This window comes from Thrips palmi, unplaced genomic scaffold (genome assembly GCF_012932325.1).
Source record: "Thrips palmi isolate BJ-2018 unplaced genomic scaffold, TpBJ-2018v1 HiC_scaffold_19, whole genome shotgun sequence".
In the NCBI taxonomy this organism is placed as follows: Eukaryota; Metazoa; Arthropoda; class Insecta; order Thysanoptera; family Thripidae; genus Thrips; species Thrips palmi.
In genome coordinates this window covers 1,592,519-1,657,310 of record NW_023144628.1, presented here as the reverse complement: position 1 = coordinate 1,657,310, position 64,792 = coordinate 1,592,519, and the positions used below count along the sequence as shown (strand labels likewise).

The following is a 64,792-nucleotide window of genomic DNA, read 5'->3' as shown; positions in this document are numbered from 1 at the left end:
GTGACGCAACCGGGTGATACTTTCGGGGAGCTGCTTTCCAGGTTACCGAGGGTGAGGGCCTGGGCCAGCCAGGGCTGCAGGGCCGGCGCGGCGCGCGCTGTACGCGGTAACCGAGACGACTTGACCTCCCGACCGGCCGGCCGCGCCGCCCGCCCTCGCCGCGTCTGCCTGCCTTCAGCCCGCCCGCCCGGTCTCCGGGCCCCAGGCTGCCCCAGGGCCCGCGGGTGCACGACGCCGACGGCGAATCTGGCCGTGGCCGCCGGGCCAGACAGCCAGACATGTCGGCGTCGACCGTTTCCGAGCTTTCCGCGCAGCAAGCGGCCGCGTGCGGCATCGCGGATTGCAAGGGGCATTGGGCACCGCGCGGCGCGGCACGTTTCGTTATCGGCGGTCGTGCCCGGCGCCCCGGCCTGTCACGGCCCGACCCGGCCCGCACACACACACACACACACACACACACACACACACACACACACACACACACACACACACACACACACACACACACACACCACACACACACACATACACACACACGGAGAAGGTCTGAGCTGCCGCCAGGCCGCCACGCGTTGCACAAGCGGCCATCGCAGCGCCCCGCTCCTCTCCGAGTCTCCCACACACGGAGAATTTGAAGCACAAAACGACATCGTTTTCGTTCCGCGAGTGCTGCGGCTTGCCGAGTGGCCGCCGCGAAAATTGATGATTCAGGCCGGCGCCCCGCGCACGCGCCGCACGCGCACGCCCGGGGCGAGGCTGGACGTCCCCGCCCTACCCGGACTGGACCACCCCGACGAAAGGTCGCCGCGAACACGCCACCGCTCGACGCACCAGCATAAACCATCGCGAGGGTGCAATACGGTTGCTCCAATTTCTGTGTGTGTGTGTGTTTGTGTGTGTGTGAGCACGCTGTTTAATTTAGGTCGCCTCAAAGGGCACACGCCGAGTGCTGGGCACGCCCATTACGGCCGACAAGGGGCTCTCTATAAAGATGTCTTTTTCCACGGTTTGGACCCGCACCGCCGCCGTCATCATCATCATCACTGCCAGTCCGGAAAGATCAAGGGCGTCGGCCGGCTTCTTTCTTTGGGTTTCGGTTGCGCGTGGAGGTCGCCGTCGTCCTCGTCGTCGGCTTCGGCTTCGGCGCGCTCACGCGTGCGGGTCTCCGCTTTGAGCGCCGTGGCATGTGTGGTCTAGGCCTTAATGGTAATGGTAATTGTGCGGGTAGGCAGCCCGCCCGCACGTGCGCGCTCAGGCGCACCGGCTGCCTACCAGCACGGCGCTCTGCCGCGGGACTGCGGGACTCGGCGCACGCGACCGGCGCCAAGCAGGCCAAGCAGGCCGAGAGGGCAGCAAAAGAAATCGCCCGGTGCAGGCAGTGTGCTGGCAGTCTGCAGGCAGCACGTGCTCCCCTGGCTCTCCCCTTCCGCCCCGACTCTTCCTACTTTCGTGGCTGCAGCAGCATGGCTGAGGCTGCAGTCGGGTCGCGGTTTGGTGTTTCCAGGTGATTTTGGTCACGATCTTCGGCACACGAACCAATCCGATTTGAGTCGAGCCGAGCCGGGCCGAGCCGGGCCGAGCCGAGCCGAGCCGAGCCGAGCCGAGCCGAGCCGGGCCGAACCACAGCCGTCCCCTGATCCCATTCGTGCAACAGTCCGCCTGCATTCTGCCTGGGCATCCACCACGGTCCTGTATTGCTTCCAGTTCGATCGTTCGATCAACGTAAAAAAATAAATAATCTTGCTGGTGGGGGAGGTGGCGGTGGTGGGGGAGTCTTGATACACGAGGCGGTACCTCACGCAACGCGCCTGCCATTGTGTGTGCGGCAATCGGCCTGATGAATGTCCGATGCCCGCCGTCCACGCCGCGCCCCGCCGCGCCCCGCCCCGCCGCATGGCGCCTCGCCGTTTCGGACCAAAGCCTACATTACCACCGGGGCGAGGACGACGCCGAGGTGCAAATCACGCGGCCGAAGCCGTGCCGTGCCGTGCCGTTCGCCGCGGCGGTTGCCTCAGCGGCCCAGTCCATCCGTCTTGTTTCCAGCTCGGAATGTAGGGCTGCACGCCAGCGCGGCACAGCGCGGCACAGCGCTGCACAGTGTGCATAGATGCAGCATCCCCCGGGAGCCGACCCGGTGCTGGAGCCGCTGGAAGCCCCGCGCTGGAAGCCCCGTCCAGCACACAGGGCCCCGGTTGGGCAAGCGCCGGCAAGCGCCGGCAAGCGCCCCCCGACGGCACGGCACGGCCCGGCACGGCAAATAGACAACACCATTGTACGGCGGCCTGCATGGGGCGCAGCTGCATGGCCCGCATCCACCTTTGCAATATGCAGCAGTGTGTGTGTGTATGTGTGTGTGTGTGTGTGTGTGTGTGTACGGGCAGCGCACGCGGTGCCTCGCCGACGCCAAGAAGGACCCCCTACAGTCGGGGGCGTGCGGGGGGGGGGGGGGGGGGGGTGCACCTCAGATGTCGTGTGTGTGTGTGTGTGTGTGTGTGTGTGTGTCTGCGTGCGTTCGTCTGTGTGTGGGAACTGGACCGATGGAGCGGCGGCGGCAGAGCGCCATGCAGTGCACTCTGCGCCACGCCCTGACATCTCGCGGGACTAGGCCAACACACACACACACACACACACACACACACACACGGCCCGGGGCGGACACGTAGAGCGAGGACCCCTAAGGCGACGTAGGACCGGCCAACGCGGCAAAAAGATAGCATTATCTTTTTCGGCGTGCGATCGGCCACCGCTGCGAAAAGATACTATTATCTTTTTCGGCGCGAACGAGGCGATTGGTGCGTCTCGGAGGGGGTTGGGGTGGGGGGTCTCAGATGACACACTGCAATAGCGATCCGCACGGGTGGCCTGGCGGAGGGCGCGGCGGGCGGCATGGCTGTGCAGGGCAAAGCCATGGCAAAGCCATCCCATAACCATAACCACGCCGAGGAAACGCGACGGTAGGGCTTGCGTCAGGCGGGGCCGCGCGGTGCAGTGCGGTGCAGTGCGGTGCACGGGTGGCATTAGAACGCCAAGCCAGGCTGCGCCACACGCAAAGTCCGCGCACAGCGGCACAGCGCACGGCGCACAGCGTAAGAAGCTTTGTGGCTTTCCTGTCGGATCCGCCGCGACGCGACGCGACGGCGGGGTGCGGCCCGGCCCCCGCGGCCCGGCGCGGCGCGGTGGGTGGTGGCGCTCGCGGCCACTGCCGGTGGGACTGACTAGGCGGGCCAAGACCGTGCCAATAATGCAAATCCCAGCTGAATTAACGCGCACATAAAACCGTTCTCAAAATCAAAATAAAATAAAGATGCGGAGTGAAGTGAGCTGCAGCAGCGGGGCCTTGGGCGCACCGTGATATAATCCGCTGGCACAACGACGACGGTAGCCCCTTGGAAAAGGGTGCACGATAATAACACCTTAATCTACACTCGCACCTTGCGTATGCCGTGCTTTTCTTCCGTGTGTGAGTGCGTGTGCTCTTGTGTGTGTGTGCTCGTGTGTGTGCGTGCTCGTGTGCGTGTGTGTGTGTAGGTGTGTGTGTGTGTGTCTGTGTGTGTGTGTCTGTGTCTGTGTGTGTGTAAGCGCATGCGGACTCTATCGCCATGGACGTATTCGGTCCACCAATTTGTCCCTAATTGTAACAAACAAACAAGGCGCTCGTTGCGCGCTCGCGGCGCGGCGGGCCGCTGGCGACGACGGCCGCGCAAATGTCGCTCGCGCGCACACTGCGAGCGTTGCGCGAGGGCGGGAGGGAATGCAGAATGGTCTTAGAATTGATTGCACGCGTCAAGCGCCAAGCGCCGCGGCTCCCCGGCCGTGCTGCCCGTGCTGCTCATGCTCGCTAACCTACATTGGAGGCGGCCCGGTGGACGGCACGCCGCCAAGCATGCCGCGGCCTGCAGCCCTTCCCTCCACAGTGGCGCTGCGCCTTGGGCCGGCCATTCATTGGCCGCTAATTCGGCAGTGCCTCCAAACGTCACTCAAAACACAAACAAATCTCAAACTTCGCGCGGGAACGCCCACCAAGGCGGCCCATGTCCGGGGCTTGCTCACGGGGAGGTGCAAAGACACTACCCTGCCTCTAGAGGGAATGCGGCTGACTGGTCAAGACCCACTCGACCCACTCGAGATAATCAGTGTATATAGTCAGTGTAATCAATACATTCTCTAAAATTTTACTAATTCAGTGATCAGTGCACATGAAAATCTTGATTGTGTCACCCCTCGGGTCTAGATGATCGGACGCAGTGGCGCGGCCCGACGTCAGGCCATTCCGGGATCCTGTCCAACATGTCTGACGTCCTCCCCCTTCCCCGCCTTGCAGCGATGATAGCGTTGGACTGGAGCACGGACATTCCGTGGCGGGGTCGCTGCAGTGCAGGACGCAACGTTCGGCGGGTGACGCTGTCGCGGCCAATCACAAAGCAGCGCGGGGCAACGCGAGATAGCCCGCCCTGGCGAGCTGGGCCCGGCTAGAAGACTGCTGCCGAGGGTCGCTCTGTCTCTCTCACACTCGTGAGGCGTCCCGCATAGGTGCGAGAGAGACAGAGTGACGAGAACGACTCTCAGAATGAGTCTGCTGGCCGCAGGTTGCCGCAGGACCGCGGACGGAAGGCATGCGCTGCACTATCACAGTGGCGGAATACCTCTTGCGTGGCGACGCAACGCGAGGCAAAGCGAGGCAACGCGCCATGCCATTGCGGACCAATGCGCGATCGGCGATATGCTGCGCAATATGCTGCATAGCTCTGGACGGTCTGCACTGCCGCTCGCCAAATTCCCTCGCAGCTAATCGCTCCTCGGCAAATCGCTCGCCGGCCAGCGAGATTAGGGAGGCTACCGTACGCTCCGGGACTCCAGCAGACAGACTCCAGCAGGAGGCGCGCTGATTGCGGCTCCAGTCAGAGACTACAGTGGACGAGGCGTCGGACGCAATGCGTGCGTGACGTCACAGCGTCACGCGTGGCGCGCCAAGGGCCCGCAACTACTGCAGACTGGCACTCTCAACCTCATACCCCCGTGCACATCGAGTTTCGCCGCGTAAAAGATTTCAGAATTTCAGCATCAGAATGTCCACGTTTTACAATATGGTCAACCAGTGGGTGAGGAGAAAAGCGACCTGCTCCTGACCCGCCGTGACCCGAGCGGGTTAGATTAGGTTAGGTTAGGTTAGGTTAGGTAGGTTAGGTACGAAGTACAGGGGTCTATATCTCGTAAACGATGACCAGTACGCACAAGCCTTGTGAAATTTTTCGAAATAAGTCACGTTACGCGTAACGCCCGTAAATCTCACCATTTACGAGGACACCTGTACTTCGTAGCGGGTCACGGCGGGTCAAAAGCCGGTCACTTTTCTCATCTCTGTCCTCAAGCCCCGTCACAAAAAAAATCAATCAGTCTCGACTCTTCTCTGTTCTGGGCACGCAATCACGTAACCCTGTGTGCGTTCGAGCGTTCCCCCTCCGCGCCCCGCGCGGGGTTACGGTCCCCGTGTGACCGCAGAGCGCCGCAGAGGCTGCAGAGAAGATGGCGGGGCGCGCACGCTTTTGCACAATATGGCCCGGAAGAGTTCGAATGGAGACCGCGGGACGCGGGACGCGCTCGGGGGCCGTCCTGGAGCTCGGCGCACAGTGGGCCAGAAGATCGGCGCGGCCGGTCAAAACTCTAGACGTGTTTTGAGCTCCAGAGTCGCTAAATGGGACTCGAACCGAACGTGTGACCCCACCAATGGATTCCTCGTTCGGAGAGCAATCCATTGGTGGGGTCACACGTCCGGTTCGAGTCCCAGTTAGCGACTCTGGAGCTCAAAACGCGTCTAGAGTTTTGGCCGCCTCCGCCGGTCTTTTGGCCCACTGTGCGGCGGCAGGGAGGGCCCTCCGTTGCGTGGCTCGAGGACGGCCCCTCCCGGGACGCCGAATGGGAATGGCCGTGCATCGGTACATCCTTCGGTACACGCGCCCCGCCTCGCTACGCCTTGCTACCGTACTTTACATCTGCGAGCCGTGCCGTCCCCGCTGCTCTACACTGGGCGCGCCCGGCCCGGCCCTGCCCGGCCCTCTGCCAGGAGGATCGTCGTGCTGCGGTCAAATCAAACGTGCACCGCGTGCCTAGGCCCGACTTTGATTCCGCTGGCGTCGCGACGCGTCGCGTGGTTGGCGCTGGAATTTGGTTGGCACTTTGCTGAAACGGCGGCGTGGACGGCGCCGATGGCGCGGCGCTCCGCGGTGCTGGGCGTCGTGATCTTTCCCTCTTTCGCACGGCTCGGTGCCGAGCTCGGTGCGTTACCCAACAGGCGCGGCCCGGCGAGGCCACTTTGCTCAACAAATGGAGTGGATAAAACTGTATCGAACCGACAGGATGCTAGGCCGTGCTTGGCCGTGCTGGCCGTGCCTGCGACGCACGCGCGGGCTCCCTCGGCCCCGTGGGCCCTGCCCGGCCGGGCCAGGCGCGGTGCCCCGAGATGGGGGGACGCGATACAGGTGTGAGTCAGGGCGCGAACGGGCCCCGCCCCGCCCCGCCCCGCCCTCGGAGTGTTCGTGTTGTGTCAATGCTCCTCGATAAGGAAGATGTGCGTGAACGGCCTCGATGTGGGCGTGGGTTTTTACTCGGCGAGTGCCGGCCGAGTATGGAGAATTTAGTTCTCTTGGGGAGTCTCTCGTGTCACTCCTCTGCAGCAGTTGCGAATCCTGAATCCAAAAACAGAGCTTCCTCAACGAACGCGTTGGGCCCTACACCACCCTCGGCCCGCGAAACGCCCACCCCGCATCTTCTCGTCCCGAGACTCCGCCCGCTTTTCCTCACGCGCGTGCGTGCCGAGCCGTGCCGTGCCGTGCCGTGCCGAGCCGCGCCGTGCCGCGCCGGGCACACGGCCTCTCACGTCGGCGTGGATCCGCCCTCGTGACGCGCCGTGACGTGCCGTGCCGTTGCCGAGATCGCCGTGCTGCACAAAGTCGCGTCCTTTCTCTGCTCATTAACTCTGTCGGTCTCCACGACCCGAGGGTACTCGGCGAGGCTCTCGAGGGCCTGCAGCCACGCCACGCGCCAGCCGCCCCGCCAGCCCGCCAGCCCGCCGTCATGTCAAGGGGTCGCCGCGTCGCCGCGCGGGTTTCTCGTCGTTTTCTCACGGGCAACCCCCCCCCCCCTTCCTCCGCCTGCGCCTGCTTCTTTCTGCCTAGGAGAGACTAAATCGGGAGCGAGAGGCCGCGAGGGCAGCGAGGGATTGCGTCGATGGATCGATACACTAAACGCCTCGACTTGCTGCGAGACCAACTTCCGCACGGCTTCCGGCCCCGTGTTATTGTTGTTGTTGTTGTTGTTGCTGACTCTCCCGGGAAGAGCGAAAGACGATACACGGAAAGCCTATACACAATGGGAACACAAGCAGAGCCCCTTCTTTGCGTTAAAACAATGAAAAAGGTTGGATAAAGTGGCGAGGGAGCTTTCTAGTGGAGCCCGGTCGCACCCGGGTGTCGAAAAAAAAGGTCAGGCGCAGGCGTCTGCGAGGAGTCGAACACGGGACCACATCACGCGACGACGTCCGAATCTAGTGCAGAATAATGAAACTTGGCGGGAGGATCCAACGCAACGCCCTGAGCTATAATTCAATTCGGTTGAAAAGGTACATAAACAAGCCCGGCCGGCACGCGCGCTCGGCTCGCGCGCCCTCCCCCTCCACTGCCCGCCACCGCACCAATTTGACTCCACTCTGCCCGCTATCGCCGCGCCGCAGCAGTGCGCAGCAGCCGCGGCGGACATCCTCTTATCACCGCTTCCAGGCCTTCCAGGCCTTCCAGGCCTTCCAGGACGCTCCAGCCTCCAGCGAGCGATTCCGAAGCATCGGTTCGTCGCTCCGTCTCTCTCCCACCGCCACGGCACTGCCACGGCACTGCCACGGCACAGAGTGCGACAGAGACAGGACGCTGCTATCGCCGCAGCACGCCGCGGCCCTCTTATCGGCCGCCACGAAAGCGAAGGTGTCGGGGCGCGAGTTCGGTGCCACCTCGGTGCCCTCGGTGCGGCGCGGGGACAAAACCAAGAAAGAGTGAAAGAAAAACAGAAACAAAAGAAAAGGCGCGTGGCGGGAAAAGAGCCGGAAGGAAAGTAAAAGTTGATACGGCTAACGATGGTGGCATGGCGGCGCCCGGGCCAGCTTGCCGTCTTGCCGGAATGAGCCGAATCGGCGGCCAGCTCGACGGCCAGCTCGGCGGCCGGCGTTCGCGCCGAGAAAGCCGGAAAGCGCCATCGCGACACTTTGGGAACGACGTAGACGGCGTAAACGGCGCCACAAAACTCCAATTTCCGGGCCGCGGCTCTCGGCCCCTCTCGGCCCCTCTCGGCCCCTCTCGGCCCCTCTCGGCCCCTCTCGGCCCCTCTCGGCCCCTCTCGGCCCCTCTCGGCCCCTCTCGGCCCCTCTCGGCCCCTCTCGGCCCCTCTCGGCCCCTCTCGGCCCCTCTCGGCCCCTCTCGGCCCCTCTCGGCCCCTCTCGGCCCCTCTCGGCCCCTCTCGGCCCCTCTCGGCCCCTCTCGGCCCCTCTCGGCCCCGTGCGTGGGACGGGCAGGACCGGCGATTTTCGTTCGGACGCCGTGAGCACACAGAATGGCAGGGAAAGGGACAGAGAGAGAGAGAGAGAGAGAGAGAGAGAGACGGTGGAGGGGAGTCGGTCGGTACGAGCGACCCTGGGCGACCCGGAGTTGAAGCCCGGAGCCCGGAGGTGGTGGAGGTGTGCCCGGTGTGCGCTCGGCTCCACTCGACGCGGGCCAGGCGGCGGGCAGGCGGCGGGGCAGGCGGCGGGGCAGGCGGCGGGGCGGCCCGGAGGCGGGAGGCAGCCCGAGGAACCACTCTCACTTTCCAGGGCTATTGCGTGTGATGGACAGAGGCGTCACGAAAGCATCTGGCGACGACAAAAGAAAAGGATACTTTAGGGTCTTTATGGGCCGATGGCGGCCGATGGGCGGTCGATGGTGCTTCCCGGTGCTTCCCCGGATAGCGCGTGCATACGCACCTTCATCCCGACCGAACAGCGCCTCCGTCGCTTCGTCTCCCTCGCACGCGCGAGGCGGCTCGGAGGTGTGCGAGAGAGGCAGAGTGACGACGCCCTGTTCGGACCATTGCGACTGCAGCAGCTCGAAGCAAAGTGCGTGCCGGCGGTGTTGGATGGGTGGCCTACCCGGCAGGGGCACTTGACGTGCATGCGGCTCCCGGAGTTCTCAGAGATTGGCGAGAAGCTGGTAGAAGTCATTATCGCTGTAGGACCGTCTTTGTTATCGAGGGGGAACAACCCCACACATTCATTGAACAGAATGGGGACACATTCCACATTCAGGTGGCGAGATAGTCCTGAAAGGAGACAAAATGAGCGCCAAATACAGAAAACAGCTTGCACATTTCGGCATATTCTCACCATCATTGTCACTGTTCGCTGACTGATTTTCCTGCGGATTTGGTGAAGCTAGGGTCCCGAAACGAGAGAATGTTCGTCATCGGCGGGCTCGGCGTGGACTGGATGGGCGTCGCCCGACGTCGACGGCCAATTTAGTTGGGAACGGTTAATCTCGTCGGCATGGATACGCTGGCGCGGCCCGGCGCGGCTCCAGTGACCTGGTGCAGGGAAAGCAGTGCCTGCTTGTCTTCTCTAAGACCGCAAATTGCCTGGCATTCGTGGGCCCAAGTGGCCGGGTTAGGTCGAGTTAGACCGGCACAGCACAGCCTGGCACAGCCGTAGGCAGGACGGGGGACGGCGGCGCGGCGGGGCGGGGCGGGAGAGCGGCACTTTCCGAACCGATTCTCTTTCGGAACAAAACACTCTTGCACATCCGTTTTTGTCAACTCGAAGAAGGCTATGGTGTTCCCAGACTGCAGCGGCGCCCCGCCCTGCCGCCGCCCTGCCGCTGTCCGCCCTCCCAGCCCGCTCCGGCTCCAGCGGGCCCCAGCGTGCTTCGGGACATAAATGCAACCGGGGGAGAGGTTCGAGGGAGACCGAGAAAAACGCCCAGAAAACAACATGCACGGAGAAAGGAGCTCAATGCCACTGCCAGCGGGCCAGCGCGCCAGCGCGCTGCAGCGGGTTGGCATGTGGATCCGGGACCTTAGCGCCGCCCCGCGCCGCCCCGCCCCGTCCCTGCATGTGCAGTATGGGCCCTGGGCAGGAAAACACGCTCTCGTTTGGGCGGCCGGGTCCTTGGCCGGGCCCTTGGCCGGGTCCTTGGCAGGGCCGCCGCGCGATTTGGGGGCCGAAGTCCCTTTTCACTGGGAAAAGGCACCTGCAGCGGTCGTGTCCTGGAAGCTTATTCAAACGCCGAAGGAACAGGCAGCCGGCCGGAACGCCGCAACGGCAGCCAAGCCCAGTAGAACAGCCAACGGCAGCTAGCCGGACAGCCAAACGCAGTGACTCAGCCCACGAGCCGTTGGCTAATTTGCCGTTGCCCGAATGAATGGGCCCGAATAACACGCTGGCAGGCGGCCGGGCCGGGCCGGGCAGCCCCTCTGGCCCTGAATATTTATCCGTTTTATCACACATCACACGGCCTGGCCGGCCTGGCCGTCCCATAACCTGATCGGTGCGCGGCGCGTCGTCCGACTCGTCTTTTTTCAGCTCTGGCACCGCATCATCTCGGCCCATCCACATTGCGGGACGCGGCGATCGGCAGTCGTTGGGCGTGGTCGCGGTCGACCCACATATCCAACCTCCAGCCTGCAGGCAGGGCGGCAGGGCCCCAGAAGGGTCCCACAAGGTCCCTCGGGGGATGTGTCTATTCCCAAGATTTTCCTAGCCGCGTTAGGTTAAGATCTGTCGCGATAGGGTAAGATCTGCTGCGAGTAGGTAAAGATCTGCTGCGAGTAGGTAAAGATCTGCCGCGAGTAGGTAAAGATCTGTCTTTCCCCGTTAGGTTAGGTTAGGTTGCAACCCGTCAATTTTCGGGTCGAGATTCATTCTTGCGAATATCATTTCCTGCATGCGGCACCTCTTCGCAGGAAAACAAACTAACCAACCAGACACGCAGCTCCTGCCAAAACCTTTTCCTGCGAATATCATCGTCCTCCCTCGGGCCCTGGGACCCCGAAGGTACCGCAGGCCCCACGACGGCGCGCGCCCACCGCCACCGGGACGCCGCCGGGGCGTCGGGGGCAGCACGCTGAATCCGAACAGCGCTGTCTCTCTCGCACTCACGATGCTCGCCGCGCACGGGTGCGAGAGAGACAGCGCCACGAAGCTGTCCGGAGTCGGTCCGCAGGCCACACGTTATCGCCGGGGTTATGGCCCATTCGGCCATTCGCCGAGATTGCCGCGTTAATTAAAAGGGGAGCAGCGCCGTGCCGTGGTTCGTCGTGGTTCGTCGTGGTGCGGGACAATGCGGGACGGTGCGGGTTATGATGGGGGGAGCAAAAACGCGGCGAAGCACCCGCAGAGCCAAAAGGCAAACGGCAAGCAGTGCAGTGTCACGCGCAGATCAGCCTGGGAATGCAGTGCAGGCGACATTTGTGTCGGATCGTTCACGGTGCATCCTATCTTGTTCATGTTCAGCGGGCGTCCACTGCACTCCCAGAAGGCAACAAGTTGCTGCGCTACGCGGGAGGGTCGCGCTCCGCGTAGCTCCGCGTAGCTCCGCGTAGCTCCGCGCTGCAACGGCAGTCCGGCAGTCGCAGCGACGCGCCCGGCCCCTCCCCTCCCCTCCCTGTCCCGCTCGCCCCTCGCCCTGCGCGCATGGATGCCGGTTCCCTACGGTTCCCCCACCACCGCGCCACCGCGTTATCGAGCGGCGCTGACATACAGTACCGGTCCGGCCGGTCTCCCCCCCATCGGACGAGGTGGCCGAGTGGTTAAGGCGTTGGACTGCTAATCCAATGGGCTCTGCCCGCGTGAGTTCGAATCTCATCCTCGTCGTCTCGTTTTTGTGGCACCGGGCGGTCCCCTCGGCCGGCGCGCGTCGGGCAACGGCTCCCGGCACCGCGCCGCGCGCCCCCCTTTTGACCCACGGGTACGAAATGCAAACGACGACGTCCCCGCGGCTGGAACTGTGGAACATGCAAGGGAAAAGTGGGCGGGCGGGCATTTTCTATCCCGATTCGTGTCTCGCCGTGTCTCGCCGTGTCGTGAGCGGGCAGCGGCGGCAGGGAAGCCCCGCTCAAGTGCTGCCCTAGTTTCCCCAGCGGTACATTTATATCCTCTTAGCCGGAGCTGAGGAGGCCGAGGACTCGAGGAGGGCGCATGTGATGTCGCGTGCTGCAGTTGCGCCGCTGCGCCCCACGCCACCCCACGCCGCGCCACGCCACACCCATCGGCAAGTTCAAGGCCCGCACAGGAAGGACACGGTGCCGCACGCTGCGAGCGGGCCGCGCCAGCGTGCGGCAGCCCTCGGCCATACCATAAGCCCTTGGCAGTGGGCCGGCCGCCGGACCGCCCTAGTAGCATTGGCCTGCCATGCCGTGCTACTCAAAGCACTACTAGTAGTCCTGTCCCGCACCGCGCCGTGTAGCCGTGTACGCCGCGCAGTATCTTGTCATCTCCGGCCGGGCTTGGCAGGGTGCAGGCCGCGGGCCCTGGGCCCCGCCAAGTAAAGCAGCATCAAGCACGGCTGTCGTTTCGGCTTCCCGAGCCACGCCGCCACCGCGCGGCGCGCAGCCCGACGGGCAGCCCGACGCAGCGCTCGCTAATGCCAACGAATGCCGCGACGCCGCGACGCCGGCACGCACTCCTTGAAGTCGGCCGGGCCGCCTCGCCGCCTGCACGCTCATTTCGAGAGCCGTTTTCGTCGCTCTGTCCCTCTTGCACTCGTGGGGCGTCCTGCGTGAGTGCGAGAGAGACAAGGCAACGAATACGACTCTCGGAATCAGCCTCGCGCCTCGCAATTCGCCTCGGCCCCGGTGGCCCCGGACGCCCTAGTGCTGGGCCTACAGTGACTGTGCTCTGTCTCTCGCGCCCGTGGGCCTCCCTGAGGGTGCGAGAGAGACAACAACAACAAGCCCCGCCCGCCTCGCCGCCTCGCGACCAATGGCCAGTAATTAATACTGTTCCGGTCCGGCGGATGTGGCCGCTAGGCCGCGTGGCCGGGCTGTGCTTCAGGGCTGGCCAGCAAACTGATTCCGAGAGTCGTTTTCGTCTCTCTGTCTCTCCCGCTCCCGCAGAGAACGCCCCATGAATGCGAGAGCGGGAGAGAGATAGACAGCGCGACGCGGACGACTCTCGGACTGTCTGCAGGTCTGCAGGCGGGCGGCAGGCGCGGCCGTGAAATCCAAGCGGCAGGTCGCGGCAGCATGGCGGGCGGCAGCCAAGCCGAAATCGGGGTCGGGCCGACCGGCCAACGCCGCGAGCCAATTTTAATTTATTGAATCCGAGTCGCCGAGTCGGAGTACCTCCGCGCGGGGTAGGCGGCCCTCTGCGCGACGGGTTCAAAGGCTTGAAAGTCGTTTCGTATTGAAGTCAAAGGGTCGGGCTTGAAAGCCCCCAAAGGCGAAGGTCCGACAGGTATTGACGGCGTCCGCGGAGTGATGAACGCGGACAAGTGCGTCCTCGTGGAGGTGCCCGCCGTTCCTCTCCGCCTTCCCACGCCGCGTCGCGCTGCGCCGGTGCCCCGCGGTGGCCGTGGCCACGCCGTGGCGTAACCCCGAGAGCAAGACGACAGTGTCACAGCAGAAGCAGAATAGCCAAAGACCGAGCCGCTGACTGAATCCGAGAGTCCTTTTCGTGGCTCTGGCTCTCTCACACCTGTAAGGGACAATCCATGAGTGCGAGCGAGAGACAGAGCCACGAACACGACTCTCGGCGTCAACCTGCCGCGGGTCAGCCTGCGACATGCGTGTCCCTGCCCGGCCGTCCGGGCGGTGACGGCACGGCGACGGGACGGTGACGGGTTGGGTCACTCGGGCGTGGGGCGTCCCGGGCGTCCCGTCGGCGTCCCGTCGTCCGCGGGCGGACGCCATGGGCAGTCGTCACCGGCGTCATTCTCCAGACAGTCGTCGGCAAACGGTGACCCGCGGCCCTCGGGTCGCGGTCCTCGCGGCTCGCTCGGGGGCCGAAGGCGGCCGACGGCGCCCGCAGAGAACTTTATGAGACCGCCTACGATAGGTGCGCCGATGGGGCGGGGCGGGGCGGGGCGGGGCGGGGCGGGGCGGGGCGGGGCGGGGCGGGGCGGGCGGGGCGGGGCGGGGCGGGCGGGGCGGGGCGGGGTGAAGCGTTTCGCACCCAGGCCCTCTTGCATTGACCCAGAGTGACCCCAGCGTCCCAATTACCGGATCGGGGTCACAGCGCAGTGGGGCCGTGCAGGCCATGCTACGGCCATGCAGGCCGAGCAGCGGAGATGCAGCTCGCCCAGTTCAACACAGTTCAACAGTTCAACCGAAAACAGTCCGGCTGTTGTATTCCAGTCGTGTGAGGGGCGTTGCGCGCCGCGCGGCCGTCGGGCCCCAAATTCAAATTTATTCCACAAATGGCGCCTTCCCGCCTTCCTCCTTCCCGACGCCCGCGACGCCATTTGCATCCAAGGCGTGAAAAATCGGCGATTGTTTTCCTTCTTCCCGAAGGTCCGTAGGCCCGAAGCCCCGCCGGCGTCCCGAAGTCCCGAAGTCGCCGCGACATCATTTCGGGGAAATGACTGACTTTCCTGTTGGAGGGAAAGGGCTGCGTGGCACTGCGTGGCGTGGCACTGCGTGGCCGCCCAGCTGTCACTACGTCAGCCTAGCCGCGTGGCCGAATGGAACGCAATGGACTGGGAGGCCCCTCGCGATGCGTGCTGCGAGATACGCGGTCCTGCAGCAAAGCTTGCGAAGCTTTGCGAACCGCGGAAGTCCAGTCCAGCAGTCCGACGCCGTGATCCGCTCTGTCGATTAGCGGGCAATACTTCTTGACGCAACCCGCGTGCCTCGAGCCTCGCCTCGCCTCACCCTGCCCGCCTCGCCGTTATTCCGCGAACGGGGAGAACGCCTCCCCTCCCCCTCCCCCACAGTGTAAAGTTGACGCGCGACATGGAAAATGGACAGCTATTAATAACAAGTGTCCCGCTAGGAGGCTCGCGGCTCTGCCGCGGTCGGCCCGGCCCGGCGTCGCGGCTCGTCGGCTCGTCGCGGCGGGGCGGCGCGGCGGGGCGGCGCGGGAGGCATGGGAATTGTGTTTTAGTGTCCATAAAGGCTTGCAAACGGAGACGCATGGCGCGCCGCCTCGTGTAGACTCGTCGTGAAGGAGATGAAGAGCCCAAGCGCCGCCACTCTGTGTGACGGCGCGAGGCGGGGCGGGGCGGGGCGGGGCGGGGCGGTGGGGCTCCGCGCGGGGGTCCGAGACAAGACCGAACACTTATTGGCTCGCAGCCTTTGGAAAATAAACATGTTTGCATGGGCACCGTTACCGACATGAGTTACGGACATCTGGAACGCGATTCCTTAATGGGGGTCTTTCGCATCCGACATTTCGCATTTCGGACATCCGGCGCGCGAAAAACCAATCGAATCGACGTTTGATGAGTGAAGCGTGAGCAGCCCATGAAACAACTCGATCCCTGAGGTAACAAAAGCTCGGCTGCAACCCCGCCACTTCGACTGTTCGCGGCATGAAATTCTCGCGCCATCGAGTAATTTTCCTCCGCCCGTGCCACCCGGACCCGATATTTCGATATCTCGATATCTCGATCCGCGGCCCGCCTCGCACCGCTTCGCGCTTCGACATCGACGCTTTGCCAGACTTCATGGGGCCGGCCCGGTCCGGCTGGTGCGAATGGGGCGCTTACAAAAGGTAGGCGTCGTGGCGGCCTGGACGGTGTGGACCTGGACGCGCCGCCCTCGCCGCCCTCGCCGCCGTCATGATGAAGTCTCTTTGTTGTCTTGCAGGCTACAACTCAACCCGGTTGGGTCACGCTGGGCGCCAGCGCGCCAGGGCCAGGGTGGCACCGCCGGCACAGCGGCCGAGGGCGGGCTCACCACAGACACCACCGGGACGCCCCGCTTCGCCTGCTTGGGGCTGCATTTCGCTTCAGACCTCTTGGGCAATGCTGAGTAACTGCCAATATGACTGGTTGGATACAGATCGCGCCCCGGCCGGCTTAGGGAAGGCCTAGCCTCGCCGCAGGCAGCAGCGGCTGTAGCCTGCAGGCCGTAAAACTGTCGCCACCCCCAGCGTGGGCGCCGTGGGCCGCCCCTGGCAGCCACCCCGCCCGGCCGGAGCCCCGCGGCGCAGTCATGCGCAGTGCAGGCCAGCGAGCACAGCGCAGCGCAGCGCCCCGTTCCGTCAATCAAACGCCGTGATCGGCGCGGCCTCAAAACGTCCGGACGACGACGGCGTCGACGCGACGGCGACGTCCCGCAGTTAGGCAACCCGGCGCACTGCGCAGCAAGGCGCAGCACGGGGCCCGCCGCGCGTGCGCGCGTGCAGCCAACGCCTCGTGCCTTCGGCTGCTTCGGCTCGGCTTCGGACTTGGGGCCGACGAATCAATCAGAGAATCAGAGGCCGGCAAATCCAGGGCGCTGCGGGCCGCGGGCCGCACTGGCCAAGGCCGCGGATGCCAACTGGGATGCCCATTATGAAGTGCACGACGCCCCAGCCCGGACCCGCGGCCCAGCGCCGCCGCCACCCCGCCGGCCTCGTGCTGTCGCTAGCCGTCGCTGGAGCTGTCGCTTCCAGAGCGGCCCGTCGGCCCGCCGCCCGCAGTCGGAGTGCCGGAGGACCACGCAGAAACAAGGACTCGACGGACTCGACCTGCCCGCGCTCGGCCCCGCGCTCGGCCCCGCGCTCGGCCCCGCGCGCATGATCGGATCGCATCGGCCGAGTGCTCAATATTTAACGGAGCGTGGCGCGGAGGGTCAGGTCGGGGCGGCGGCAGTTTCATTGGCAGCCGACGGGGAATCGGGTTTGGGTTGGCTGGCTGGGTCGGAGCGAAGAACGCCACGGTTCGAGTTCTACGGTCTGCACTGCATTTCCCCCTGGCATACCAATTATGACTCGCTGGACTGATTGCGTTGGGATTAGATTTGAGTTCATTAATGTATTTTTTGCTGTCGTTGTTGCTGCTGCGGGGAATCCAAACCGTTCCACGACGGCGCGCTGTGCTGTTGGTTGTGTGCTGGCCTGCCGGGCCTGCTGGGGTCGGTCCATGTTTAACACGGCTATCGCGGTTGCGCCTAGGAGCTGCAGGGCAGGCACCGCGGGCAGGGCAAGCAGGGCTAGCGCCGTGTTTTCCACCCCGCCACGCGGACCGCGGCCTTTGTCCGGGGATGTGCTACCAGTGGCGGGGGGAGGGGGGGGGCCTCGGCCGACCCGACTGTTTGTTTCTGAACGGGACAACATCGGCTCGAATAAAGTGACACCACAACGTTACATACACTAGGGACGTGCTACGTGCTCACGGCCTGCATGTCTTATTTGGTGTGAGGGTTACGTAAAACAGGGGCCAAGCACGCGAGCACGCGCCCGGGCGACACGCCGCGCCGTCCCTACACTACTTCCGAGCACAATCGTGCACGCCGAGCAGCAGCAGCAGCAGCAGCGCACAGTGAGCCAAAGCAGGCCGTGGGGCCGGGGCAAGCGAGGCGCCGGGGCACGGGGCACGGCCCTCTGCAGCGCGAAGCCGCGAAGCCCGACCCGAATCGAACAGTGCGGATGTGAGGAAATGCAAGGACTAAGGACATCCCCGCCGTGTTGTGTTCCCTCCGTCAGGGCCTTGTTCTTGGTTCCGCGTCCCAACGGCCGGCGGCGTCGTCGGCGTGCACCCGGGTCACGCTCCGCGATCGCCAGCCCGGCGGCGGCGCCGAGTGGGTAGGCAGCCCGGCGGCGCCGAGGCACGTGCGCCCGCATTGGGGGGCGTGGCGGGCGTGGCGGGCGCGGCGCCACGGCGAGGACCACACACACGACGACGACGACGACGGGCAGCGCGGTGATTGTTGCCAAGGCTAGGCTCATTGGCGGCATGCATGACAATATCGCCTCCGCGCCACGCCCGCCCCGCCCCGCCCCGCCCCGGCGTCGCGACCACGTCATCTAAATCGCCGCGACGGCGCGAAGCGCGCGAGGCGGCAGCGCATTGGCGCCACCAAGATTCGCCAGCCTGTCGCGTCCCCGCGGCGTCTCCTCGGCGTCCTCGACCAGAAACAACCGCCGCGCCCCACACTCCGAAAAATAAAACATTTCCCCCAACAAGAAAATTTACTTGGAACAAGAATAATTTACTTCACCATTAAATTTCGCTCATCCGAAGTAAATGTTCCTGTTTCGAGAAGTGTTTTTTTCGGAGTGCATCCGCGCCGCGCCCCGTGGACTCGCGAGTCCACGACGAAGACTCCACGAGCCTGGTCGCGGCGTGGACCTGGAGGCAGCGCCGCCCTGCGCCGCCCGGACACCGACGGGAGATTGGTCCTCGTCTGGGCGGCCAGCGCCAGCGACGCATCGCGACGCATCGCGACACGGCGCGCGCGGCGAAAGCGTTGGCGAAGCGGTTTATGATTGTGTTAGGCGCCACGGCCGCCATGTACGGTCCAGGGCCCGGGGTACTCGGCTACATTGGGCCAATTGGGGGCAGCATGGTGATGAGTGAGAAGCGTGTCACGTCCAAGGCCCGCGAGGCCGCGAGGCCGCGCGCGCGAACCCCTGTCCCTGGCCTTGGGGACCTTGGGGGCCTCGCAGACGGCGGGCGCGGTTCGGGACGGCCTCTGGTGCGAACAGCGTGCGGGGCAGAGCGGCGGGGACTCGGCTGCAACGCAATGCTGCCGCGATAATGACTGACAGGAATGAGGCACTCGAGCAGCTCGCCGAGCTGAGCCGAGCCAGCAGCAGCAGCTGGTTATTCGACAATGCCCCCCCGCGCGTTCGGCGGATCAGTCAGTCTGATGCCGAACAGTGCTGCATCGCTCTGTCTTCATTGCGCGCCTACGAGAGGCCCCGAGAGTGCGAGAAAGACCGAGCGGCAAAAGTGATTTTCGGAATGAGCCCGCAGAGAATCCAGCATCCAGCTTGCGATTACCCAAGCCCCCGGCCAAGCCGCAGCAATGCAGTGCCCGTCACGTGGTCGCGGACCTTGCCTGCCTTGCCGTGACGCGCACCTGCGACCTGTGACGGGGCGGCACCGTCATTTCATGTCCGCCTCCCATTTTCGAGTCCCGGACACACCACACGCAGTCCTAACGGTGGTGCAGCGGCATGGCGTGCCGACCACCGCGCTGGTGGACCACCGGGACCACCGGCACCGGGGCGATGCTGCGACGACGCCGGGGCAGGGCCGGGGCCCCGTCAGCGGTGGTCCGTGTGTCGCGAAAACGCAGCCCATTGCCTGCGGCTGGCAGGGCTGGCAGGGCTGGCGAGGCCGGCGTGGGCCGTCGGCTGCAATGCCAGCATCCCGCAGCATTCGCCGCGAGTGTGGCGTCCCCGCCGATAGAGAGAGGGCGGAGTAGAAGGTAGAAGAGGAGATTCACGGAAACTGAAACATTCCAGCCGCGGTGCAGCGGCGCAGCCATAGCCTGGGCACGGCCTGCCATCGGCCTGGGCGTGTAGAGGCAGCGGGCAGCAGCATTCTCGACGCGAACACGACGCAAGCAACACAATCTGCTTGCAATGCCGCTTGCCTGCCCTGCTCCTGTGCGGGCGTCGTCCTCGGCGTCGTCGTCCTCGGCGTCGTCGTTCTCGGCGTCGTCGTTCTCGGCGTCGTCGTTCTCGGCGTCGTCGTTCTCGGCGTCGTCGTTCTCGGCGTCGTCGTTCTCGGCGTCGTCGTTCTCGGCGTCGTCGTTCTCGGCGTCGTCGTTCTCGGCGTCGTCGTCCTGGGCGTCGTCCCCGCGGAGGGGTCGGGGCTAGCCGAGCCGAGGCCTCGCCGGCCAAGGTCCCCAGGGTGGCCAGGGCCAACGGCCTTGCTGCAGTTAGCAAATGGACAGGCATGGCGCAACAGCAACAGGCCCTTCCTGTTGGCCGATCGGATCATCTGATATCGCACAGCCGCACAGCCGCACAGCTAGCCTCTGCCAACCTGTAGAGGCAGCATCGCGGCACCGCGGCACTGCGGCCCGAGCCGTTCCCAAGCCGCTTGCCAACTATTCAACGATATGTGTTATGTCGACCGGCCGCACACACACACACACCGCCACCACCACTCACACACCACCACTAGCATCCAGGCACACACACACAGGGTATGCCGAGATTTTAAAGTAACCCCCACTCATGATTGCGCCGTCATTAATAACGCGCAGATTTTCATTCGATTTTTATCTCTGCAACGGTTTTTGCGAGACGCCCATTAGCCTCTGTCAATAAATGGGGACGGATCGGGACCGCCTAGTGGTCCCCGCGGTCGGCGCGGCCCTCGTGGGACTGGGGTCTCGGAGAGCACTCTCCCGACGGCGGTCCGGACGGGACGGCCCCGCTGCGCCGCGCGCCGTGCCGTACTGCTTGCCCCTCTTTTCCCTGCAGTCGCTCTGTCTCTCTCGCACTCAAGGGGCGTCCCCTATAGGTGCGAGAGAGACGGAGCGACTCTCGGAATGAGCCTCCTGGACCTGGGCAGCTTAGACAGCTGCTGCTCTGCTGCTTTGCTCCGAAAAGCCAAGCCAAGTAGCGACTTGGGGATAAGATAGGCGCGAGTCGTTTTATTACAGGATGGCCTGCAAACGAGGCCGCGGTGAGGTCTGCCCGGCTCTGCCCGGCCGTGCCCGGCTTTGCCCATCCATCCAGCAGCCCTTCGCGGCCGCGGACGCCACCGCCACGGCATGCTGCGGCGCGCCATGCAGCCCCAGCCCCAGGTCGCGGCCCGGGGTCCAGTCACGATCACATCAAACGGCATGTCCTCGCCCGGCGCGGCCCCGCGCAGCCCGGCGCCTCGCGCGCCGCGGCAGGCACGGCGTGGCCGTAATTTAACTGGGGCTCATTTATTAAGCCGCGTTCGTAAAGGTGACGTGGCGAAGAGTCGCCCTGGTCGTCATGGAGACCCAATTGAACTGGGCGAAGCTAGGCAGCGCCAGCGCGGTGCAGATAGGCAACCCATTCGGCGCCGGTGTGCGGCGGACCGCCGTGCTTCCTTGTTTCAGACGCGAAAGGTGCTATGTGTTTGCTATTGCTATTGACGGCTGCTGGCCGCGTCCCGTGTCGCGCCACTAGTTTCTCTGGTCGGCATGCCGCCGCTCTGTCCCTCTCGCACCCTTGCAGCCCGCCCCGCGAGTGCGAGAGAGACAGAGCGACGAAAGCGCTGCAGCCCTGCGTGTGGCCGTTCGTGTCGTGACCCGGCGCCAAGGGGTGGCCGGGCCGGGGTGGCCGGAGGGTGCTAGCATGCCGCTAGCATGCTGCTAATGCTGTTGCTGCTGCTGCGGGGCGGAGGGAGGACGGGGACGGAGTCGCTCAGGCAATCTTTCACATTTTCAGGTCACTGGGTTCGGACTCGCTGAACGCAAAGCAATCCTGGGCCAGGCCACGGCTAGAGCCACGGACGCTAAGTGCTGCAGCTGCTGCAGGCCTCGCCTCGCTGCTTTTGCCGCTCGGGCTGTGGGCTCTCCCAGTCTTCCAGTCGGGCAGTTCGAGTGTTCAGTAAATCACCGCTAGCCCAGCTCGAGCTCAAGCGTCGGCGCAGCACGCTGATCCCGGGCGAGAGGTCTCTCTCTCTCTCGCACAATGGGAGCGTCCAGTGGGTGCGAGAGAGACAGGCCGTCAGGACCTCCCGCCCGGAATCAGCCGGTAGGGGCGGGCCAGGTCTGCCAGGTCGGACTCAGACAACCACTCGGGGGTATCCATCTTATCTCGCTTCTGAACAGAACGGCGAAAATATGTAGGCCAGCGAAAGGGCGGGAGTGGGGCGCTTGAGAGTAGTACATTGATGACAAGGAAAGAAATGAGGGCCTGCCACCCGGTCTGAGTTTTAATCCTAAAGGGGTCCTGTCGTGACGTGCCTACATGCAGCCCTCCTGCGACAGCCAACTGGGGCACTGGCCGGCGGGAAGCTCCTTGGGCAGGTCCGGCGACGCTCTGCGCAAAAAGGCCACAGGGAAGCGATGTTGGGAAGAAAGGCTTTCGTCTCATCGAGCTGCCTTTACTGTGACTGCGACGCACCTGGGGGGCGGCGTAGACGGGCCGGGTGGCTTCTCTGGCCCGAAGATGGTCTGCACGACGGCCTCCGCCACGTCCAGGTCACGCTGCACGAGGCGGGCCGCAGCCCGGAGCAGCGCGCTCTCCGTGGCCGTCATCGGCCCCAGCGGCAACGCGCGAGCGCCACCGAGACCGCAGAGCAGCTCCACGGGCGCCGTCATGTACGTCATCTGCGTCAGGTGCCCTTAGCAGCGTTCCGGCGCCGCGCCCTTTGCGGGTGACGTCCACCACCTACCCCGGGCACGACGCCGCACGCCACGAAGGCGTGCTCCCGGACGCCCCTCTCGCCGAGCACGGCGTTGACGACGTTGTCCGTGAAGCGCGCCGCCGCGAAGGCCACGCCCAGGGCGGGCAGGGACGACTCGTTGCGGAGGCGGGCGAGCCGCGAACCCGCGGACTGCACCGCGGACACCACCGCGCCCGCCTCCAGCTGCTCGGACAGCCCGGACCCGGGGAGGCTTCCCGTTACTGCCAGCGGGGGTCGAACCCGAACCCGCGCGGCCCAGGCCCGGGCAAGGGCCGGGCTGTTACCTTGGTGAGGGCGTTCTGGACGCGAACTTGGCTCAGGATGGGGACGCTTGCTGACGACGAGGTGCCGCCGGTGACGGGCACGTCGATGTGGAACGGGTCCTCGTCCAGCAAGGCGCCCACCATGGCGGCGGCGCGAGCCTTGGCCGTCGCGGCCACCCCCAACACGCGGCGCTCAGGGTGCAGCACCCCCGCGCGCCGCGCTGCCTCCACCACCACCGGCACCACGCCCGACACGGGGGCCGTCAGCACCAGCACCAGGGCCTGCAGCGTGTAGAGGTGGTCATGTGGTGTAGCTGGGCCTAGCCCCTCAAGTTTAAATATTCAAGAGGAGATTTCAAAGGCGTCGAAAGGGTTGCCTACTTCAGCCTGGCAGTCTTTTGAGGGCGAATAGCTGTTCGTGTCAGTAAACACAGTCGCTACTGCAAATAGGATCCCCCTCACCCCTTTCCGCCTGCCCCTCCCCTCCCTTACTTTTCTTCTGCACCGGTCACCGTCGATCTCGTGTCTTCACCACATTTTAACCATGGATCTCATAAACCAGCAGCAGGATCGCGTTATCAAAGCATTGGAGCAGACGTTCGAACAGCTTAAAAGCGGGAAGGAACTACGAAAACTGAAGGTTTGTCTCATTAGGATAAGATTTATGGCGAAATTACATCATTCTCTTAGGTTATGTTTCAAAGTCCAGATCTCGGAAACAATTTATAATCAATTTCACAGAGTGTCGTCTCTGAACGCAAGCCACACTCAAAAGATTAGGTCATTTATTGGTCTTAGCGTTGATTTCTTTGCGTATTTCATGCTCAGTAGCCTTTCACTAACAACTTCTATCCTTGCATCACTTATCGCCATAGATGTTTGTTTTATGTGTGCAATAGTTACTTATATACAATTATGTTACAGGCCCAGGAATTTCGTTGCCAGGCCAGCTGCTACGAAAATGAACGAATTCCAGATGATCAACTCGAGAACTGTGGAAATAACTGCTCTTTGCCTGTTGCACGATTCATTAATTTTGTGAACAGGGAGTACAGTGGTGTAGTGGTAAGTCGTCATTTGCTATGAGGTCTTGTATTCAATATTTTTTATTTCTGTACACTGTTGTATCAGTTATATATTTTTACCAGGAACGAACAAATCGATGTGGGCTTCAATGTCTTGACCAAGAAAAAGATAGAATGGGGTCTAAATTTAACGAGTCACAAGTAAGTACTGCCAACACATCTTTCCACACAATTTGGGATCATTTATTAACTGTTTCACTTTAACTGTTTTGCAGGACATCAATTTCTCAAGAGAATTTCAAAGCTGTGTCACCCGTTGCATAGATGATTGCTTGAATGTGCACATGCCGAAAACAAATAAGGAAGTGCGAAGAGAACTTGCAGCTGTCAAAATTCCAGAATGATTCAAATTTTAACCTAGTTACTAATTAGAAATTAAAAATCCAAAAAACACAAACTGTTGGCTGCCATGTCTTCCTCCTTATGCCATCATCCTTGGTTCGGAGAACATGCCACAATGTCCCCGACTCTAGCAGGTATTGAGCAATAGCAAAAAGCATAGAGGGTAAGCAGCCATACCTGAGGGCAGTGCTGTCCTATGAGCCTGGCCGTGGTGGCGGCCTTCTCGGCGTGCTCGGCGATGCGCGCCCGCCGCGCCTGGCCGGCCACGCGGAGGGCGTTGTCGGCCATGAGCACCACGCTGGCGCCCTGCAGCGCGCGCGCGGTTCGGTCGGGGTGGTAGGGCACGACGTCGGCGCGGTTGTCCAGGGCGTTCAGTTCGTCGGCCAGGGCGCCGCAGTCGGGGGAGGCGTCCACCAGGGCCAGCTCGTCCAGCTGCGGGGACTGGTGCAGCAGGAGCGCCAGGGGCGGGCCCAGGTCGCCCGACGCGCCCAGCACCGCCACCTGCTCAGGGGGAAGTACACCAAGGCCCACACGAGTCTCACGAGGAATAACTGATTTGCACTAAGTAGGCTACCTTCATTTTGCTGCTCTGCAGTCGCGCAGAGCTCGCCATCGGGCGACTTCTGGAGCCATATTGGACAGCAAGGGATCGCGCGCCTTTCGCCACAACATGCATTCCAGCCCGTGGGAGTATTTCGACTGGTTGTATGTCCACCCGATCGAAATTTGACGAATTGTCTCGTGGCAAGCACGCTTCTCCTGGATTTCTCGGGTTTCTCTGGGTTTCTCTTGCCTTCCCTCTGCCCGCTAGTGTTGGATTTGGCGCCAACGCGGTCGCTGCAGCTGCCAAATACGGGAAGGCGGTGGGCGTCCTAAAAAAACAACAACAAAAAATACAAACGTAAACAAGCAGACAGCACAGCGCTCAGCTGATCCGGCCGCTTTGTGCAGTTCACAGATTTCACCGAATACGCTTGGTTTTCTCAGATTCCACGACTTCATTCCTTTATTCCTCCCTTCTCAACGTCGCAGTATGTCCTTCAGAGACGCCAATTTTGGAAATGTGAGTAGGCTGAAATAATTTCCCTTAAATTTCTTTTAGTGTTGTGCCTTGGAAGAAGGTTAAAAACCTCGATTTCTTACCTTGGGCTCTTCCAGCTTTCTCTTAGTTTGACTGAACATAACATTTTATGGAATATGTAACTCCTGACCACTGGTGTTGTGTGGATTTCAGGAACATCCCCGGAATCTCATTCCTGAACTGTCTCGTCTATTCTACGATTTGGGTTGGGTTACTGGCACTGGGGGTGGCATTAGTATTAAAGAGGGGTAAGTGTTTTATCGTTAATTTTTCATGTGCTTGTTTTTCTGTTACTTTGTTAACTTTCTTGATGTATTTTGCTTGTAGAGATGAAATTTATATCGCCCCATCAGGAGTCCAGAAAGAACGAATCGTCCCTGATGAATTGTTTGTGCAAGACATCAATGGAACTGATATTCAACTTCCACCTGCTGAGAAGAGGCTGAAGAAGAGCCAGTGCACTCCCCTCTTTATGTGTGCTTACACTAGTATGTATGACACACTGTGTCACTTATTTTATGATTATTCAGGCTTTTACTGATTCTTTTGTTTCTTTACAGAAAGGGGAGCAGGAGCTGTGATACACACTCACTCTAAAGCAGCTGTTATGGCCACCCTGCTCTATCCTGGTAAAGAATTTTTCATCACCCACCAGGAAATGATCAAGGTATTTAAATAAACTAAGAGCTAAAATCCTACTAAGTAATATAAAATATCTAACTATGCAAATTTTTTTAAAGGGAATACAGAACCAGAAGCTTGGACGGAATTACAGATATGATGAGAAACTTGTTGTACCTATCATAGAAAATACTCCGTTTGAAGAAGACCTTAAAGATCGCATGGCTGAGGTCATGGAAGAATACCCTGAAACTACTGCCATTTTAGTTCGCAGGCATGGAGTCTATGTTTGGGGAAATAGTTGGCAACATGCAAAAACAATGTAAGTGTTAAGTGTTCTCAAACTGCTAGAACTGTGTGTCTCAATTGATACCAATAAATTTTGGCAATGTGATTTTTCTTATTTTGCAGGACGGAATGCTATGACTACTTGTTTGATATTGCTGTTCAAATGAAGCTGCATGGACTTGATCCATCTCTGAAACCCTCTGAATACGAACTGCTGCATCAAAAGGATGAAGGAGAATCAAACGGGAGAACAGCTCCAAAGAAACTCAAACTGAGTGTTAAATGAATATCATAAATTTCTATTTTGATGATAAATTGCAAGTTTACATAAATTTGTAACATCAAAAGTAGTAGCTAAATTCTTTTATAATTGGAAATTTTAACATTAAAAACATATTGATGACTACATTGAGCAATATTAGTTACATTCTATTTAATCATGTAAAGATCAGTTCAAATCTCATTTCATTATATAACTATATAGTTTATTCAGAGAACATGTATGTATAAAAATTCAGCCTGTCGTTGTTAAAGCTAGCCGAAATGCCAACTCCACAAGATTTTGAGGGGCAGAATCTTCATAGCAAACATAAACTTCCCGTGAAGCAGGCATGAAGAAGAGCCGCCTAGAGAAGAAAAAGAAAAGTGTAATGAAAGTAATGGATTTCAATTCTACTTGCAGATAGTGCACAATGCATTTTGACATACCCGACAACCCAAAAGTTCATAGAAGATGGTGATTTCTCATTCCCTCTTAGTGGCAAATTGCATTCAAATAATGCACCAAATTCTTTGATTGCAACCAGTGACTTATTAATCAATGAATGGCTTGCCTCCACACCTTTCAACTTCTGAAACTCAAAATACAGAACATGAACAATTGAACCATATGAAATTTATCACTTAAAGTCAAAGAGCTCACCTTGAATGAAATAGTGTTCTGGAATAATGAATGTATCTGCATCGCAGTAGAACGAAATTTTGAGAGAATTTCAATCAAATTTGTTGAGTAAGAGGAATGAACTGGACTTAGCATGACACCTTCATTTATGTCAATGTGAACATAATGGAAAACAATATTCTCAGGCCCAGTTGATAATCTGAAAGAACCAAGAGCAAATTGATAGTAAGAGAACTAGATTCTAATTGTGTTGGATATATGCAGATTTTACTTCAATTATCTTACTTAGATGGTACTGTTCCTTCAACATTTTTTAAAAGGGAGTTGTGCAAGTCTGACAAGTCAGTTGTACTTGTGGGTCGTCGACCTGCATGAATCTGTGGAGAATTAATGAGGTCAAATTTAATTTAATTGGGAACATGCCGGAACATGCTACCTCTTGTGCACTATGCTTATTCGGGAACTTACATCGCTTGCCTCCCAATCAGAATCAGAGTCTTCAGATGCTTCGTGGTCTGAATGGGACACATGAGTGGGATCTCGCTCTGACCGACTTTTAACGTTCACAAAGACAGTGTCATCACTAGGTAAGCTAGCTACAAGGCTTGCAGAATCTTCTGATGTCTCACCCCCATGTAAGGGACCTAGATTAAAGGTGTTGTAAGTTTATATCTATGAGTTCACACTACAATCAGAACAACTGTTTTAATTACCTGAACTAGAATGATCAGGACTTGGCCTCCTTTTTCCTGCAGATAATGAATCAGTACTCTTCCGATTTGATGGGGAATTTAATATAGAAGAAAAGCCTTGAAAAAAGAGTTTAAAAGCAAAAAATATTTTAACAATAATTGATTAATTAGTGGTTCCTATCTATCTATGCAATTACTTACTGCTCTGCCATATTGGGTCATGATGAACTCGGAGTCCCAGTAAGCTATTAACTCTGCGTGAAGAATTTCGGGAAGCAATGGCAACTTCTGGAGAAATCAATTTTGGGCGCAATTGTGTTTCAAGCCTAAAACAAAAGGAAAGGTACAAGTGGTTCAGTAACTCAACAGGAAAGAGGAGGAAAAAAAGGAAATCTATTCACCATTCTGATGCAATGCTTGACACTCCAGTTTTTTTTAAGTGCTGTAAAGTATCCTGGGCAGCCTCAACATAAAATACATCTGGTGAATGGTGACCATCCAAACTGAGAAAAGAGAAATTAAATTTTTTCATGTTGTGTTAAAGTCACTGCACACAATACAGAGGGAAGACAATTCACCTGGCACTACATCCACCAGCCTCAAGCAGTGTGACCAGCATATCTTGCTTCTATATTTGTGTAAAAATTTTAGTGGGTAAGAAAGAAAAAAAAGATTTACAGGCTAGGAAAGCAAGTTCAACAACTAATTATTTGCAGGGCCTTTGAACCATTACCTGACCAACAATCATAATAAACCATCGACCTTCTGGAAAATTGTAAGTAGAGTCAGATGTAGAAGAAGTCAATCCTCTTGACACAGACTTTGGATAAACCTCCTTCCAGATAACTAATGAGTGGACTGACTCCCCTTGGTTCAATTGAAGCAAACCTTGTTGGCGGCAAAACACATGAACATCCAATAGATCACAATGTGGAAAATGGGATGCAAGTAAATATCCCTAAAAACAGATAAAAGTTATGATACATGAGACATCACTTTTGGAAACTAAATTGCTCTTGTAACTCTTATTACTAATACCTTGTGGTAAAGGCAGCTTCCAAGTATGGTATAAAGCCTCTGGCAATCTAGGTCTTCACACTAAATGGTATCCACACACACACACACAGAAAATTAATTTCAGCATTATAAATCAAACAACAAATATACAATTTCAAATAACTTACTGAATCACCAATATCATTTGATTCTAATTCACTCAGAGCATCGTCAATTTGCATCTGGGGATCAAAAATTATTTTTTTATTGTGTCCCATTAAGTTTGCACTCAGTTGTAAACTGATAAAAAGGTGAGTAACAGACCTGAGCTTCTCGAGGTAATGGAACCAGGTGCGCTGCTGGTAGTATTAATTCAAATTGAGGGAGGGTTGGTCCTATCATCATAGTCATGTTGCGACACGAATCAACATCAGTCACTTCTGCCCATTTATCAGAAAAGAGTAAGCGGGAGAAGAAAATGCACATGACATGGTCAACAAATTTGGTATGTTCTGGTAAAGAGAAACAACTGGACAAACAGAAGATCAAAAATAAGCTAAGATCTTATAGAAATGCCATTAAAATCCTTAGAGCTTACCGGGAGAGACTTTGGTGGGTGAACTGTAGCATTTGTACAAGTTCACTGCATTGCTTCATTGCTTCAGCAAGAGAACATCTGCAAAGACCGACCAATTAAAAAGTTAACTAAATATGACTTCAAACAAATTTAAAGATTAGTACTATACCATACCTGCAATCAGGAAGTGCAATGAGTAGCAGTTCACGTCCTTCTTGAACATAAATGACATGAACGAGCTGTCCTTTGACCAATATAGAAGAACTGGAAATTAAGGTAAGCACGGCATTAGCATAGCACGGCATTCCATAGTTTGGGAATCCTGAAGAGCCGTGTTACCTTCTAGGTGGTGATTGTGAGATATCGGGTATCAATTGGAAAAGAGTGAGGAATGCTCCTCTGATGGAGCTCAGAAAATTGCTTTTAAAACGTCCAGGATAGCAGTACAAAACTCCTTGGTCTTCGGGACCACCTTCTGTCATACCATCAAGCTGCAAATACAATACTCCAACAGAAGATTGACACAGAAGTTTTTTCAAGTCATCGTGGTTTGATAACTGTCCACTTATTCTCGCAGCCAGAGGTGTTTGATAAGAAATCTGCAAATTTAAACATTGTCCAAAAGTTTCCATACACTGAAAATTACATTACATGTAAATATGGTTCTTATTCCAAGATTTACCCTGTCTGATTTATTATCAGTGCTGCTTGCTTTGTCAAAAGGATTTGTGCAGACACCCAAATAAAGCTATAACAAAAAAAATTTAATTAAATTACCAAAATGTTGAGGGATTTTATAAAATAAGTAACAAAATCTGATATAAAGAACATAAAAATGGTATTACTCACAGTCATTGGCATGTTGATTGCTTCTAGTAATGCATTGAAATTTTGATGTGTTACTACTTTTCCATTTATGGAAGCTATCTTATCTCCTGTTACAATTTTTTAATAAATTAGATGAGTTTTGGTATTTGTAATTAGATACCTATTATTATTTTTTAAAAGACCCGTGTAGACCAATAATCACTTCTCAACCTTGAGCTTAGAAAAATTCTCAATCGTGACTTTGAGGTGTGTCTATTTTGAATCATCCTACTGCCCTGCTAGGAAAAGTACATACCTATTTTTATTAAAGACTGTTTGGAAGCCAAACTGTCTGGTACATAATCAGTAACAAAAATTTCTGATTCATGGCAGACAGTAACCAGACCCAGGAGTGTTTCACTGATGGTTGCTCGCCGTCCAAGATTTCGTTTCACCCATGGGTCAACATTTAATTCAACCACATGATCTGTACCTTCCTAGAATTAAAAAAAATTAAATTTGTGAAGAACTTGTTAACAAATAGTCGAATAAATGGCGGCAGCAGGAAAATATACCTTCATAACGTTAGTTGGGGCTTGAGAAACTGGATTTTGCTTTTCTCTTCCTCCCATCGGATTTGTACTTTTCAATACATTATTGCGGTGCCTTTTGCTTTCTCTTCGACGAATGAGTCGAACTAATTTGCCTAGAATGGTAAAAGCATGCTTAGTTCAAGGTTTTTGTTTCCTTTTCCTTAGTACATGATTACAGGAAGCCTAGTAAAATTTTACCTCCATTTCTCCATGATTTTGATGTTGAATCTTTCAATGCAGAGGTATGAGTATCAGCTGTACCAATGTTGATGTCAGTGACTGGCTCACTAGAATTTTTTGGTTGGTGCAATGGGTCAGAGACTATATAATATAGTTCACCATCTGACCTTACTTCTGACTCCCACTCAACAGACCTATGAAAAGATTAGTCATAAAGTAAGTGGAAACTGGAGTATAAAGTTTCATGTATCTACGCATTAAGCAAAAGAAGAGTCAAGGAAATTGCACAGAAGAAAGGAAAGTAAAGGGCAAGAAACTCACCCTTCATCTGAGCCTGAGTCAGTACAAGAACTGCATGACGATGAATTTGTGCTTTGCCATGACTTAACATCATCACAGGACTCATTTTCTGAAGTTGCTGTGCTTTCTTCAGAGAACTGTCCAGACGAATTGGAAGTCATCAAGGATAGAGTTTCACGATGCATCATCACTACACCTAAATATTGAGATACAAATATTAAATCATATTGGAAAAATCTAGTTTTAATTGTTTCAGTCAAAACTATTCCATTTGTAAAAAAGAACAAACAAAGACTATTAGGTAAACTCTGCATTTTTTGTTTTGATTTGCTTGTGCTCAACAACTTTACACTTCTAACCTGTTAACTACATAAAGATAGATAAAACAGAGATTTCATTGTAAGGCCTACATAAATCCATGCTTACCATAGTGATAGGTAATGGGGGCTTCAATATCCTTCTTCCGCTAGCAGATAAATATCGCGTCGCGTATCTACCTCTCGGACTCCTTCTCAGACGTCAAACTCCAGGAGGCAGGGTTGCGTCCTCCTCCTCCTCCAGGCCATCTCCAGGCCCCGGCCCGGCCGCAGTCCAGTCCTCCAGGTGTCTTGCAGCTTGCAGGCTTGCAGGTGTCCTTCGAGGGAAGAGGGGGTAGACGCGGGGGTCGGAATAACAGCAGTTCAAACTGCCCGCGAGGATTTCAACATTCTAACACTTCCGGTTAATCTCTGCGTGACTTGGCGCCCACTCTCTCTCCGCTCTGCCGAGGCAGGCCAGGAATCTCAATCTCTAACCTTTCTGCATTGTCAATAATATTTCGTCGTGCACTTTGTGTGAAATGTCGTTCTTTTCCGCGAATAACCCTCGCACTGAAAACGCTGAATAGGCGTTGCTTAATTTATCCATTCAACATTTTGAATAGAAGTGAACCTCGAGAAACAACTGATTATGCTCAAGAAAAACAAGGAAGTGTGTGTGTTATGGCTCTGGAGCCAAGACCACAACAAAAACAATATGATTATTTGTTAAAATTTCTTCTTGTGGGAGACAGTGACGTTGGTAAACAAGAAATATTAAGTGGTCTCGAAGATGGTTCATCAGAATCCCCCTTTTGTAGTGGGAGTGGTATGTATAGTTCATGAATGAGGTGCCTAAATATGATTCCTCTTCTGTTTATTAACCTATTTTTTTTGTTTTTTGATTTTCTGGCACATTTTACAATATTTTTCCTTAACGAGGCTTTCTCTAGTATTCTCCACTATTTTAGCTGTTTAAATGAGTAATTAGCTTTAGTATTACATCTATTGCATTTGAGCAATAGTATGTGGCTCTGCCTCAGTGTAACATGGCATTATGACTTTTATCTTTCAACTTTGTGTGTCTTTTGGTTGCTTCATCTGTTACTTGACAGAAGCCTATTTAAGTCAGTTCTTCAAGTTACTCCCTCAATTGTAGGCTTCCATACTTAGCACTGCTTAATTATGCGTTTTCTTGATTCTCTCTTTCAGCTTACAAGACAACAACGATTCTGTTGGATGGGAAGCGCGTGAAACTGCAATTATGGGATACATCGGGGCAAGGACGATTTTGTACTATTATAAGGTCCTATTCAAGAGGAGCACAAGGTATTCTACTAGTTTATGACATAACAAACAAGTGGTCTTTTGATGGTATTGACCGGTGGTTAAAGGAGGTTGAGGAGGTAAATTTTTGTTTCAGTTTTTGAGTTTACTTCAGACTTGGTGTATTTCTTTCTTTCATACCAGACAGTTTTGATCATAAAAATATCTGATTACAGCATGCGCCTGGTGTCCCTAAAGTTCTTGTTGGGAACCGTCTTCATCTAGCTTTCAAACGTCAAGTTGGCACAAGAGAAGCAGAGGCTTATGCTTTTAAAAATCGCATGTCTTTCTTTGAAGTGAGTCCATTGTGTGACTTTAACATACGAGAAAGTTTTAGTGAACTATCTCGTATGGCCCTACATAGGAATGGCATGGAAAGGCTTTGGAGGTCAAATAAAGGTACATTGATGTGTGTTTTTCTCTCACATTGTTTTGGTGTAGAAATTGTTTTTCCTGAAAAGCTGTTTATAACATCTTTTGAGTGTGCTGATTTCTGTTTTATCTTTGATGTTTCCAGTTTTAAGCCTTCAGGAACTCTGCTGTCGTACAATTGTGGCAAGAACATCTGTCTATGGCATTGATCAACTTCCTCTTCCTGGGTCAATCAAATCACATTTGAAGTCGTATGATTTGTCAAGCTACTCAACAACCTCAATGCATCGATATGTCATGAACAACAACAGAAATCATCTTCTTGCTTCTGGCAAAATGGGAACTCTGTCAGGAAGCAAGAAACTTAGATTTGTTGGAATGGTTTGCCCAACTTCTTCAACTGCTTCAAGTGCTTCTCCATCTTCCAGTAATGTGCTTGACCAAAACCGGACTAGTTGTGTTGGCCGCAATTCATGCTGCATCTCCTGATTTCTGTTGTTCTACAGTGTGCTCCTATCAATTGTGCTGTGAATGTATTCTTTTTTAAAAGAAAAATAATGACGGAATTTTCTTGCTGTCCATATTCTTGTGATGAACTTTGATGTGACTATTACTTTACAATATGTAGCATTGGCATTTTTTTTCAGACCAAAGTGAACTTGTACATAAATTACATGTAAATATGTAGCATTGACGCTCTCTTACAAATTGTAAGTGTTATCATGACTGTAAACAGACCTTTCAAATCATTTCTATGCTTTTAATATCAGGAATCTCATTTTTATGCGGCTTCTATCTTACTTGTGTTTAGTATGGTGCAGTGATAAACACTTTCTTTGCACATATCCTGGTTATTCTGATGAATGTGAGTTTGGTAGAACTTCTGAGAATCCATCTTTTGTACTTTGTATCTCTTGGATAGAGATAATTTATTGATTCCTAGAGATTTTGTTGCTTACAAGCCTCATTAAGAGTTCAATTATAATCAATGTATTTCTGTGAGTGAGATTATTGTTCTGAAATTATGGTCAAGCTGGAGTATCTCTAGGATTTTCTTTTTGTGAAAAATTAACTTGTAATTTGTTGACTTCTGCTCTAAATACCATGAACCGTCCAAGCCCCCTACATAAGTCATACCATGTGAAGATAAAAGTAAAGTTTTGACATTTGTGACAGCATAAAATTGAGACAAACAATTGTGGCGCAGTCTGTTAAATCTTATTTATTTTCTTCAGGTGTTTTGCTCACATGTTTTGTTACAAAGTCTTGACCTCCCTGGCTCTTGATTAATCCATGTTTATTTCTCTGAGTCTTGTTCACCATTATCAACTCATACTCAACTTTTTTAAAAACCAACATTTTTAAAACTCCAGTATATTGAAACAGAAATATATTTTAATAAAATGAATATATTTTATTATTGTGCTCTATTCAAAGCAAACAGTTTGAAATGTGGTGATATATCAGTAAAAGTAAATCTACGAGCCAGACCTGGTATCTAGTTGATGAAACCTGAATTTATTCTTGTTTTGGAGCTAGTTCCAAGAGGGCAATAACTTTGAAACTGAATGCCCAAATTAACATTCCATTCAATACATATGGCAGCTTTCCTACCATCCTTTTTAGTACGTTTCACTAGCTGTTTGTTAGTTATTTATTCCCCATCTTAGCTGCAATGATAGCCCATTGTGCATCCTTACAAAGATTGTTTTCTTGTTTTTTAATAAAAATTTGAGTTTTATCAGCTTGTAATACCTCTTACTCTTTTCCAATAATTCTTCTTGATTCTTTGGGGTGACTTTGTTAATGTTGTTTTACCTAGGCAATGTAGTCATGTAAGTGTGCATTTGCCCTGAAGATGCATAGGACCTTATCTTAACATTATTCTTATACCCAGTTGTCTGTAAAAGGGAGAGCATGAGTGCAGTGTACGTGTGTGAGTGTACATATGAGCAATGATTTAACTTTGTGACTGTGACTTGTAAATATGCCAGATTAAAGCAAGTGCTTTGACATAAATGCCTTCCAAGTTGTGTCTTAGCTAATGCTCATAGCACATTGGAGCCTAGTCTGACTTCTCAAACACAACAAACCTAGATGACAGTGTCAGGGAGAGGAAAGCTAATGGAACGGCTAAAACAAGAGCACTAATTTTTTTTCTTTTTCAAAAATTGAGCTAACAATTGCGAGAGAAAAAAAAAGGGTGGGGGAGATGTCCTTGAAAATAACAAAGAAGGGTTCATACTAGAACCATTATGGTGGAAAGTAGGCTCTTATTAGGCTTCACTGTGACTCCTTGTTTCAGATTTGCAGCCTCTCCTCTCTGATGAAAGTGCGTGGTAGAGGGATGTCTCAAAGGATAAAGACACTTAAATATTGCAATCACATTACGTACTTATATTAATTTGTTTAAAAAAACAAACATACAAGATCACAAATAACGTTTTTCAAAAAAAAAAAAAAAAGGTGCAGCTCATTCTTGCACTAAAGCATTGAAGAGAAAATATACAAAAAAGAAAATGAAAATATACAACTTCATTAAATATGTAAAAACGTACATATTGACATATTCTGGTTAACAGACCTGATCTCATTGCAAACATCCCTCATTTTTAAATAAAAAAAAAAAATCAAAATAAAATCAGACTTATTTTTTGATGCATGGCACAACAAATCTCACCTAAACTCATATATTTGAATACTATGCTCTGGCACATGGCTCAGTGTTAACGACTGATACCTGTAACAAGACAGAAAATTTCAATACACAAATACACATTGATTGACCTTACACTTTGGTGGCAACTACCACAGTACATACCATTCTGAACTTCTGTGATAATAGTAGCCTTCAATAGTCGCAGCCGACTTGTGGAAGCAAATATAATAGAATCCTGCGAACGAAGCTCCACTGATATCCTTAATTGTATGATCTGGCACTAGAAAATGTTCCTTCCACCTCATGAAAACATAATCTGTCTCTTTCAAATTATCGTAGCTGAAAGTATCCGAATTGAAAGTTTTGGCATACTGATGGAAAGAGCCAAACTTACTCTGAAATTATAATGAAGTATGTGTTAGAAGCCAGAGAATACAAGTTTCTATCTCTGAGGAAAGCAATCACTGCAAACGTAAGTCCTTGGCTTACCCAATGTTTCTTGTCCACATCTTCATCTGCGTCCCATTTTCTAGTGAGAAATGGGTACTTTTTGCTAATGATTTCACCGTCAAAAAATGTTGTGAGAGTGGGGAATTCTTCAGTTAGTCCTTTGATCCCAAGATACCCACAAAGGTAGGAGTTTTCTTCATCAACATGCTAAAAAAAAACAAAAAAACAGTTGAACAATTAGATTGGAATGGAAATTCAAAATTTACAGTTTTCCAAATTTAAATTGGAATAGTTTGCTAAATTGGTGCATGTTCTGTGCACCATTAAAGTGATCAAATGTTCAAAGAATGACAATTTTTTAAGACAATGTCTAATGTAACGAGGAGAAACACTAACTGAATGACAACACCCACACAAAAATAACATGAGTGAAATGATATTGCAGCTGGCAAAAACAAGTAGTCCAACAATTAGATCGTGGTGTAAAAACTAACATAAACAGAGCAGCGTCTTTTCCTTTCACTAAAATAGAAACAGGTGCAGGGTGAGAAGCAAGTCCGAACTCTCGAGCCATACGGTACAAATTCTGGTAATAACTAAACACAAGAAAAAGACCTAACCTGCAAAACAACTTCGACCTCGTAGCTATTCCCTTTTGACTTCTGTGATCCTTGAAAACGAGATCCGTTGTAAAGGAGAGACTTTGTCACGCCAGGCTGTTTGGAATTAGCTGGGGGAGGAGGGACAATTTCAACCCTAACCGGCATTCTGACATTCAAGGCGCGAACAATACTTGCGCGGCCTCTGACAACTTTTTTCAACTTTGCTACAGAAGAAAGAAGGAGCGAAAAAGATGACAGGGAGAGAGAAGGGAGAAAGGGAGAAAGCGATAAAAAAAATTGCGATTGATATTGACGTTCGCTGGCTGTTGCGATATTCGCACAACTTAGTGTGGATAATTGAAGAAAGATTACAGGCACCACACAGTTATTCGCAGAATTGCCGTCTGGAGGGTACATGGGTAGATGGGTGGATGGATGGATAAATCTAGGATAAACATTGGATTGGTATCATAACAATCATGGCTGACAAGGTGGAAAAGAACTCCCATGGAGAGGAAATGGACAGTGAATCGAACCCAACCAAAAATAGTAAACAGTGGGTGCGTCTGAACGTAGGCGGGACCCACTTTTTGACTACGAAAACAACCTTGTCTGGTGATCCCAATTCATTTTTGTTTCGTCTCTGCCAAGAGTCAGATTTAATCTCTGACAGGGTGAGTATTTTTTGCTTTATTGTTAGAATAGAACCCCCTACTTGTTCTACCTGTCACGTTTTAACTTGACAAAATATCTACTACTCTGTGAAGGCAAAATCACGTTGTAGGTTATGTTGAACTTGCTTACTTGTTTACCTGTCTGAGACATCTTTCCTCTTTGGACGTTGAACTAGTGATTTCTCCTTGAATGTACATATTCATGTGGTGACTCCATAAATGCCATGATTTCCTTGTTTCAAACTGGTTTCTCCAAACTTTACAGTCATGCTATATACGCACATTTATTTTAGGGAAATCATTTCTTTCTTTCCAGGATGAGACTGGAGCATATTTAATTGACAGAGATCCAACATACTTCAGCCCTATTTTGAATTATTTGCGTCATGGGAAACTCATCATCAACAGAGATCTGACTGAAGAGGGTTTGTGTCATCTTTTACATATTGATTTTCCAAATTACTACATGTGAAACATATCCCATCCAAATTTTGTTTCTGTTTTAATGAATGTTGTTCTCTTTTGCAGGAGTTTTGGAAGAAGCAGAGTTTTACAACATAACAAAACTGATTCAGCTGGTGAGTGAACGAATAAACACCAGAGAGAAAAGAGCAGCGGAGCGACTTAATCAAATGCAGAATGGGAAGAAATTTGTTTATCGGGTTCTTCAGTGCCATGAAGATGAACTCACACAGATGGTTTCCACCCTCTCTGATGGTTGGAAGTTTGAACAGGTTGGATTCAACATGATTTTGTTTGTCTTTTATGGTGTATAATTGCTCCTCTGTTTATTAAGGTTGTTATTTTGCTGTGTGTTTTTTAGTTGATAAATATAGGATCTCAGTATAATTATGGTAATGAAGACCATGCTGAGTTTCTATGTGTTGTCTCAAGGGAATATGGAGCAACCATCAATTCCAAAGAAACTGAACCAACAGACAGAGCCAAGGTTTGTACATCATATAAAAACCAATAAGATGCAATTTATTGCAATATTATTCAATGAGAAAGTTTCTCACCCTGATAATATTTTGATTTTGTGTACTCTTGTGTGGTTTTTAGGTCCTACAGCAGAAAGGTTCAAGAATGTAAATGCCCCTGTCTATTAGTGAGATTCTGAGACTGTGTATGTCACAGTAATGACCTGCCCCATGTCCAGTGGCCAGCCTCTTCATGTGACCTCTATGAAAACACAATGTCCTTTTTAAGGGTGTGCAGTGCAGTGCTTATACCCAAGCTGTAAAATTCATTTAAATTTTAAAAGATTTCAATCATTACCTTTTGCTTTTCTGCTTTGTTAAATTTTGTACTGAGTTGTTGTTTTAATTTTAAAACAATGTGGTCTAAGTGGGCACTTGAAAAGGACTTGATCTTCCAACTGTGTTTGATAAGGCCTTAGCATCTGTAGGAACCATGTATGAAGCATTAATTTGTTTGGCACACCCTTACTATACTTAATGTAACACCATGTTCAGTACTATGAACCATCTTTTCCCTAACACTTAAATTGGACACTGCCTCAGCATGACTTATCACTATATCCCCTTACTATTGAGTGGAGCTAGTATCTTGCTAATTCTCATGAGGACAAAAATCCTAGACTTTAGATGAAATTTGCATGCAATTACCTGTAAGGTGTGATTTTACAATGTCTTTTTTACTAGTAAATCTTTAAAGTGCATTTTTATAATATTTGTAACAGTTTTCACAAATGTATGTTGGTATATACTGTAATATTGTAAAGTTTTCTTATAGAATTATATCAACCAATTTTTTTTTGTGGAATTGTTTTTGTAGAAATATACTCAGTTTACAATGTAAATATAATTGTGAAATTAATAAAAACTTCAAAAAATTGATAACACTATCCATCCTGTGCTTTAGTATTTGTGAGACACATTTCTATATTCTTTACTTTATTCCTTGCATTTCCAAATACAAAAATTACAAAGAGTGACATTTCAATGCATCATTCACATGCCCAACAATTGTTAACCCCACACCTTAAACCCATAAAACTGAAAAGAAAATCAAAATACATTTTGTGGATTGGCAGTACAATGAAAGTTCAAAGATATTAAGTAAAATGGTGGTGTGAGGACTTTTAGCTTTTTGAACCACCCCATCCCAGGAAGCCCTTGACAAAGCCAGTAAGGCCAGCATTGCTTTGTCCTTTCTTTGCAGCTCCATCAAGTTTATCTTCCAAAGAGGGGAACTCAGCCCAATTAAGAGCCAAATCAAAGAACAGTGGCTTGCATGGAATAGGTTTCATATCAGGGGGCAAACGATAAACATTTGGAGACTTTGAAGTAAGGCTGGGATCTTCGCGATATTCTCCAAGGCGCTCTGCAAGCGGCTAAACAAAATAAATAAACAAATTAGATATGTACTAGTCTTAAAAACATAACCATAAAACGCTCAATGGTACACAAGTCCACTCCTTTTTATAGAAGAAGCAGCTTCAAACACATAGATTTGTAAGAATATATACCTTTCTCGATTTAGGCCCCTTAGGGGATGATTCTCCTTCTGTGTCTTCACCTTCCAAAACGCTGTGAGCATGAGCAGAGAACTTGCAGCCTTCAATGTCTTTCTTCAATTTTTCAAGTTGTGGTTTCTGCTCTAGAGATGTTTTAAGAGCCTCTTTCACATATTGCTCAGACCGCTGGTAAAGAGCCATTCCTTCTCTCCACCTCCGAAGTCCCACCAAAATCTGAGCTATGTAGAAGCACCTGGAAATTTGATTGAATGTTACAAAAATTTGTTTTAAATATATTCCTACTTCAATGAAGAATTGTACGATATGATACATATCATTGGACTAACCTGAAAGCTTTATAAGTTGTCATTTTAGCTTCTACTTCCTTCTGATAAGCAGCATCCTCTTCAAGACCAGGAAGGGTTTGCATTTCTTGAAGATTTTGCAAGATAATTTCATACAGACGAGTAAGGTCTTGAAGATGGTTCTTCGATTTCATCTCAGCTCCATTCTTAATTAAAAAGCATTAGAGAGTGAAATGAGAAATAAGTATGATTGTTACTCTTTGATAAAGGGAAAACTGTTCCTTCATGCACAGAAATCAAGCAGCTAGACACAGTTGTGAAGTTTACCTCACAGTTAGCTTGCTCCACAAGAAGTAAATTTCGCTGCACAGTACGAGTCAGGCGAATATGCAGCAAGTAGGTCAGCAAATATTGGAGAGGATGGACAGTGTCTGATGGTCCCACACGGTTCTTGGTGGTCTGTTTTTGTCATTTTTAGGAAACAAACAGCAAGTTAGCAAAAGAAGACATATGGCATTTAAAAATTGTTTAAAGACATTTCAATACTAAGTTATCTTACAGGATCCTGTTTCATTTCATCTTTCACAGCTGCAATGGCATCTTTGCAGTCCATTAATAAAGTTTCCAAAATTTCAATGCGTCCTGGGATATCAACTGCATTCTTCATCGCTTGATCCGTGTCCCTTTCTGATAACAAGAAGATTCGAGCCCTTTCCGGGCGAACGGTCACACTTCTTCCACGCCATTCAACAGTGCTGAGCTCACCAGCATGTTTCTCACGAGTTTGAACCATGAGAGTCTAAAATTAAAAATTAAATCAATTTAGGACCTCAGAAAGTAAAATTGTTTCTGTAAGACAAAAAAAATACAACTGCAGTATGAAGCTTACATCAAGATTGGTCATGAGATCTCCATGACCCTGACTACGCATTTTCAGCAGATCATCAATTGCCGTTTCATCACCAATGTTATAGGCACAGAAACGCAAGCTGGGTGCTAGTTCTTCAACACGCTGCAGATAGAGTGGGCTGTCCTCTTCAGGAAGAGCCTCAGCCAGCTTTTCATAAACCATTTGCGCCTTCTTCAAGTTTTCCATGGCTGGTATCCACATTTGCAGTTCGAAATGCAAGGACCCATGGATCCATGCCACATATGCCTGAGCTTCCAGCTTAGTGCGAGCATCACAGATTGGTAGCTGCAATGTTTGAGGACGGATCTGTAGATATTAAAAAATATTTCCAAAGAAAGACTAGAATAATACTTACGTCACAAAGTTTCTGAAGTTGCAAGGAGAAAACAGTTGCTTTGCGTAAACGGCTGATGTGGTGAAACTTTTTCCTAGGTTCCGTGTTTGATTCCTGACGCAATTGCATGGCATAACTCCAGCAACGTTCAGACATCATAAGTGGAACATAAAGGAACTTTTCATCTGTCACCATGGCTTCAGTAATTTCCTTTTTCTTGAAGTGACGCTTCTCAGCCTGGGTAACATGCAGTACCTTGCGCAGTCTCCGAATGCGTCGGGAGCAGTATCCTCTAGAAAAATATGGACGAACACTGTAAGTTAGGAGCAGGGAAATGATTCCTAAAAGTGCATTGCTTTGTTCTGACATTACCTGTACCGCTGAAAGTCACCATGACGTAAGCCATGTTGTTGTTGGGCATCCTTGATAATTTTAAGGACTGTTATATGAGTTAAGAAAATACTTTATGTTTGAATGGAGGTTCAATGCAAAGTCAAACAGTAAAACTCATTCAAGACAGAGCTTGCAAACAATATTTCAAAAAATTGAACGACGAACTAGAATTATAATTGGGGCATTGAAAAATCTAGTGCTTTGGAAAGGTCAGGAGAAAATTCAGAAATGGATAGGTGACGTGCATAAAAAGCAAAACGATGCCATGTTTGAATTACTCGAAACGTAATAACCAGATTGAACAAGTAAAACACTGTTTAGAACGATAACCCTACAACACTTCAACCATATGTGTCATAATGATAAATATGTCCAACTTTTGGTGTAAAGGATACTTTCAAGTGTTAAAACTTTTGGCGTCTGTTCGACGATAGGAACATCCAGGACTTTCTCGGCATGGTCTTCAGATATTTCTTCCACGACCATATTCTGTGAGAACTTGAAGCAGACAGACTTGGAAGTTGAAACACCCCGTCTGCTAGTCTCCGACCGGTCCCTCGGCCAACTCACAACTTCGTAGCCTCATACAAGGGCCTCTCACTAGTCCTCGGCTACGAGGCTATCGCTCGCAGCGCTATCTTTTGGTCAAACCAGTAAGTCGTCTGCAAAAGAGCCCGCCTGTTCTGTTTGTCGGGCAAGGAACATTTCGTATGATGAATTAGAATAAATAAACATTATGTCACTCGATGTAAATATTTAAATGCTAGCCAAGAGTCTACTACTGGTTACTGGATGACTGATTGAAGGTATCGTGTACTCGCTACATTTTAAATATTGGTTCTTGATGTTGAAAATCAACCCCTCATGCTGATAAGTTGAACTTGTATGTCTTGGTGTTACCGGTTGGGCACGCCAAAACAACGAAACCTGGCGTACAATGTCAGGAATATCATTTCCCGCCGAACCCAATGATTGGAAAATAATCTCAATCACTCCCAAGTCGACCTTTTATTTGCGTAATTTTCTTTGATTAAGGTTTGTTTGGACGCTTCTTGTGACTATTGTGAATTTTGTGAGGGATTTGTAATTAAACTGTTGAGGTTCCTATTTTTTATTCATTTTATTAGAAATTGGACAGAAAACTTCTGAGGCATTTTACTACTTTAAAATGACGATTCATGACCCTTCACTTCTTAGCATTACTTTATCTGACCTATGGCTGTACAGCTTTGAACCCCTAACCCATCATAACCTTTATGTCTGCATTTTTAATATGTTGTATATTTATATTGTTTGATGTGTTTCTCGTCAGTTATTTGGAATCTTCTTTGATCAATCATCATGGCAAACTTTCAAGATGGTTCAGATGTCATGCCTGCTCCTGATACATCCCTTCAAATGGACTACTGGACAGAGGAACTTAGTGAATCACAAAAGGCGCACTATTCTAGGTCTCAGAAAGAATACAGTGATATTATGAGAAAGGTTTCTGATTTTATTTTTAAAGAAAAGGGGGATGTGTTGGAACGTGGCTCTGATGTGTTAGTTCTTCAAGGATCCGCAGGGTGAGTAGTGACTTTTCTTGTAATTGTATTGTACGATTTGCATTCCCTTATATGAGTCTTACTCACTTAACACTTTTTACTTTGGTTTAGGACACCTGCAACATCAGTTCTTAGCAGTCTAGTCAGTTCAGTTGCACAGGCTTCAACAGCATGTCAAAGCAACAAAGTTGTCACATCTCAATCACAGCCCCAAATACCGAAACTTCAAAGTGTCCCCCTTGTCTTACAGGTATGACATTTGTATGTTGACACTTGTTCATAATTCACAAGAGATCATGAGGTTTAGATACTTACAGAACTTTGATCTTTGACAGGGTGGGCAGGCTCCTTCAGGAACGCGGGTAGTAGCTACTACTCAAGGATCAACTGCAGGAACCTTCCAGATGCCACAAACTGCTTACCAGCTAGTGATGGATCCAAGATTAGGCTTGATTGTTGGAGAAGTTTCTAATCAAAAAGGCAAGTGGATATGCTTATTTATGTCTGGAATTCTATTTCGACACTCTTCTTAATTTAATTAATGTCTCTTTCTGTTAGCATTTCAAGTGATAGCCACGGCTGCAACCTCACCCCCTGGGCTTGTATCCACTGTAACCACTGTAAGTACATTCATTCAATGGGCCTGTTGAGTTCAAATTCTTTGTGTTTGCATGGTGCATTAATGTTATATTATATTTGCAGTCATCTGCATCTTTACAAACAACTCCTGCTCCTCAAAGACTGCGCCCTAAACCAACCTCCTTGATTGTGAAAACCACTGCTGCTCCTGCTATTGCTATTCAAGCTCCATCTACTAAAACACAAGCTGTTAAAACACCATCTGCTACAACTGGTAACTTCATAACCTTCTTGAGTAACTATTTCTACAAAGCCAAAGTTTGAAATGATCGTGTTCAGTTGTTACAGCTGCAACAACTTCAACAATGTCAACCTCTTCTCCAATGCAAGGCCAAAAACAGAGAAACTCCAGTCTGGGTGTGTCAGCATCCACGCCTGTAGGAATTCCACAACCCATCATTAGACCAAATGCCCATGAAAATACTAGTGTTGGGGGTCTGTCTGCTGGAAATTCAAAGAAGAATACCAATGGTACTTCATTTACAAAATCTTACTCTGCGGCCATTTATATTTCTCTTCCTTGTTCCCTCCTGTTATGTATTTCCATTTCCGTTTACAGATGATGGTAAAACCAATGCATCTGGTCCAGATTCAAAAGAACTCACTTTTAATAAATTATCTGGGAAAACATTTCCATCTCTGGTTGTTCTGGCCAAACCACATTTGAGAGTGTCAGAAATGACCCAAACCAAAATTAATAAAGAACGATCTGCCTTAGGTAATTTTTATTAATATGGTGTCTTAACTTTGCAGTTTTAATTTTTGCGAGTTACTAGTGTATTTTTTCCTCCCTCCACTTTTTTCTTTCTTTTAGATGCAAAAGTCAAAAGTGTGTTGATGTATAATGCTGCCAAATTCTGTGAGTGGTTGATACAACAGGGCTTGGTTAAAAGTGACCAGTTTTGCTCTCAGCATTCAGAGGGGGATGGTCCCCTTGCATTAAAATTAGGCACTTATTCAGATGTGGCTAAATTCCCCTACAGTGGAGGCTATGTTTGGGTTAATGACTGCTGTCCACAAAGATTTGTTTCGGTCAGTAAAATATTTTAGATGGTATGTGAAAGTTATTTGTTATGTTGTAATGCATTTTATACTGTGTACCCTCTGTTCCTAGGTATTCAGTGGGTCCATCTTTGAAGGTGCTCCTCATCCTCCAACTGTGTTATTGAAGCTTATGTACCACTGGTGCTGTCAGACAAATGTCCAAAATGTTGTTCAATGGGTTAAGGTTGATAATTTTTATGTGAAGAACTTTTTCACACACATGCGAAGTGTTTGCATTGCTGCTGTTCATGAAAATTTTCAGAAACTTGGAGGACCTCAAAAGAGAGTTGAGGTGAGTGTTCCCAGTTACTAAAAGTATTTTTTTTTTTTTTAAATAAATCATTTAATTACTATTTTTTATGGTGTTTTTAGGTTGGTGTTATTAGCCTAGGTACTACTTCACAAGATGGAAACCAGCGTCAAGTCAAGGTTGAGGTCCTGGGTGTAATGGACACAGAAAGTAAATTAGTGAGGTTGAGAGCTGTAGAACCACTTCAGGTAATAATGACAATGAAAGAGTATTTACAGAATAAGCAATATGTGATACTTGTGTTGATACTGCCACAACCTTACATGTTTGCTGATATTAATTTATATTTAATTCTTGTGATAGGAAGCGGAAAGAAACTATAAGAGGCGCTTTGTGAAGATTTTAGAACCTTTACGACATTGGGTTCACCTTGACAGTACAATAGTGACTGATTTCACTGTAGATAAAGGTACACTTTTGAGTATGGGATTCAATCAGGTACTACAGACAACTATACCTGATCCACCCACCAGTTCAAGTAAACTGAGTAATCAAAACATCATGGAGTACCTCAGACGTATTGTACCGCGAATGTTCCAGGTACTTTTTATGGTTTTTTTTTTTTGTTTTGTATTTTTTTTGGTTTTTGTTTGAGAGGAAATAAGGTTTGAACGCTAGTGCAGATGTTTACCAAATTTTCTTTTCTAGAACACCCTGTCTTTATTGTCTCGTCAAATTATCCAACAATTTCTAGATGAATTAGTTTGGCGTGAACTATGGGGGTCAATCCCCTCTCAGGCCTTTGAATCACTAGTGTCCAATTTGGCGGCGCAGACTAAGTTAGACAAAGGTAGATTTCACTTATGTGTTTAGTTTCATCACGAGATCCCATATCTTATTTGTTTTTCATATTTTTAGGAGAAAACTTAATTGTTAAGTTAGGAAAGATAGCAGCTAATCCATTCAAATCTTGGGAGTACAAACATTGGAACATAAATGGATTAGACATATCAACAGTACCGCTCATAGAACAAATCTCCAATCCAACTCTCTCCAAATCTGTTGTAAGTTGTTGATAACAAATATATTGAAATGATTACTTGACACACAGTGCCTTTTTTGGACTAAAATGTCTGTCTGTTTCAGGGCAAAACTGAGTCTTCCATTGACGCTGATGATGAGTATGTTTTCAGCATTGCTCTTCCAAAACCTTACAACTATGAAATTGGAGAGGAATTAAGGAACAGATTGAACCAGGCTCTGAAAAAAATTGATACATCTACAACTTTACGGAAGTTGGTTGAAGAACACAACCTTCCTCGTTCTCTCCTGTATGAAAGGACAAAAGAATTCCTAAAGTATAGGTTGATTCCTGCTTTCACAGTATTTACTGAAGATGAAGAAGAAGATATAAAGGAATACTTGATGACTTTATATGAATGGGGATACCCATTTGCACGTTGGGATATTCAAATGGCAGTTAAACAGTATCTAGAAGCCTGTGGCCGTGTTGAAACTAGGTTCAAGGACAATTTCCCCGGAGAGATGTGGCTGGAACGGTTTTTGACTCGCCATCCACTCATAAGGGCTAGATTGTGTAGCAGTGTTCCATCCCGTGGATCACCAATTGATACAGAGACTGTTAAGCAATACCTTCTAAATATCTCATCTGAGCTTGAATCTGTGCCTCCACAGAATATTTTGAATATTATGGAAATTGGACTAACTGGAGATCCACTTAAATCAATGACAATTGAGCTGCGTGATATAAGATATCCTGTTGGTAGAAGAAAAGTTAAGTCATCTACCGCCATTATGGTGGCATGCACGGCTGTGGGCAAAGTACTTCCGATCTTCATCATATTTGAAGGCAAACTCACCACTATAGAGAAAGGAGATTTCTCTGGAGAGTATTATGCAACCCAAAGTGGTTGGTTTGATGAAATAGCTTTTCACAAATGGATTGAAACTGTGTTGTTTCCTTGGGCTGACAAACTAGAAGGAAAGAAAGTTGTGGTGGGGGACAGTTTAGCCAAGTTATTCACTGTCAAATCTCTAGCCCTTTGTATGGATAAGAATATCACCTTTGTCAGCATGCCTTGCAACATTTCTGGTGTACTTTCTCCTATTGATGTGGTTCTTTGTGAAAAGCTGAGGACTCAGTGGCGGAGTCTAATGCGATCTTGGTCTTTGGCCAATGGTGATAGGTGCATCAGTGTAGATAATTATCCTACCCATATTAAAGAACTGTTTACCTCTACTATTGGGGCAGGAGTGGGACAACAAATTCGCAATGCGTTTAAAGTTATTGGCCTTCATCCTTTTAATTCCACAAACACCATGCGAGCTTTAGAAAATGCTGGTGTGAATTTGAGTGATTCCAAACCATGTAAACAGTCAAACGAAGCCAAGGTAAGTTTTGGTTTCTGCTTTACTTCCTCAGCAATCCATAAATTAAAAAATTATTTTCAATGTTTACTTTGTGGATACTTTGCGTTGTGATCACTTCTTTCCTCAGTTTCAGGGGGACGCAAGTAAAAGGAAAAGGATATTTATTGGAACTGATGAACCAACTGTCAATAAGAAGCCTGGACAGAAATCTTTGGAAAGTACACAAGACTATGTTGACCTTAAGGAGACTCTGAAAAATACAAAAGATCTTGTCTCACTTGTGGCATTCTATTATGGTACACTACCTCCCGACAATGCACTTGTCAGCTCTGAATTTAAAATAGAGAACCTCAATGCAAAGGTCAGTTTGTTTTCCTAAATGAAAACATAAGAAAATTATGGAATTAGCGATAAGTTTTAGGCATGAAATGGCAAACTTAGAAGGAGTTGGCAGTTTCTAGAACCTAGGTTTAATGTTGGCCTTAATTTTATTTTGCAGTGCCCTCTTTGCAGTTCCTCAGTTCAGGATAACCTGACATTGATGAAACATTTGTTGGCTCATTCTGCCACACCAACTGCTCAGGAAATTTCAAATATTAACATGTGTATATATTGTGCTAAAATATTTCCTTCTAGTGAAGAGAAAGATAACCATGCTAAAGAGGTAAAAGTCAATACAGATTCTTGTATCTGAAACTCTTCTTTTTGTTTTTAACAAGAGTTTAAAGTATGTGTTGTAATTTTTTTCTTTCTTTACAGGTTCATAAGAGCTTGTCACTTGATGAAACAGCATGCCTCATTTGTTGTGAGAAAATGAGCAGCAAAGAGAGTCTGATAATGCATATGCGCCGAACCCACAATCAGTTGGAGCTACCCTTCAGCTGTACAATTTGCAGCTTTCGATGCAGTGAACAATTCACACTGGTTGACCACTTTTATGAGGTATTACTAGATGTTCAATAACATTAAGATAATCTTGTTTCCCTTTATTTACACCACTCAAAAAACTATTCTCAGGTCCACAAAAATGGAGAAAAACTCCAGTGTCCATATTGTTTGAAGTGTGTAGCTGTTGGAAACCAGGGAAAGAAGCTTGCAGCAAATGTTTTCTTTTTCATGCATCATGTGAAAAAACATCAACTCAACAACACCTCCAAAAAGTGTGACAAATGCTCCCTTTCTTTTATACATAAAGGAATTATAAAGGAACATATTAATAGTGATCATAAAAGCTTCCATGATAATCCAAGTATGTTCATGATAGTCTATTGGAATGCAATTATCTTAAGTGGAGCGACATGGCTCTTTCTGAACTTTATTCTTCACTTCACTTCATTGCATTGTTTCTTTGATCTTAGATGTTGTGCCATATACATGCAAAAGTAAAGTAAGCATTATGATTTCTCGGCCAAGGTTGATCTCTGAGATGTCACTAACAGGATCCAAATCTGGATCTAACTTGCTGTCAAAGAACGCAAATATCTTAGCTTCAAGCAGTACCCAACAGGCACATTTCTGCATTGAATGCGATACAAATTTGTTTGGAGAAAATCATTTTTCATTGTGAGTGTTTCTACATTTATTTGAAATATTTTTCGACCAAATTACTTTATTAATAGGTGTCTTTAATCATGGTGCTTATGTTTCAGAAATGACCTAATGTGCAAGCAGTGCACATTCTGCACATGCTGCTCTAAAGCTATGAAGAAACATTCATTAGGTAATGTAAGGACTCATCCTGGAGGATGTAGGCCTGGGTCTATTCGAACAGCACCTCTTGTACCCCTCCCAAATGCAATGCACTGTATGTGTGGGTTCAAGGCTAGAGATGGCAATGTGCTAGGTTTGTGAACATTTTATTAGTGAAACTGTGTTTTAATGTACTGCCATGAGGCAGCCAACCGTTTGCTATCTTCTTCATAATTTATTATCCTAGTGCTCATTTGATCTATTCATTCTTTTTTCAGCTACTCACCTAATTAGTTGCAATAGAACTGTAGCATATCCTTCTGCATCAACTGCTGTTGAAGCATTAGTGGCTAGTCGGTTATCGGCATCATTTGCTGCTCTTGCTGGACATGGCGACAAATCTGGTAAATATATTAAAAACCTATTTCTTACTTGAGTCTTTATTTCAAAGTGTCTCAAAGAAATCTATCTCCATCATAGGTGCCGGTGGTAATACATTGTCCAAAGTGGAAAATGGTAGAAGCAGTCAAAATAAATCTCTTCAGAAGGGTAAGTATTATTCCTCCCATGACAGTGCCATGGCAGTAATGCAGACCTGTTTTGTCAGTGTGTGGTCCTGTCAAACCCTTCTGCTCACAGCCAATTAGGTTAAACAAAGGAAAGACATGGTCCGGGTTGGGTTTGGATGTGGATGAGAAGTGAATGGCAGGACCACGTACCTTCAAAAATATGACCATGTTTCTTTTCTTATGTGTAATCAAAAGTAAAATTCCCTCCTAAAATTAAATTACAAAAGCTCCGTAAGGTTTAGTTGTGCATTGACTCCTCTTTCAGATCCTCCAATTGTGCTGAGTAAGTTGGGCTCATTGCTCAAAAAGTCCATGGAAGCTGGGGATAGTAGTGGCAGAGCCATGTCATCAACTGAAACTGAAGATGATTCAAGTAGAGACCGCCCCCTTAGCCGGGTAATTTCTTTCCCTTGATCTGTACAATATACTCCCATTTTTTTAAAAGGCTTGTTTGAAATCTGACCTGTTTTTGTTCTGTCCTGTTTAGGCCAGCAGCAGTGGTAGCTCATCAAGCAATAGAAAGCGCTCTGCTGTGGAGGCTGAAATAGAATCTTCTGGGAGTGTTGAGGCAAGTCATATCTCTCCTACAATTTCTCTATTCTAAACATTGTTTTCATTATATTTGACTCGAAATCTGTCTCCCTCAGGTAAAAGAGAAGAAGTCTGCGTATGAGGATACTCTGGAGTCACATTCCTTATCCGAATCGAACCATAGTTGTTAATTAGCTAATCAATCAATCTTATTAATACAAGTAATTGTGATTTGCCAGAGATGGGAAGGAATTCATCATAGTTTGTCATGATTAATTGCTTCTCATTTGTGTCAGTAATATCTTCAGGGTCTACAGTAATTTTATGTTTCATTCTTCCGATAATTTTCAATGCATTTTAATTTCAATTTTTTAAGTAATTTCCAATGTAGTCTTGCCTTCTACAAATGTCTAATGTTGGGTATTTGATGCACAGATAATTAAGACACTGATTTTGGTGCTGCATTTGCCAACCCTCCACAGTGTGATGGTTTTTAAAGCAATTGAGCAAGATTTTAGACTTGTGTTCTATTCCATGTGTACTATTTCTTCACTCACTGCAAAATATCAATTTCAACTGTGAGCATTTTTTTTTTTTTGCTTGTTTTTTCTTTGGTTTGTTTTTTTTAAATTGTGGTGCATTTTTGCCTTGGAAAAGCAGTGTTCATTTTAGCACCTACTTTAAAGATTGGTTTCAATTCTTTGTGTTATGAAATGTCTGAAAGCTATTGATCTCTTTGCTGTCCTGGGATATCCTTCAGTATTAATTTGTGTCATCAGCATCACAACAGACTCCAACTCTATGACAAAAGGAATAAATGTCTTCGACGTATCAGCCCATATGCTTATTATTTTATTCTTTCTCGACCAACACTGCACACACATTAATTCAAAACAAATCTAAGTTGCTATTATTAGGGTACCTGGGGAGAGCTCACTGGGTCGGGTTTTGATGACATTCGGGGAGGACTTGTCGGTCGCTTCACGTGTCGAGAATGGAGCCGTTTCGACAAAGGGCGAGTCAAGTCGCTGCTGCTTCGCCGCACTGCCCTTGCACTGCCCCGCCCCCAAGCAGACCGATTCCGTTCCGAGGCTCGTTTTCCTGGCTCGGTCTCTCTCGCATCCATGAGGGATGTCCCGTGAGTGCGAGAGAGATCGACCAACGAAAATGACCCTCGGAATCGAATCAATCCACAGGCCGCCGCCGTGTTTATTTACACGCGGCGGCGACGCTTTGAGCGCTTTGAGCCGGCGGGGCGGGGGCGGCCGTACCGGTGCTGTGCTGTTGCACCTTAGGGACGCGCTCCGCATGGCTCCGCTCAGGTGCCCCAGGTGTTGGTGTTGTTGGGCTCCGCCAGGCTCCGCGCCCATTGTCGTCCTCGGCCCCGCCCGCATCCGTTGATAGTGTTGTCCCTGCCAGTCCGATTCAAAGGGACGGGCTTTATTTGCCCATCAGCCTCGTGTCAAAATGAGGAATGGCCCGGGGAGGGGGGGGGGGATGACTTGGGCCTGCCAGTGCCTGCAGCCCATGGCAGTCGCGTTGGCTAATATTCACATCGTGTCGCGGCACCACGGGGACCCGACCCGCTCACTCCAAGCTCTTGAAAGGATCTAAGGGAAGCCGCGCCAACGTTGCCGCTCCACCCGGCTGGGCTGAACCACAAGCACCACACCTCCCCCCCCCAAGGCTCGGGTCCAGAGGGAAGACCGGCAGACCGCCGTCGGGGACATTTCCCACACTGCTGCCCCCTTTGTAGCGAGCCGAAGCCCAAATTGGCCCCAGACACCTTGACACACTCCGGGGCTACTGTTGGCTCACCGTTCGCCGGTAGCGGCAGACGCCGTCCGGCCCCGCCGTGCCGCCATCCAGCCGCGAAAGGGCGCCGATCCCCAATCGCCTCGGCTTCCCTTTGTTGTCAATATTCCTTTTAAGCATAATCGAGCCAATAAAACCTTCACGAAAGGTGCAACATGCCTTGGCGCTCAGCCGCCCCTATCCGTCTTGTCTTGAGAGTGCCGCCGCCGTCCTTTGACGCGGGGCCGCCGATTCGCTGCTCTTTTAGTCCTCCGGACCACGCGGCAGCGCGGCAGGCGGCGCCGCTTTCTGCCGCCTTTTTTGGGGGTCGTAATTTTATCTGATTTTATCCTGCCCTGGTACCGCAAGGCCGTTCATGGGAACAAACCTTGCAAGAAGAAGAAGAAGAAAAGAAGAAGAAGAAGAAGAAGACAGGGGGCACGCACACATGGACGTGAACATGAAAGGCTAGCTCAGGGAGGATCTAATGCCGATTCAGGCTCGTCTGCGCCCTACAGCGCGCCTCTCAGGAACTGGAACCCACCCGCACGCGCGCTCACCTGCGTGGACGTCGCCGCGTCGCCGCGGCCCCAGCCTCTCCCTAACTGGACCTTTTGTACCAGCAAGACGGCAGCGCGTCCCAACCCTTTCGGCCCGTCGCAGCTTGCAGTGGCTCGCAGCCGGTGGCCGGGATTCGCTCGGCATTACGCGTTCCGAGAAGGCAAGCTGTTTGCCGGCTGTAACCACAGAAGCCTTTTGCTCATTTTGCTAGCAGCAGCATGAAAACATGAAAACACTGGGACCTGCTGCCATGGCTGCCCAGAGTGCGTGCACGCCTTCAGCATAAAAGGGAGCGACCCATAACGCTCCATATAACAATCACAGTGGCGCCTTTTGATGCAAACAAAGAGGGCGCCGCGCTGCCACGCCTTGCACGCTTCACACAAGCTTGCTCTTAGCCATCAGCTTCAACGAGTTTTAATCCGCAGATTGTGTTTTCGGCCTGATGCAAAAGCTTTGGAGGCAGGCTAGGTGCCCGTAGGTGCCCCTTGTGTTCTGGCAAACTTTCCTTTCGAGGCGAGGGCAGTCAAATGGCTCCAGAGTGACGGCGGCAACCGCCTTGGAGGCAGGCAACCCATCAGACTTCCGTCTTCCTCAGTGAAGCTCTGCTCAAACCAGAAACCGGGTTTTAGGAACAGCCTTCGTCGCACTGAAAAAGTGGTGTCGGTCGCCGCGGGTTCGTTGTGGTTCCGTGCCGAGGCGGATGTGTTCGTTCGTGCGGTGCGTGGGCAGCTGATGGGCCGACGGGGGAAGGCCGTCGTCCGCCGTCGTCAGGGCGTCTCCGCGTCGCGCAGGGAAGTCCGTCCATACCGCTTCAGGGTTACCAACTGTCGTAATATTAAATTTGGAAAGTATTTTCCTTCTGGAAGGCGTTAAACCTTTATCCTCGCGATAAGAAAGTCGCCATGGAACTCATGTGGCCACAACACATCTTAGCAGGTACAGTCACTCACAAAAATTCAAAATAGGTTGGCAGCCTCGCAGAAATTTAGGCTGGCAAGATACCAGAGCACATTCAATGAGAGACCGGAAATGCCTATGCCTGGGTCTGAGTGGCTGGGCTGCGAGGCTGTGCGAGTGAATGGGTGACTGGGTGACTGAGTGGTCGCAATGAATGAATGGCAGGCTGCGTGGCACAGCGTGGCACAGCGTGGCACTGTGTGGGCGTGGCGCATAGCCGGCGTGGCTGCCGTAGCGTAGCGTAGCGCCGTGGACTCGTTGCTTGACTTGCCTGGGGCTGTCTGAGTGACTGACCGTCCGGCCGGCCGCGACCTACGCACCGCGAGCAACGCCAGGCACCGCAGGGCAAAGCCCCGCGCCGTGGCCAGCCGTGGGCTACAAGCCTCGGCTTCGGCTCCCGAAATAGCCTCTCGCGGGCTGCCCGTGGGGTTGCCTGCCAACACGGCGCACGGCACACGGTGCACGGCGCACGCGGCCTGCGCAGCGAGTCACAGTCGTACAGTCGCTAGGCAGGCAGCCGCGGGCAGGCAGAGCCCTCCTCAGGTCCGTGAAAAGAGCGCTTTCCAACCTTGCCGCTCCCACTCCACTCCGCCGCCGGGGCCCCGCAGCGCCAGCTGTCCCTGTAGCGCAGAGGAAAGCGCGTTGGACTTCTAATCCAAAGGTCGCGGGTTCGATCCCCGCCAGGGATGTGTGTCACCGTTTTTGGCGGTCACTTTCGCGGGATGTCGCCCTCGCGTTGCAACTATAGCGGTGCGTGTTCTGCGTGATTACTGCCAGAGGGCGGAGCAAGTACCCTCAAACAGGATCTTCAAACTTCTTGACAGTGCGACTTTGTAGACGCGATGAAGGAGAATGAACCTGGAGAGCGAAGTGAGCGGGACAAATTCAATTGGAAAATTGCACTTAATGGGAGAGCTGTGGACACTCACGCTATCCACTACAGTATAAAGTGGGCCGCTGGTCGGCGCGGCTGTCTCGGCCAATCCAGTGCGCCATCTCGCGACCAGCCAACACGTCCCACCGTCCCAGCCCAAACGCCCCGAAAATGTCAAAAAATACAATCACCGCTGGCCGAACTATTTATAATTACCACTGCACTGCCAGGGGCGCACTCATGTGGGTGTCGGAGAAAAGGCGGACGCGCGGTCTCTCCCCCCCCCCCCCTTTTCCTCACTTCCATCACAACAGCATTGCGGCTTGGTGCATCCGGTCCGAACTCAAGTACACATACTGATTGAATGAATCGTGTTGGTAAGTGAATAATGCCCTTGCCAGCCATGCGGGCCTTCCCCTCCCCTCCCATCCCCGCCCTTTCTCCGACTAATCGCTGTTGTATTGCACAACTGCCGTACACACACACACGCCGCGCGTCGCCCGAGTGAACTCAGCGGCAGTGTGCCTTTCCGCTGTGCAGGAGGGAAGTCCCAGCCGACCAGCCTGATGGGCTTCCCCGCGCGGCGTCGCCGGCGTCGCCAGTGTAATCGATGTATATACTACTGTGCCGGTGTATCGGCGTGAGCGCAGAAAACAAAGTGGGCCTTACGTAACGGGCGAGTGGGATTCGCCGGGCAGTGGCCACCATGCTCGCGAGCACCGCGCGCGGAAACGTCCGTCCCGTCCAGGCCGAACCGCGGGCCGAACCGCGGCCCGGGGATGACTTGTCGTTCGGCCGAAACACGAAACACGCGCGTTGTCATCGCGGCCGCCCCGCCGCCCCGGGCCCTAGGGCGTCAGCGAGTAAAACGAGCCGACGCGAGCCGAAGCTTGGAGGTGCGGCGCGCCGCGGCGGAACCGCGACCAGCAAGCGCAGCACGGCGCGGCGGCAGTGTGGTGGGACTCGAACCCGTGCCGCGCGACAGCGGCGACGACGCGAGCCACTTGCAGTTTGTTGCCCCGGGCCGGCCGGACCTGCGCGACGTTGCGGGACGACGGCCTGCTTCCTAGAAGGCGGTGGGTGTCCGGCTGTCACCGCGGCGGCCCCGTCGCGACGCCTCAATCGAGCGGCTGGGCCGCGGTGCCGCCGCGCCGCCGTGTTATTGGTCTATTGCTTGATCTGCGGTCCAGACGCCGAAATGGGTGCGGTGAGCAGCGCCGGTGGTCGCGGCGGGACGGCGCGGCACAGTGGGCCAGAAGCCGGTGGAGGCGGCCAAAACTCTAGACGCGTTTTGAGCTCCAGAGTCGCTAAATGGGACTCGAACCGAACGGGTGACCCCACCAATGGATTCCTCGTCCGGAGAGCAATCCATTGGTGGGGTCACACGCTCGGTTCGAGTCCCATTTAGCGACTCTGGAGCTCAAAACGCGTCTAGAGTTTTGGCCGCCTCCACCGGCTTCTGGCCCACTGTGCGCGGGACGGCGCGGGGCGGCGCTTCGGGGTGGGTGCGTTCTGCCTTCGCTCTGTCTCTCTCGCACTCACGGGGCGGCCCGTGCTGGGCTGTTCGGAATCGGCCAGCCGCGACCAACAAGTGCATCGGGGTGCCGTCACCACCGCATGGGAATTACTCGTGTCGTATCCGTGGGGGAATCCCCGCCGGTCCAGGCCCGGCAGGCCCCGCACGCCCCGCACAAAGCGAACCAACGATCCGGGCCGATCCGGGCCGCCGATCCGTGGGCGGGGGCCGCCGGGCCGCGGCATGCCGCGGGGTGGTCCGCACCAGAATGCGCGTAGAGTCAACACTGACTTGCAGTGTGGCTGTAATCCCGCAGCTATGCAGCGCGGCTAAGCGCGGCCCGGCGCGGCCCGCGGCCGGTGTGGCAGTGTGGCGGCTGGTCGCAGCGTTGGCACCCTTTTAGCCCCGCGCTGCGACACTGTGACTGCGGGCAGAGCTTATCCCAGCGAGGGGTGCGCTGCGGGCTGCAGGCTGTCGGTCCCACGCCGCACCTACAACCCTACAACGACGCCAAGGAAGGCGGCAAGCATCACCCTCTTTTCAAAAATTTCAAAAAATGACGGTTTTAATTTGGCACTTTATTTTTGGCGCGGTCGGCGTGTCCAATGCAATCCGCCTCCCAGTAACGATGCCCAAAACAAGCTGTAAAATTAGCGACGGGCTGCGAAGTGGCTGCAAAGGCACTGCAAGGTGCGCCACCGCCACCCACCCCTGAGTTCGCCGTGCTCGCCGTGCTCGCCGTCAAGGTGTCTGTGTCTGGCGTGCCTGTTTTATGGCCGGTAGTCCCGCGCCGTGGCCATCGCCGTCCTTGTCACTCCCACCCGCGCGGCCCGTGCAACAGAGGGAAGTTTACATTTTTTTTTCGGACATGGACAATTGCGCCACCCACGCGGCGCGCGCCCCCGGCCTGCAGGCGCTTTCGTCGCCCTGTCTCTCTCGCACTCACGGGGCGTCGCGCTCGGTTGCGAGAGAGACAGCAGTTCGGAATCCACCCGGCCCCTTCCAGGGAGAGGCTTTATGCCACGGCCGGTGTCACAACAGTGCCACAACGGAGAGGAACACTAGGAACGGCGTGCAGCAGACGGACGGGTGGGCGCGGTCAGCACAGTGTCAGCACGATGTCAGCACAGCCTTCATGACTGACTGATTTGGGATTGCCTATTGAATCAGCCGGATAGGCTCGGCTCTGCAAACTTTTCCCGTGATTCACATCTATTTCCGATTGGGCGGGCGATGCACCTTTGGGGCCGGGCAGCCTAGGCCAGCCCGGCCAGCCCCACGCCGATCTGCAGATGCGATGGCCTTCCCTGCCTTCCCTCCCCTGCCCAGATCCAGACCTCCAGCCCTCCAGACCGCGACAGCAGAGCGACTCGCCGCTCTGTCTCTCTCGCCCCCTTACGGAAGGCCTCATGAGAGCGACAGAGACCGAGCGACGAAACGACTCCCCGGAATCTTTCGGCAGCGCGGCAGTTTCTTCGCGGTTTCGCCGCGATTGCTTTTGTTTACCGTGGCTGGGCTCGCGGTGCACATGTGCCTGGCCGCACGCACGCACGCACGCGTCAGCGGTGCGCAAGATGTTGCTCGATGCTGCTTGTCAAATGTTTTGTTTTCGCGAGGGATGATGAGCTGGATGGGGCGCGCGCTGAGTCAGCGCCGCCAGCGCGACAGCACCGGACAGCGCCCTGCAGGCTGCGTGCGTGGGCCGTCGGCAGCCGTGGGCCGGCCCGCGAGGCACCGCGGCACGGCCTGCAGGCCAAATGATTCCACTGGGCGGCGGATGTGACGGTGTGTTCGGTGTGCTCACTCCACACGCGCCGCGATGAAAATATTGCCGATTGGCAACGCCACGGGGTGGCCAGTGGGGCCAGCCCAGTGGGGCCAGCCGGGCCGCCTCGAGTCGAAGCCTCTACGGGTGACGGCGTCAAGGCCGTGGGAGCCGGGTCGCGTGCCTCGGCCATCGAGGCCGTCAAGGCCACCGTCGAGGCCGCAGACCACCGCAGCAAGGACGTGGCGTTGCAGGCGCTGCAAAGGGCACATTAGGACGAGACAATGGCCCAAGGTCGCGTCCCCGCGGCGCGGCACGGCACGGCGCACACGGCGCGGCCACGGGGCCATCGACACGGCCTGCTTGTTGTGGCGCGAAGGACGCCCTTCCTGACAGCGTAGCAGTGTTGTTGTTCTGGGACGCCCTTTGTTGCATCTGGGGCGTCCACAATAAGGGCGCGGAAAAATGGTTCTGGAAAACGGAGTAAGGGGAAGGGTCGGAAATTCGGCGACCAGCTCGCGTCCAGCTCCGAAGGCTGCGCGAAGGCAGGACAGGCAGCCACAAAACGAAACGTCTCTGCGCCTGGACAAGCGAGGCGCGTCGTCGACGGGCATTTGGCGACACGCATTTTGCCAGCGCGAGCAAAAAAAAAAACACACATACAAACACACACGCGCACGCATGCACAAACATACACTGTGACTCATCGCGCGTTCCTGTAATGCAGGCACTGAGTCGTAGTTTCGCCTTGAACCCGGGCACTGCCTTGGTCGCAGGTCGCTGGCTGGCGGGGTGTCCAGGAGCCCGGGGTGCTTCGTGTCCTGCGGTGAGTCCTGGGGGAGTCCTGGGGGTGCATCGCAGTCCGCCGGGCTTGGGGCAGCACAGCAAGTGCCGCGACGGGAGTCCAGACTGATTCCGAACAGTGCTTCGCCGCCCTGTCTCTCTCGCACACCTACGCAACGCCGCATGAGTGCGAGAGAGAGAGCGAGCGATGGCCACGAAATCGGCCCGGAATCGGGCCGGCTGGAGTCCAGTGGTTCGGCGAGACGGTCCGAACAGTCCAAACAGTGCAGCAGCAGCACTACTGTACGGTACCGCCTGATTCGGCGAAGCGGGACAGCGGGGCAGCACGGCAGCACCTTACCAACCTTACAGTGTACAGTGTGCACGTACTGCACTGTACTTTACCGCTGTTCCTGTTCTCATGCAAGGGGCGCAGGGGCTGTCCAACCCTCACCGTCAAGGATGCGTTCGGAGGGTGAACTTGGTCCTGCAGCCTCCACGGGCGGCGCCACGGCGGGACAGCGTGCAAGAAAAAAATTGTCGCCCCTCAAACTGAACTCAATCAAATCTTCAAATCAAACAACGATTATTACTGAAACGTCGCGAGTGAATGCCTACAGTGGGTCGACAGAAGGCGGCCAGGTCCGCGAGGGTATAGGTGACCCGCTTGTTCCAATTAGTGTAACTTTCACAGTGTCCCTCGGAGTTGCACCGCGCGGACTTTCTTCCAGCTGCATACCTGTCACGGCGGTGACGAGGGCTCGGCTCGCCGCCCGCTGCGCTGCGCTAACCGTTCCCTCGTTCTACTCAGAAAAAGAAACGAGTCTCCCTAAGTTCTCGTGTAGAAAGGCGCTGTTTCCCCACAGACCGATTTCAACTGTTTTAAAAACCAGCTTCATTTCTATGTAATTCATTCCAGATCGGTTTCCAATATTTTTTTACTTCTTTTAGCTTCCTCTTTTTTTTAAAGTTCCTTTTACATGAGCATATGAAGCGTGTTGGCAGTGTATGTTGCCGTATTCAGGTCATTGGCCAAACTCGGCCGACGTTGTGTTATTGTGAGCTCGTTCGGAGACTGGGCTGTTGTGTCCAAGTTCACAGAAGTGTATTGGCTACTTTACATGTCAAATGCAAAGATCTCCATTTTCATTCTTTGTTGTTTTGTTGTGAATACTTCATATCAAAAATCTCGGTCAGATCAAAAGAAGTTTTGAATTGCGTGTGTTTGAATGTTCATTCTTTCTCTTTGCAAATGTAATAATCTTTCTTTTTTCTCTTTTTTTTCTTCATATTGTTAGATCTTTTTTTTCTTTTTTTTTAAAGCGTAAATTGGGTAAGGAAAAGGACTGGAAACTGTGTAGAGTGAATTAAAAAAATATAATTATCTATAAAATCAATCACATTCAACAAACATTTAAAAAATTATTTTTCTAGCTAACAATACAATAACGCTAATTGAACTGGTAATACATAAAAGAAATATTACTCGACTTTCAGGTTCTGTCATCAAAATGTAAACAATGTAAAAGAGATCAATAAGGCAACCCAGATAATCAAAGGTCCCAATACATATCCATTCAATTCCAATTATTAGGCTGACAAGAGCTACAGAACCCCTCCTACACAGAGATCAAGAGACGAAATAAAATCAGTAATAAAACAATCACAGCCTTGCCGCAAATCGCCTGAAATATGCTTCAACCCTTTGCCGAGGTCTAGAAAAAGAATCACAAGTTACGCTTCACCGACGCACACTGCACTCAGTCTTTTATCACAAGGTTTCATACGAGGCACCGAGTCTCACACCCTCTGCATGTGGTGGTGGGGCAGGTGCCAGAGCGGGTGGGGCACCTGGGCGGGTACATGGTGAGGCACTCGGTGGAGCTGCGGCCGGTCGGCGAAGTAGGGCGCCTGTTGCGCCACGGCCGCGGCCACGGCGGAGGGGTACTGGTGGTGGTACGCGTGCTGCGGCGGCGAGGAGGGCGGCGTCAGCACCCGCAGGGGGTTGGCGGCGTGGCTCTGGGGCATCGGCATCACGGGGGCCATGTGGGGGCCGACGGGGCCGGCGGGGTGGAACCAGAGGGTGCCGTTGGCGGCGGCCAGGGCGGCGGCGCGCTTCAGGGCGATGCGGCTGCGGTTCACGGGGGTGCGGCGGCGCAGCTTGCCGGTGGAGCCGCCGATGAAGACGTCGTCCGCGCTGGGGTCCAGCATCCAGTAGTTGCCCTTGCCGGGGTCGTCGTAGTGGCGGGGCACCTTCACGAAGCACTTGTTGAGCGACAGGTTGTGGCGGATCGAGTTCTGCCAGCCCTGCTTGTTGTCTCGGTAGTACGGGAAGTTGGTCATGATGTACTCGTAGATGCCGTTGAGCGTGAGCCGCTTCTCGGGGGAGTTGCGGATGGCGAGCATGATCATGGCGTTGTACGAGTAGGTGGGCTTCTCGGGGCGCTTGCCGGCCTTACTGCTGTCGCTGTCGGTGTGGTCGGTGTCCGTGCTGCGGGCGTCCTCGGACTCGCCCTCGCTGGACGGCGACGGGCTCGGCGTGGGCGTGGGCGGCGCGCGCGGCACGTCACTGTCGAAGTCCTCGCCGAGGAGGGCACGGATGCTGAACTTGAGCACTGGCTGGCGGGGCGGGAGGGCCGCGGCCGCCGCGGCGATCTGGCTTTGGTACTCCATGGCCACGAACACGTCGCACGATTCACACTGAGATCACTCTGGTAGCTGTCGCTGGGCTCGATGCACTCTCAGAGGCTGGCTGGCGGCGACTGAAGAACACGACGAACTTCTCCTTCCTCCAGCCAGCCGGCGCGCCGCAGCAGCCCCGTCCAGGGCGGCACTAGTTCGAGCGGCGGCCGCCGGGGGCGCTGCGCGTGGCCCGCTGCGGACCAATGGGAGCGCGGCTCGGGTGGGAGGGGCCAGGACGGCCGCGTGCGCGCGGGGCCGCCGCTTCAAGTTCCCCGGGAGGGAGGAGGACGGCGACGGCGTGCTTCGCAGTGCTTTCGGAGGCGGCCGCTCCGGGGTTTTCGCGCGTTTCGTGCGTGGGTCTCTCTCGCTCTCGGAAGCCAAACAAACACCTTGTTTTTGGAAGCTCTTTGTGTTGCTGTATCGGTGTTTACCCTGCAGAGCGAAACGAGCACGGCTGCCGTTTCGGGAAAAAAGGCAATTATAGCCAGCGAGTGCTACTCGCGGCCTCGCTATCACGCCGCCTATCTGGGCCTTTATTTGCACACCTTGAGTCGCTTGAATGCGGGCCTGGCAGGCACGGCCTGGCAGGAGGGGAAGGGGGCGAAACACAGGCGAAACTCGAACCGCGCCGCCAGATGCGCGCCACAATGGGCCTAAGCTCTCGCGCTATCGCCCCAATCCTTTCTGCGCATCACCCACGCTGCACACAAATGCCCCCATTCCCGGAGGTGGGTGTGGGTGTGTGCGTGCGTGTGTGCGTGGCGCCGGATGTGTTGTGACACGCCCGCCTTGCGTCACAGACGCGGCACTGGAATGCGGGGAAAGGCGGCAGTGCCAAACACACATTCACATTGCGCTTCCCTGCCGCCCGAATGTCGCTGATGCAACGCAATGCAACGCCGCCGCGGGGGTGGAAACGAGTGGGCCACCCCGGGGCCTAAGGCAGCGCCCGGCAGCGCCTCGTGACTCACATTGCAAAAGGGGCGATACCGATACCCGCCTGAGCGACGACCTGCTGGTGATAGACACAGAGCCACTGACCTGACGGGCGGCCTGCAGGGTGATTCCGCACAGCGCGGCCGGGGCTCTGTCTCTCTCGCACCCACACGGGACGCCCCATACGTGCGAGAAAGATGGTCCGGCCTGGCGTGGCGCGGGGGTGCAGCGTGGTGCAGCGTGGTGGTGCACTGGCTGGGCTGCCTCCCGCGGGGCCGTTCACCTGCCGGGCCAGCAGGCCACGAGGTCACCAGCCAGCGCTCCGTCTCTGTCGCGACCCCACGGCCCACCTCGCGGGTGCGAGAGAGACAGAGCGACGAGAGCGCTGTTCAGCCTGCAGGGCCTGCAGCAGGACGGGGATCCCCAGCCCGGCCGCTCTGTTCTGCTGCTCTGCGTCGCTCTGCGTGGACTGCCCCAGGACCGGCTTCTGAGAACGCCCCTCGCCCAAATGGGCAGCGGTGCAGCGATGCACTGATGGATTCGATGAAACAAAAAATCCAGAAAAACGAAACTTTGGCTTCACATCGGTCGAATTTAGAGCCACTCCATAGCGTTTGCTATGTTCAAATTCTCGTATTTTGCCTTCTTTTTGAGGCATTTTTTGCGAGTGCCCCGCGCCGAGTTCGTTGCACCCTTGCTGCGTCCGAGACCCTACGAGTACCGGTGCCCGGCCTGGCCAAGACAATAGGGTTTGCATGGCCATATGGCCAGCCGTATGACCGTCCGGCCTGGGATTAGCCCGGCTGGGCTGGGCACGCCACGGCACGGCACGGCACGTCAGTTCAAGGCACGCACGGCACGCCAGTTCAAGGCACGCACGGCACGCCAGTTCAAGGCACGCACGGCACGCCAGTTCAAGGCACGCACGGCACGGCACATTGCAATGGAAAACCTTTGAAAAGGAAGGCTGACCGCACCTTGTCGTTGGCGTGCGTGCCGTCCGTTGGCACGACTGGCACGGACTTCCCGCGCAGCATCGCTGCATCGCGGGGGCCGGGCTGGCCGTGTGGCTGGCCGTGTGGCTGGCCGTGTGGCTGGCCGGCCTGGGGCTGCGGGGGCTGCCCCGGGCTGGGCTTGTCTCCCCACATTAGCAGTGCGTTTTGACAACTTCGGGGAAGTTATCTCACAACGGGGGAAAACTGGGGCTGCTGGCCCTGCTGCTGGCCCTGCTCCTGCGCCAGGATTCCGGAGGCTTGCCCTGAAGGTGTGCGCTGGGGTGCGCGCGCGCGGGCTGGCGCAGCGGTTCGACGTTCGATCCCCGCTGAGTCCATGTCGACCCGCACCCCGCACAGTGATGGTGACTTGAACGCTCGCGCACCGACAGAGTGGCACAGAAGAACATCCCGCCGCCGCCCACCCCTGCCGTCTCCTCCGTGTCGCGTTGGTCGCGTCGTGAAGCGTCGTGCGCTGTTGCAGTTGCGGTCGTCTCTCTCGTACACTCGCGCCCCGCGCAGTCCTGCGTGCGCGAGAAAGAGACGCACGACTGCGCGGAATATCGCGCAGTGCTGCTGGCCGCTTAATCCGCGGCTTAGCCCTATTAATGACCGAGCATTGTCACACAAAGTACAAATCGCCTCCCCTCCCCCTCCATCAGCCCAATCGGACCCCCTGCAAACAAAACAAGACGTCAGGGACTGCATGACGACTGCTGCAGGCCCTCCCCCTCCTCCCTCCCCCTCCCCTCCCCGCTCCCTTTCGCCGTTCCATCATCCCCTCCGCGGTCTTTTCCATCAAACAATAACACGATGCTTCGTTTGTATAAAATATTTACAAGCATTGTGTAACAACACGACGCTGCAGCAGCAGCGGCGCGCGCTTGTGTGTGTGCGTGTGTGTGTGTGTCCGCACGTGTGTGTATGTGTGCGCTTGACATCGGATACACAGTATAGTATTTGCGTTTCGTTTGGCGAAACCGCGCAAAAACCGTCGCGCGCAAAGGAAGCGGGAATTAGAGGGACTTTTCTGTCGATTAGCATGTCAACGGCACGGAGGCTTATTTGCTGTAGTAACTAGACTCCAGATGTACACGTGTGTGTGTGTGTGTGTGTGTGTGTGCACGCGCAGTCATTATCCGATAGTTTCTGTCATTACGCGTGTTTGTGCCGAAGCCTTGGCCCAGCGGGAGGGCCGAATATTGAAACGGGATAGAGTTGGCTGCTCTGTTTCACGGTGTCCGTGCCGGTCGCGGCGATTTGTCCATTTCGCGGGCCATTGCGCGGGATTAGCGCAGGCTTCGCGTTTCGCGCCGCGACTCTCCGGGGCTCCGTTTACTCGGTTCACTCAAATCGCTTGTAATCCCGGGTTCACGCGGGACACGCGGAGCTCAATCTTTTGATTCCTCCCATTGCGTGTCCGTGTTGTTTGTCACGCACACACAGACACACACACGCACGCACGCAACGCT

At 52.4% G+C, this 64,792-nt stretch overlaps 11 protein-coding genes and 2 non-coding genes across 15 annotated transcripts; 8 read left to right on the top strand and 5 right to left on the bottom strand.

Moving 5' to 3' along the window:
- Positions 1-11,796: 11,796 nt before the first annotated feature.
- Trnas-gcu lies at positions 11,797-11,878 on the top strand. The gene has a single exon. It is a non-coding gene; the product is annotated as a tRNA-Ser (tRNA).
- Positions 11,879-22,202: 10,324 nt separating this feature from the next.
- On the bottom strand, positions 22,203-22,681 carry LOC117646218 (malate dehydrogenase, glyoxysomal-like). The gene is made up of 2 exons (XM_034387025.1): positions 22,559-22,681; positions 22,203-22,457 (listed from the first exon to the last, which is right to left on the bottom strand). The coding sequence occupies exons 1-2, from the start codon at positions 22,679-22,681 to the stop codon at positions 22,203-22,205; spliced, it is 378 nt and encodes a 125-aa protein (XP_034242916.1).
- Positions 22,682-23,014: 333 nt separating this feature from the next.
- Positions 23,015-24,019, top strand: LOC117646454 (protein FAM136A-like). Its single transcript, XM_034387388.1, has 4 exons — positions 23,015-23,177; positions 23,462-23,602; positions 23,686-23,763; positions 23,838-24,019. Exons 1-4 carry the CDS (start codon positions 23,082-23,084, stop codon positions 23,964-23,966), a joined length of 444 nt encoding a protein of 147 aa, XP_034243279.1. The 5' UTR covers positions 23,015-23,081; the 3' UTR covers positions 23,967-24,019.
- Positions 24,020-24,025: 6 nt separating this feature from the next.
- LOC117646455 lies at positions 24,026-24,897 on the top strand. The gene is made up of 2 exons (XM_034387389.1): positions 24,026-24,098; positions 24,560-24,897. The coding sequence occupies exons 1-2, from the start codon at positions 24,046-24,048 to the stop codon at positions 24,867-24,869; spliced, it is 363 nt and encodes a 120-aa protein (XP_034243280.1). The 5' UTR covers positions 24,026-24,045; the 3' UTR covers positions 24,870-24,897.
- On the top strand, positions 24,859-26,360 carry LOC117646452 (methylthioribulose-1-phosphate dehydratase). Its single transcript, XM_034387385.1, has 6 exons — positions 24,859-25,027; positions 25,199-25,293; positions 25,373-25,533; positions 25,606-25,712; positions 25,786-25,988; positions 26,078-26,360. Exons 1-6 carry the CDS (start codon positions 24,998-25,000, stop codon positions 26,238-26,240), a joined length of 759 nt encoding a protein of 252 aa, XP_034243276.1. The 5' UTR covers positions 24,859-24,997; the 3' UTR covers positions 26,241-26,360.
- LOC117646448 (protein inturned) lies at positions 26,233-31,606 on the bottom strand. Its single transcript, XM_034387381.1, has 23 exons — positions 31,427-31,606; positions 31,022-31,196; positions 30,719-30,894; positions 30,503-30,633; positions 30,244-30,424; positions 29,970-30,055; positions 29,803-29,868; positions 29,460-29,719; positions 29,295-29,384; positions 29,142-29,219; positions 28,868-29,072; positions 28,732-28,785; positions 28,586-28,645; positions 28,281-28,505; positions 28,126-28,175; positions 27,949-28,050; positions 27,749-27,873; positions 27,569-27,664; positions 27,324-27,499; positions 27,141-27,232; positions 26,877-27,054; positions 26,663-26,805; positions 26,233-26,580 (listed from the first exon to the last, which is right to left on the bottom strand). The coding sequence occupies exons 2-23, from the start codon at positions 31,186-31,188 to the stop codon at positions 26,469-26,471; spliced, it is 2,853 nt and encodes a 950-aa protein (XP_034243272.1). The 5' UTR covers positions 31,189-31,196; positions 31,427-31,606; the 3' UTR covers positions 26,233-26,468.
- Positions 31,607-31,779: 173 nt separating this feature from the next.
- Positions 31,780-34,746, top strand: LOC117646450 (ras-related protein Rab-40C). Its single transcript, XM_034387383.1, has 4 exons — positions 31,780-32,125; positions 32,509-32,702; positions 32,799-33,021; positions 33,140-34,746. Exons 1-4 carry the CDS (start codon positions 31,981-31,983, stop codon positions 33,481-33,483), a joined length of 906 nt encoding a protein of 301 aa, XP_034243274.1. The 5' UTR covers positions 31,780-31,980; the 3' UTR covers positions 33,484-34,746.
- A 620-nt stretch (positions 34,747-35,366) lies between these two features.
- On the bottom strand, positions 35,367-36,980 carry LOC117646451 (glucose-induced degradation protein 4 homolog). Its single transcript, XM_034387384.1, has 4 exons — positions 36,724-36,980; positions 36,143-36,310; positions 35,816-36,048; positions 35,367-35,734 (listed from the first exon to the last, which is right to left on the bottom strand). Exons 1-4 carry the CDS (start codon positions 36,868-36,870, stop codon positions 35,671-35,673), a joined length of 612 nt encoding a protein of 203 aa, XP_034243275.1. The 5' UTR covers positions 36,871-36,980; the 3' UTR covers positions 35,367-35,670.
- Positions 36,981-37,083: 103 nt separating this feature from the next.
- Positions 37,084-39,246, top strand: LOC117646453 (BTB/POZ domain-containing protein KCTD5). The gene is made up of 5 exons (XM_034387386.1): positions 37,084-37,379; positions 37,696-37,804; positions 37,908-38,113; positions 38,203-38,328; positions 38,442-39,246. The coding sequence occupies exons 1-5, from the start codon at positions 37,185-37,187 to the stop codon at positions 38,469-38,471; spliced, it is 666 nt and encodes a 221-aa protein (XP_034243277.1). The 5' UTR covers positions 37,084-37,184; the 3' UTR covers positions 38,472-39,246.
- A 32-nt stretch (positions 39,247-39,278) lies between these two features.
- LOC117646449 (signal recognition particle subunit SRP68) lies at positions 39,279-42,370 on the bottom strand. The gene is made up of 9 exons (XM_034387382.1): positions 42,196-42,370; positions 41,780-41,846; positions 41,429-41,699; positions 41,053-41,358; positions 40,723-40,962; positions 40,491-40,622; positions 40,206-40,369; positions 39,871-40,111; positions 39,279-39,735 (listed from the first exon to the last, which is right to left on the bottom strand). Exons 1-9 carry the CDS (start codon positions 42,284-42,286, stop codon positions 39,484-39,486), a joined length of 1,764 nt encoding a protein of 587 aa, XP_034243273.1. The 5' UTR covers positions 42,287-42,370; the 3' UTR covers positions 39,279-39,483.
- Positions 42,371-42,446: 76 nt separating this feature from the next.
- On the top strand, positions 42,447-51,298 carry LOC117646447. Of its 3 annotated transcripts, none has more exons than XM_034387380.1 (26): positions 42,447-42,606; positions 43,113-43,365; positions 43,456-43,594; positions 43,680-43,824; positions 43,903-43,964; positions 44,047-44,197; positions 44,272-44,454; positions 44,543-44,701; positions 44,798-45,015; positions 45,098-45,319; positions 45,400-45,525; positions 45,641-45,877; positions 45,986-46,127; positions 46,196-46,341; positions 46,424-47,689; positions 47,796-48,029; positions 48,168-48,332; positions 48,428-48,610; positions 48,686-48,917; positions 49,027-49,231; positions 49,318-49,511; positions 49,636-49,761; positions 49,838-49,906; positions 50,192-50,322; positions 50,414-50,494; positions 50,574-51,298. In XM_034387380.1, the coding sequence occupies exons 2-26, from the start codon at positions 43,142-43,144 to the stop codon at positions 50,646-50,648; spliced, it is 5,115 nt and encodes a 1,704-aa protein (XP_034243271.1). In that variant the 5' UTR covers positions 42,447-42,606; positions 43,113-43,141; the 3' UTR covers positions 50,649-51,298. The 3 variants fall into 3 exon arrangements, with proteins under 3 accessions (XP_034243271.1, XP_034243268.1, XP_034243269.1); XM_034387377.1 differs by having other exon boundaries at positions 44,263-44,454; XM_034387378.1 differs by lacking the exon at positions 42,447-42,606 and adding an exon at positions 42,698-42,835 and having other exon boundaries at positions 44,263-44,454.
- A 3,090-nt stretch (positions 51,299-54,388) lies between these two features.
- Positions 54,389-54,461, top strand: Trnar-ucu. The gene has a single exon. It is a non-coding gene; the product is annotated as a tRNA-Arg (tRNA).
- Positions 54,462-60,068: 5,607 nt separating this feature from the next.
- Positions 60,069-61,484, bottom strand: LOC117646189 (forkhead box protein G1-like). Its single transcript, XM_034386992.1, has one exon. It carries the CDS (start codon positions 61,381-61,383, stop codon positions 60,511-60,513), a length of 873 nt encoding a protein of 290 aa, XP_034242883.1. The 5' UTR covers positions 61,384-61,484; the 3' UTR covers positions 60,069-60,510.
- Positions 61,485-64,792: the final 3,308 nt, after the last annotated feature.

What these genes read in the sequence shown, in the direction of transcription:
- LOC117646450 (XM_034387383.1), top strand. Translation starts at nt 31,981, where the DNA reads ATGGCTCTGGAGCCAAGACCACAACAAAAACAATATGATTATTTGTTA. An exon ending in GGTTAAAGGAGGTTGAGGAG is followed by an intron (nt 32,703 to 32,798) that starts GTAAATTTTTGT and finishes ATCTGATTACAG; the next exon opens with CATGCGCCTGGTGTCCCTAA. An exon ending in GCTTTGGAGGTCAAATAAAG is followed by an intron (nt 33,022 to 33,139) that starts GTACATTGATGT and finishes TGATGTTTCCAG; the next exon opens with TTTTAAGCCTTCAGGAACTC.
- LOC117646449 (XM_034387382.1), bottom strand. Translation starts at nt 42,286, where the DNA reads ATGGTCGTGGAAGAAATATCTGAAGACCATGCCGAGAAAGTCCTGGAT. An exon ending in ATGAAATGAAACAGGATCCT is followed by an intron (nt 40,623 to 40,722) that starts GTAAGATAACTT and finishes TGACAAAAACAG; the next exon opens with ACCACCAAGAACCGTGTGGG. An exon ending in AGGGGCCTAAATCGAGAAAG is followed by an intron (nt 39,736 to 39,870) that starts GTATATATTCTT and finishes TATTTTGTTTAG; the next exon opens with CCGCTTGCAGAGCGCCTTGG.
- LOC117646189 (XM_034386992.1), bottom strand. Translation starts at nt 61,383, where the DNA reads ATGGAGTACCAAAGCCAGATCGCCGCGGCGGCCGCGGCCCTCCCGCCC.
- LOC117646452 (XM_034387385.1), top strand. Translation starts at nt 24,998, where the DNA reads ATGTCCTTCAGAGACGCCAATTTTGGAAAT. An exon ending in CCCACCAGGAAATGATCAAG is followed by an intron (nt 25,713 to 25,785) that starts GTATTTAAATAA and finishes ATTTTTTTAAAG; the next exon opens with GGAATACAGAACCAGAAGCT. An exon ending in TGGCAACATGCAAAAACAAT is followed by an intron (nt 25,989 to 26,077) that starts GTAAGTGTTAAG and finishes CTTATTTTGCAG; the next exon opens with GACGGAATGCTATGACTACT.
- LOC117646453 (XM_034387386.1), top strand. Translation starts at nt 37,185, where the DNA reads ATGGCTGACAAGGTGGAAAAGAACTCCCATGGAGAGGAAATGGACAGT. An exon ending in CAGAGATCTGACTGAAGAGG is followed by an intron (nt 37,805 to 37,907) that starts GTTTGTGTCATC and finishes TCTCTTTTGCAG; the next exon opens with GAGTTTTGGAAGAAGCAGAG. An exon ending in AACCAACAGACAGAGCCAAG is followed by an intron (nt 38,329 to 38,441) that starts GTTTGTACATCA and finishes TGTGGTTTTTAG; the next exon opens with GTCCTACAGCAGAAAGGTTC.
- LOC117646455 (XM_034387389.1), top strand. Translation starts at nt 24,046, where the DNA reads ATGCCATCATCCTTGGTTCGGAGAACATGCCACAATGTCCCCGACTCT. An exon ending in AATGTCCCCGACTCTAGCAG is followed by an intron (nt 24,099 to 24,559) that starts GTATTGAGCAAT and finishes GCTGCTCTGCAG; the next exon opens with TCGCGCAGAGCTCGCCATCG.
- LOC117646447 (XM_034387377.1), top strand. Translation starts at nt 43,142, where the DNA reads ATGGCAAACTTTCAAGATGGTTCAGATGTCATGCCTGCTCCTGATACA. An exon ending in GACCTCAAAAGAGAGTTGAG is followed by an intron (nt 45,320 to 45,399) that starts GTGAGTGTTCCC and finishes TGGTGTTTTTAG; the next exon opens with GTTGGTGTTATTAGCCTAGG. An exon ending in AAATAAATCTCTTCAGAAGG is followed by an intron (nt 49,907 to 50,191) that starts GTAAGTATTATT and finishes CTCCTCTTTCAG; the next exon opens with ATCCTCCAATTGTGCTGAGT.
- LOC117646218 (XM_034387025.1), bottom strand. Translation starts at nt 22,681, where the DNA reads ATGGTGGGCGCCTTGCTGGACGAGGACCCGTTCCACATCGACGTGCCC. An exon ending in TCCAGAACGCCCTCACCAAG is followed by an intron (nt 22,458 to 22,558) that starts GTAACAGCCCGG and finishes CTGTCCGAGCAG; the next exon opens with CTGGAGGCGGGCGCGGTGGT.
- LOC117646451 (XM_034387384.1), bottom strand. Translation starts at nt 36,870, where the DNA reads ATGCCGGTTAGGGTTGAAATTGTCCCTCCTCCCCCAGCTAATTCCAAA. An exon ending in AGGTCGAAGTTGTTTTGCAG is followed by an intron (nt 36,311 to 36,723) that starts GTTAGGTCTTTT and finishes GTTTTTTTTTAG; the next exon opens with CATGTTGATGAAGAAAACTC. An exon ending in TATCACAGAAGTTCAGAATG is followed by an intron (nt 35,735 to 35,815) that starts GTATGTACTGTG and finishes GTCTTGTTACAG; the next exon opens with GTATCAGTCGTTAACACTGA.
- LOC117646448 (XM_034387381.1), bottom strand. Translation starts at nt 31,188, where the DNA reads ATGATGCATCGTGAAACTCTATCCTTGATGACTTCCAATTCGTCTGGA. An exon ending in GAAGCTGCCTTTACCACAAG is followed by an intron (nt 28,506 to 28,585) that starts GTATTAGTAATA and finishes ATCTGTTTTTAG; the next exon opens with GGATATTTACTTGCATCCCA. An exon ending in TCCTGATCATTCTAGTTCAG is followed by an intron (nt 27,500 to 27,568) that starts GTAATTAAAACA and finishes CCTTTAATCTAG; the next exon opens with GTCCCTTACATGGGGGTGAG.
- LOC117646454 (XM_034387388.1), top strand. Translation starts at nt 23,082, where the DNA reads ATGGATCTCATAAACCAGCAGCAGGATCGCGTTATCAAAGCATTGGAG. An exon ending in AGGAACTACGAAAACTGAAG is followed by an intron (nt 23,178 to 23,461) that starts GTTTGTCTCATT and finishes ATTATGTTACAG; the next exon opens with GCCCAGGAATTTCGTTGCCA. An exon ending in GGGAGTACAGTGGTGTAGTG is followed by an intron (nt 23,603 to 23,685) that starts GTAAGTCGTCAT and finishes TATTTTTACCAG; the next exon opens with GAACGAACAAATCGATGTGG.